The sequence below is a fragment of the Hemitrygon akajei genome, chromosome 31 (assembly GCF_048418815.1).
Source record: "Hemitrygon akajei chromosome 31, sHemAka1.3, whole genome shotgun sequence".
NCBI classification, from domain to species: Eukaryota; Metazoa; Chordata; class Chondrichthyes; order Myliobatiformes; family Dasyatidae; genus Hemitrygon; species Hemitrygon akajei.
In genome coordinates, this window is record NC_133154.1 from 38,507,990 (window position 1) to 38,580,078 (window position 72,089).

The window sequence follows — 72,089 nt, forward strand, 5'->3', positions numbered from 1 at the left end:
GTGAACTAGGCCTCAGGGTCTAAATGGTGCATACCCAGTCGAGAGACAAGAGGGACGGTTTGAAAAGTGGCAGCATCCACATAAAGAGAAACAGTGCTCATGTTTCAAGTTGGAGATGCTTCATCTTCCTTCTCCCAGCCCCCCTCCCCACAGACACTGCCCAGCCTGCTGAGCATTTCAAACAGTTTGTTTTAATTTCCGAGTTTCCACATCTTTTTTTTTTGTAAATTTATTTTTGTCAAGAGTCAGTGAATAGGTCTTTGGCGTACAGACTGCAGGAGTTCACTGGAACCCAGGAAATCAGCAGACACCGGGTCAAACCTGGGGCTGGGAGGCACCTCAGTGTAGTGGTAAGCATAACGCTTTACGGTGTCAGCGATCGCAGTCCAATTCTCATCGCTCTCTGTAAGGAGTTTGTATGTTCTCCCTGTTTCCTGTGGGTTTCCTCCGGGTGCTCCGGTTTGAGTTAGTAAACAGCGGGCATGCTCTGCTGGTGCCGGAAGTGTGGCGATGTTTGCGGGCTGCCCGCAGCACGTATCCAGGACTGCGTCGACCATTGATCCAAACAACACATTCCACTGTATGTTTCCATGTACGTGTAACAAATAAAGTTATTCTTTAATACTTAATCTTTAAATCCAAAGTTTCCGGATACAGGAGGCTTTCATGTGACCATGGGAGGGGTCAACTCTGCCCTCTTCCCAACACCCCACACCCACCCGCCCACCAATGTTAACAAAGCTACCAAGAGTAACAGCCACCTGTTCCACCCCCCCCCGAGCCCGAGACACCGTGAATAACCTCAGACAACACCCACCTGTTCCCCCCCGAGCCCGAGACACCGTGAATAACCTCAGACAACACCCACCTGTTCCCCCCCGAGCCCGAGACACCGTGAATAACCTCAGACAACACCCATCTGTTCCCCCCCCGAGCCCGAGACACCGTGAATGACCTCAGACAACACCCATCTGTTCCCCCCCCCGAGCCCGAGACACCGTGAATGACCTCAGACAACACCCACCTGTTTCCCCCCCTGAGCCCGAGACGCCGTGAATAACCTCAGACAACACCCACCTGTTCCCCCCCCCCGAGCCCGAGACACCGTGAATAACCTCAGACAACACCCACCTGTTCCCCCCCGAGCCCGAGACACCATGAATAACCTCAGACAACACCCACCTGTTCCCTCCCCGAGCCCGAGACACCGTGAATGACCTCAGACAACAGCCAGTCCCTCCAAACTCCACTGAGACCAAGAACTGGAAGCACGTTCCTTGGTGACACACTTACCACAGAAAACATTCCTGCCTCGTTCATCTCTTTGGGAAATGATCTTAAAAGTGGCTTCAATGTATTACCAATAAAGGCAGTAATTTAAAAAAAAATCCTTTAAGATAACCCTAGAAAGACACCAGTTCTGATGACGGGTGCTGGACTTGAAATGTTGGCTGTTTCTCTCTCCACAAGTGCTTGCCGACATACTGAATGCTTCCTGTCTCTTTTTTGTTTCAGATTTCCAGCACCCGCAGTTTTTTTTTGGTGGATTTTCCTTGAAGACAAGATCTGGTAATCAACTAGTGGAGAATCTGAGGTCCTGGACTATACCCGGATTTCCTCATCCTCGTCGGCGAAGGCGAAGGCCTCGGCCTTCAGGGGGTTGAAGCCTGCACCCTCAGCGGGGAGCAGCTGGCTCTCCCACCGATGCTGGCAGTGCCTGGGCTCGGCCTCCTCTCCATCTGCAGGGACTCGTGGCCTCGACGGCCTCCAGCTTGCCCGTGTGCTGGGGGTGCCCTCATCATCAGGATGACTCCCGCAGCGCAAACCGGTGGAGACAGACCAGCGACCCAGCAGCGGACTACCATCTTGAGCACGGGTAGTTTTGCTGGGAGAAAGGGGGGCATCCCATGCCTCTCTGGCGTTGCCTCCCTTGCCATTCAGGGCCTCGAAGTGCCGCGGGGGCAGTTTCCCCACCTTGACATCCTCCAGCTCATCCCGCCTGGTCACTTGCTCATACCACCTCCGCGACCCACCGGGTGAAGGCCCTCTGCGAAAGGCCTGCCTGTCATCTCCAGGTGAATCGGCGGAGTTGCTGTGGTGGCCTGTGCCATTCCGCTGGTCAAGAGGTCCATCCAGGTGGAACTTCACTAGCTTTGCCCCGTTCTCCGGGACGTGCGGAGATTCCTTCTCTACCTGGCCTTCGGGCTCCATGACAGCCAGCACTTCGCTCATCAGCGAAGGCCCCAGATCCAGGCTGAAGGACAGCAGGGAGTCCGTGCGAGGCAACTCCAAGTCAGCCATGTCCAGATCTTCCAGAGGCTTTGCTGGCTCCACCTTGGATGATGTATCCTTGGGTTTCTCCAGCCTGGACCATCTGGGAAGGGTGCAGAATCCTGACTCCAGTCCTGAACAACACAAGGCAGAGTTTACAGTGAGATTAAACTGATCACAGATCTAATAGCTGCAGCTTTCAAACTGACCCCAACAAAATCCTCCCCCCCCTCATACAACCCCACACCCAAAAATCCAAATGATGGAATAAAGGCCACAGGATTGTTTTTTTGTTTTAATTGTGTTCCTTCTTGTTAAAGAGAACATCGTCCCTAATTTATGTTCATTTATTGTTTTCTTGTGACTAAGGACCCACACTCAACGATTTGGATCGGCTCCTACCCCTCCACCATCAGCTTTCTGAATGGCCCCTGAACTCATGAACACTACCTCAACCGTTAATTTAAAAATATATATTTAGCACGAAACAGACCCTTCTGGACCAACAAGCCCTCACCGCCAAGCAACCCACCCATTTAACCCTAGCCTAATCACAGGGCAATCTACAACAGCCAATAAACCTACTAACTGGTACGCAAGTCTTTGGACCGTGGGAGAAAACCCATGTAGTTTTCCATGAGAATGTACAAACTCCTTATGGATAGAATCGGAATTGAACTCCAAACCTTGGAGTGCTGCGAAGAGTAAGAGTCCCACTCACTGCTGTGTTACCTCAACACCCATCATCTTTGCAGCATTTTGTAGTTTAGAGTAATTTTATGTCTGTGCACTATACCGACGTAAAACAACAAATTTCATGTCTTATGTCAGTGATAATAAATCAGATTTTGAATACTGTTTTTATGATGTTACTCTGTGTGGCCGTAATAAGACCATAAGATATTGGAGCAGAATTAGGCAGTTTGACCCATCGAGACTGCTCTACTATTTCATCACGGCTGATCCACTTTTCCTCAGCCTCAATCTTCTGCCTTCTCTTCGTATCCCTTCATGCCATGACCAATCAAGAATCTATCAACCTCTGCCTTAAATGTACATACAGGCTTGGCCTCGGCAGCTGCCCGTGGCAAAGAATTCCAGACTCACCACTCTCTGGCTTAGGAAATTCCTCCTCATCTCTGTCCTAAAGGGACACCCCTCTATTAAGGCAGTCCCCTCTGGTCTTGAACTCTCCCACCACAGGAAACACTCTCTCCACATCCACTCTACCAAGGCCTTTCACCATGCGATACGTTCCAATGAGGTCACCCTTCATTCTTCTGAATTCCAGTGAATACAGGCTCAGAGCCATCAAATGCTCCTCATATGACAAGCCATTCAATCCTGGAATCATTTTCATGAACCTCCTTTGAACCTGCTCCAGTTTCAGCACATCCTTTCTAAGATAAGGGGCATAAAACTGCTCACAATATTTCAAGCGAGACCTCACCAGAGCTTTATAAACTCTCAGCATTACATCCTGGTTTTTATATTCTCGTCCTCTTGAAATGAATGGTAACATTGCATTTGCCACAGACTCAACCTGCAAATTAACCTTTAGGGAATCATACACAAAGACTCCCAACTCCTTTAGTGCCCCAGTTTTTTCTATTTTCTCTCCATTTAGAAAATAGCAGCCTCAGAAAGGTGGTGTCCATTATTAAGGACCTCTAGCACCCAGGGCATGCACTTTTCTCACTGTTACCATCAGGTAGGAGGTACAGGAGCCTGAAGGCACACACTCAGTGATTCAGGAATAGCTTCTTCCCCTCTGCCATCTGATTCCTAAATGGACATTGAAGATTTGGACACTACCTCACTTTTTAAAAATATACAGTATTTCTGTTTTTTCACATTTTTAAATAAAAATCTTCTCTTTTGGAAGAAGACAGCGAGGCTTTGAGAGGAAGTGCGGCGGCGGCCATTTTCAAATTGCTTCTCAGATCGGAGTTCTGAGAGGCGGGACTGCGCAGGCGCGTGAAGGAGGCCTGGGAAGGAGGGAAGATATAAAAAGAACGCAGCCTTAAGTAGCGGGCAACTTCATTTGCGGGCAGTGGAGTGAGCCGGGAGCAGAGTGTAGGGCTTGGGCTCAGAGGGCTTAGGCGGAAGAGGGCACAGTAGGCTTATCTTTTAGTTCTCCTTGTTATTTTCAGTTATTCGGGAAGTATGAGTGTGAGGGCAGCTTGTTGTTCTCGGTGTCGGATGTGGGAGATCCTGGAGTCTTCGAGCCTCCTGGACGTCCACATCTGCACCAGGTGCGCCGAACTGCAGCTCCTGAGGGACCGAGTTAGGGAACTGGAGCTGCAGCTCGATGACCTTCGCCTGGTCAGGGAGAGTGAGGAGGTGATAGAGAGGAGTTACAGGCAGGTGGTCACACGAGGGCCACAGGAGGCAGATAGGTGGGTCACGGTCAGGAAGGGGAAGAGGCAGGTACTAGAGAGTACCCCAATGGCTGTACCCCTTGACAATAAGTACTCATGTTTGAGTACTGTTGGCGGGGACAGCCTACCTGGAGGAAGTGACAGTGGCTGGGCCTCCGGCACAGAGGACGGCCCTGTAGCTCAGAAGGGTAGGGATAGAAGAAAGAGGACCATAGTAATAGGGGACTCGATAGTCAGGGGTTCAGACAGGCGGTTCTGTGGAGGTGATCGGGAGTCCCGGATGGTAGTTTGCCTCCCTGGTGCCAGGGTTCGGGACGTTTCTGATCGCGTCCAAGATATCCTGAAGTGGGAGGGTGAGGAGCCAGAGGTCGTGGTACATGTAGGTACCAATGACATAGGTAGGAAAGGGGAAGAGGTCCTGAAACGAGAGTATAGGGAGTTAGGAAAGCAGTTAAGAAGAAGGACCGCAAAGGTAGTAATCTCGGGATTACTGCCTGTGCCACGCGACAGTGAGAGTAGGAATGGAATTAGGTGGAGGATGAATGCGTGGCTGAGGGATTGGAGCAGGGGGCAGGAATTCAAGTTTCTGGATCATTGGGACCTCTACTGGGGCAGGCGTGACCTGTTCAAGAAGGACGGGTTACACTTGAATCCGGGGGGGACCAATATCCTAGCGGGGAGGTTTGCTAGGGCTACAGGGCAGACTTTAAACTAGTAAGATGGGGGGGGGGGGCGGGAAACAATTTGAGGAAACTATGGGAGAGGAGGTTAGTTCACCAGTAGTGCAAGTAAGTAGACAGTGTGTGAGGGAGGAAAGGCAGGTGATGGAGAAGGGATGCGCTCAGCCCGAAGATGTAGGGCAGAAGAAAGAAAAGGATAATAAATTTGAATGCATTGCTAGGGATGAAAAGAGAGGAGGAGGTGGAGAGTATCTTAAATGTATCTATTTTAATGCTAGGAGCATTGTAAGAAAGGTGGATGAGCTTAAAGTGTGGATTGATACCTGGAATTATGATGTTGTAGCTATTAGTGAAACATGGTTGCAGGAAGGGTGTGATTGGCAACTAAATATTCCTGGATTTAGTTGCTTCAGGTGTGATAGAGTAGGAGGGGCCAGAGGAGGAGGTGTTGCATTGCTTGTCCGAGAAAATCTTATAGCGGTGCTTTGGAAGGATAGATTAGAGAGCTCCTCTAGGGAGACTATTTGGGTGGAATTGAGGAATGGGAAAGGTGTAGTAACACTGATAGGAGTGTATTATAGGCCACCTAATGGGGAGCGTGAGTTGGAAGAGCAAATGTGTAAGGAGATAGCAGATATTTGTAGTAAACACAAGGTGGTGATTGTGGGAGATTTTAATTTTCCACACATAGATTGGGAAGCTCATTCTGTAAAAGGGCTGGATGGTTTAGAGTTTGTGAAATGTGTGCAGGATAGTTTTTTGCAACAATACATAGAAGTACCGACTAGAGATGGGGCAGTGTTGGATCTCCTGTTAGGGAATGCGATAGGTCAGCTGACAGATGTATGTGTTGGGGAGCACTTCGGGTCCAGTGATCACAATAGCATTAGCTTCAATATAATTATGGAGAAGGACAGGACTGGACCTAGAGTTGAGATTTTTGATTGGAGAAAGGCTAACTTTGAGGAGATGCGAAGGGATTTAGAAAGAGTGGATTGGGTCAAGTTGTTTTATGGGAAGGATGTAATAGAGAAATGGAGGTCATTTAAGGGTGAAATTATGAGGGTACAGAATCTTTATGTTCCTGTTAGGTTGAAAGGAAAGGTTAAAGGTTTGAAAGCGCCATGGTTTTCAAGGGATATTAGAAACTTGGTTCGGAAAAAGAGGGATGTCTACAATAGATATAGGCAGCATGGAGTAAAGGAATTGCTCGAGGAATATAAAGAATGTAAAAGGAATCTTAAGAAAGAGATTAGAAAAGCTAAAAGAAGATACGAGTTTGGTTTGGCAAATAAGGTGGAAGTAAATCCGAAAGGTTTCTACAGTTATATTAAAAGCAAGGGGATAGTGAGGGATAAAATTGGTCCCTTAGAGAATCAGGGTGGTCAGCTATGTGTGGAGCCGAGGGAGATGGGAGAGATTTTGAATTATTTCTTCTCTTCGGTATTCACTAAGGAGAAGGATATTGAATTGTGTAAGGTGTGGGAAACAAGTAAGGAAGTTATGGAACCTATGACAATTAAAGAGGTGGAAGTACTGGCGCTTTTAAGAAATTTAAAAATGGATAAATCTCCGGGTCCTGACAGGATATTCCCCAGGACCTTGAGGGAAGTTTGTGTAGAGATAGCAGGAGCTCTGACGGAGATCTTTCAGATGTCATTAGAAACGGGGATTGTGCCGGAGGATTGGCGTATTGCTCATGTGGTTCCATTGTTTAAAAAGGGTTCTAGAAGTAAGCCTAGCAATTATAGACCTGTCAGTTTGACATCAGTGGTGGGTAAATTAATGGAAAGTATTCTTAGAGATAGTATTTATAATTATCTGGATAAACAGGATCTGATTAGGAGTAGCCAGCATGGATTTGTGCATGAAGGTCATGTTTGACAAACCTTATTGAATTTTTTGAAGAAGTTACGAGGAATGTTGACGAGGGTAAGGCAGTGGATGTAGTCTATATGGACTTCAGCAAGGCCTTTGACAAAGTTCCACATGGAAGGTTAGTTAAGAAGGTTCAGTCGTTAGGTATTAATGCTGGAATAATAAAATGGATTCAACAGTGGCTAGATGGGAGATGCCAGAGAGTAGTGGTGGATAATTGTTTATCAGGATGGAGGCCGGTGAATAGCGGGGTGCCTCAGGGATCTGTTTTGGGCCCAATGTTGTTTGTAATATACATAAATGATCTGGATGATGGGGTGGTAAATTGGATTAGTAAGTATGCTGATGATACTAAGGTAGGAGGTGTTGTGGATAATGAGGTGGGTTTTCAAAGCTTGCAGGGAGATTTATGCCGGTTAGAAGAATGGGCTGAACGTTGGCAGATGGAGTTTAATGCTGAGAAGTGTGAGGTTCTACATTTTGGCAGGAATAATCCAAATAGAACATACAGGGTAAATGGTAGGACATTGAGGAATGCAGTGGAACAGAGAGATCTAGGAATAACAGTGCATAGTTCCCTGAAGGTGGAGTCTCATGTAGATAGGGTGGTGAAGAAGGCTTTTGGACTGCTGGCCTTTATAAATCAGAGCATTGAGTACAGAAGTTGGGATGTAATGTTAAAATTGTACAAGGCATTGGTAAGGCCAAATTTGGAATATTGTGTACAGTTCTGGTCACCGAATTATAGGAAAGATATCAATAAATTAGAGAGAGTGCAGAGACGATTTACTAGGATGTTACCTGGGTTTCAGCACTTAAGTTACAGAGAAAGGTTGAACAAGTTAGGTCTCTATTCATTGGAGCGTAGAAGGTTGAGGGGGGATTTGATCGAGGTATTTAAAATTTTGAGAGGGATAGATAGAGTTGACGTGAATAGGCTGTTTGCTGTGTGGAATGAGCTTCCTGTAGAAGTAGTAGAGGCCAGTTCAGTTGTGTTATTTAAGGTAAAATTGGATAGGTATATGGACAGGAAAGGAGTGGAGGGTTATGGGCTGAGTGCAGGTAGGTGGGACTAGGTGAGATTACGAGTTCGGCACGGACTAGGAGGGCTGAGATGGCCTGTTTCCGTGCTGTGATTGTTATATGGTTAATGTATTAATATACATAATTGATTGACTTGTTATGATTGATTTATTATGTTTTATTTTATTTTTTCCCCCTCTCTCTGCTAGATTATGCATTGCATTGAACTGCTGCTGCTAAGTTAACAAATTTCACATCACATGCCGGTGATAATAAATGTGATTTTGATTCTGATTCTGAAATCATCAACTCTTTCATTTCTTCTACCAAAGTGCATGACTATACACTTGCCAACTGAATTCCATCTGCCATTTCTTTGTCCAATCTCCTAATCCAAATCCTTCTGTTGCCTCTCTACTTCCTCAAAACTACCTGCCCTTCCACCTATCTTCAGATTGTCTGCAAACTTCGCAACAAAGCCATCAATTCCATCATCCAAATCATTGACATATAATGTAAAACAAATCAGTCCCAACACAGCCCTCTGTGGAACACCGCTAGTCACCGGCAGCCAACCAGAAAAGGCCCCTTTATTCCCACTCTTTGCCTCCTTCCAGTCTGCCACTGCTTTATCCATGCTAGAGTCTTTACTCTAGTACCAACTGCTCGTAGCTTTTAAGCAGTCTCATGTGCCGCACTTTGTCAAAGGCCTTTGGAAAATCCAAGCACGCAATATCAACCAGTTCTTCTTTGCCTATCCTGTTTGCTATTTCTTCGAAGAATTCCAACAGACTTGAAAAAGAATCTAGTGCTTTCCTGGTGTACGTGATGAATAAACTCTTCCTGGGTGGATGGGTACAGGTATTGATTTTAACCGACATCTTGGTGACAAACTCTGCCATCTTCATTAGGGATGGCAGAGTTTGTCATCGAAACGTCAGTTAAAATTGATGCCTGTACCTGGCTGGAAGCCTGAGAAGAGTTTATTCGTCCAACAAATTTGTCAGGCAAGATTTTCCTTTGAGGAAAGCATGATGATGACAGCCTATTTCATCATGTGCCTCCAAGTACCCTGGGACCTGGACCTTGATAATTGACTCCAACATCTTCCCAACCACCGAGGACAGACTAACTGGCCTACAGTTTCCTTTCTTGAAGAGTGGATGACTTTTGCAAATTTCCGGTAGTTTGGAACCATTCCAGAATCTAGTGATTTTTGAGAGATCACTACTAATGCCTTTCAGAACTCTGGGGTGTACCCCATCTGGTCCAGGTGACTTATCTATCTTCAGACCTTCCAGTTTCCCAAGAACCTTCACCGTAGTAACGGCAACTTCACATGTTTCATCCCACCTGACACCTGGAATTTCCACCATACTGCCAATGCTTTCCACAGTGAAGACTGATGCAAAATACTTATTCAGTTTATCTGCCATTTTATTGTCCTTAATGATTTTTTTTAAAGTTGCCTTCTGTTGGTTTTTAAAAGCTTTGCAATCCTCTAACTTCCCATGAAATTTTGCTCTATTATATACCCTCTCTTTGGCTTTTATGTTGGCTTTGACTTCTCTTGCTAGCCACAGTTGTGTCATCCTGTCTTTAGAATACTTCTTCCTCCTTGGGATGTATATATCTTGTGCCTTCCAAATTGCTTCCAGAAATTCCAGCCATTGCTGCTCTGCTGTCATCCCTGCCGGTGTTCCCTTCCAATCAATTCTGGCCAACTCCTCTCTCACGCCTCTGTAATTCCCTTTACTCCACAGTAATACTGGTACACCTGACTTCAGCTTCTTCTTCTCAAATTGCAGGGTGAACTAGATCATATGATGATCACTTTACCCAAAGGGTTCTTGTTCCTTAAGCTCACTAATCAATCAATTCTGGTTCATTGCACAACACCCAACCCAGAATAGCTGATCCCCTAGTGGGCTCAACCACGAGCTGCTCTAAAGGGCCACTTCATAGGCACTCTAGAGATCTCCCTGCTGGAATCCAGCACCAACCTGATTTTTCCCAATCTACCTGCATCTTGAAATCCCCATCACTATTAACTCATGCTGATGCAAGGATGGTTTTCATTGCAGCTGTGCATCTATGTATATCGCACTTGTAGTATTGTGTACAGTTTTGGGCCCCTTATCTAAGAAAGGATGTGCTGGCATTGGAGAGAGTCCACAGGTTTAGGAGAAAGATCCCTGGGAATAAAAAGGGTTAACATATGAGGAGCATGTGATGGAGTTTAGAAGATTGGGGGGGATACCAAGTGAATATTGAAAAGCCTAGATAGAGTGGATGTGAAGAGGATATTACCTGTAGTTGTGGGGGTGGTGGGGGGGAAATTGAGTCTAGAAGCAAGTGCACAGCCTCAGAATACAAAGATGTTCCTTTAGAACAGAGATGAGGATTAACTTCTTTAACCAGAAGATGGTGAAATGGCGGAATTCATTGCCACAGACAGCTGTGGAGTCTAAGTCACTGGATATATTTAAAGTGGAGGTTGATAGGTTCTTGATTAGTAAGGGCATCAAAGGTTATGGAGAGAAGGCAGGCGAATAGGTTTGAGTGATAATAAATCAGCCATGATAGATCGGCGCAGCAGTGTCAATGGGCCAAATGGCCTAATTCTGCGCTAACTCTTATGGTCTTCTGCACAAGTACACCATGTGACAATAAACTTGACTTTGATCTGAACATGGCAGTTGACAACTCAATTTTAAGATTATAAATGGTTTGACAGTGTACATGAATCCTGAATCTACTGGAGGAACTCAGCGGGTTGAGTGAGAGAAAGGGATAGTCAATGTTTTATGTTGAAGTGTTGTATCCGGGGTCTGTCAGATTGGTTGTTGCTGCAGATTTCACCTGCAGTCTCGTGTACCCGTTTACACTAATCCCATTGTATCCCGCCCACATTCTACACCAGCAACAACTTCAAAGTTTAGAAAGATGGCCGGTAACTTCCTCCCCAGCATCAAAATGTCTTGTACTAGAGGGCATGTATTTAAGGTGACAGGGGAAAGTTCAAAGCAGATGTGCGGGAGACCCACAGAAAATGCTGGAGAAACTCAGCAGGTCCGGCAGCATTTTGTGTGTTTTACTCTGGATTTCCTGCACCTGCAGAATATCTTTTGTTTAAGATGTGTAGTTAAAGCTTTTGTTTTAAAATACAAGAGAGGTGGGTACCCGTAATGAGCAGCCAGAATCAGTGGTAGAGGCAGACATGATAGAGGAATTTAAAAGGCGCGGGTAGGGATGGTGCGACATTGATCGCCAACAGGGATGGCACGATTAGGTTTTACCACTTTAATTGGTTTGGCCTAACAATATGGGCCACAGGGCTTGTTTGTGCGCTGTACTGTTCTATATTTGAACCTACAGCAGCCAATTACACGACCAGCCTGTGTCTTCGGGATACAGGAGGAACAGGGGTATCTGGAGGAGATTTGCGTGGTCACAGGGAGAATGTGAGAATTCTGCAGACAGCACCCGGGGTCAGGATTGAACCTGAACGTGGAAGCTGTGAGACAGCAGCTCCACCCGCTGAATCTTCGCTCTTCTAGAAACCCTATTCTTTATTACGTGTTTATTGACTACTTGGTGTTCGTGGTAGCTGGGAACAGCTCTTGTTGGTGAAATTCAAGAGGCTTGAGTAAAACTATCATAGAGGAGAATGGGAAAATCTGCAGCTGCTGGATATACAAAGCAACGGACACAAAACGGAGAAACTCAGCATCTACGGAAAAGAGAAAAGTCAACGTTTCGGGCTGAGACTCTTCGTCAGGACCGCCTCAGCCCGAAACACTGACTGTTTAGACTTTTCCATAAATGCTGTCTAGTCTGCTGAGTTCCTCCAGCATTTTGTGTGTTGTAGGAAAACAATTCACTGCCATTCCCTTACTGAACCTGTAGAGGGGTTGGTCAAGGCTCACTTTCTGCTCCCAAGTTATTTGTCACATGTGCATCAACAGTCATTTGAGTCACGACTAACACAGTCCAAGGATGTGCTGGGGGCAGGTGACCATTCTTCCACAACTTACTAACTCTAACTTGTATATCTTTGGAATGTGAAGGAAACGAGAGTACCCAGTGGAAACCCAGATGGCCACTGGGAGAATGTACACACTCCATAACAGAGAGTGGTGGGTATGAACCCCAGCGGCTGGCGCTGTAGAGCATTGTGCTAATCGCTACGCGGAACTGGTGTGCAAGCTGAGCAGACTGGAAAATGGAGACAAATCTTTGATAAATCCAGCAGGGAATTCAGGAAAAATGCAGAAAAGTTCTGCCACCTCGAGTGGTTGAGCAGGTGAGTTTATGGGGAAACTGGGTAAACACAAGAGGAGGAACGATTGGAAGCAGAAGGAAAGGGAAGACAATGGCTTCGAAAGGCAGACTGAACAGAAACTGGAAATGTTCACATATTTCCAGTAAAGGCAACCATTAACTCACAGGACTTCAAACAACTTGGCAAAGCAGTGAAGCACAGAGGACACTGTGCAAGAGGGGGAACATGTGGAATTGCTTATCAAGTAACAAGAACTATTTCCGGTGAGTTTTAACAGCGGGAGATCAACTGAATAGATAATGATGGATAATGTAAAACTTGCAGTTGGATAACCAATGAGGAATGTTGCTGGCCAAAGACTGTCACTCTGCCTCAGGCTAGGATACAGCAGAGTTTTGTGCGGGTAAGCCTTTGAGGTGGTGTGGAGATTTGGTATCGGGGATGAGGGGCAGGTTAGATGGAGAGCCTGGAAGGAGAAGGGCAAGTGTAAATTTAGTTTAAAGCTGTGTGGATGAAGCAAATACCACAGGCCCATCGAGTCAGGGATTTATGGTGACAGAGGTGAGCAGGAAGAGACGAGTGGACAGCCAAAGACTTTTTCCCAGGCCTAGGTAATGAAGTATGGTGGGGCGGGGGGAAGAGATGTCAAAAGTAAAGTTTAAAAAAAACATGGAATGTGTTACGAGGGGTGGTAGTACAGACAGAGACATTAGGGGCATTGAAGAAACTCTTAGATAGGCACATGGATGAAAAATGGTGAGCTATGTAGGAGGGAAGGGTTAGATAGATCTCAGAGCAAGTTAAAGGGCAGCAGAATATCATGGGCCAAAGGGCCCACACTGTGCTGTTATATTCTATCTCATTATGTCCCATGATTGGGAGACAATGAGGAAACCCCACTTGGCCCAGTGTAGCCCCATCATTCCCTTTCCTTATTCTCTCTCACATAACCATTAATTCCCTTTAATTGTTAGTCCTTGGCCCACACAATGAGGCAATTTTCAGCAGCCAGTTAAGTCTTTGGGAATTGGGAGGAAACCAGGATGCTGGGGGGAAACCTGTTGAGAGCGTGCAAACACCACACAGCTAGTCCCCAAGGTTAGGATTGAAACCATGCATCACTAAATCAGCTTGATCTCGAAATAGAGTGCTGTGCAAATGAATCATGAAACTAGATAAGGTCATGATATTTAAGGGATTGCAAAGAATACTGGAAGAGAAAAGTGCATGGGGGTCTGGTACAGAGCAGGGACCAGTTACACAAATCTTCAAAAGAGCTAGTAGAGGGTCAGTGGGCCAAGTGGTCTCAGAAGATGCCATTTCAATGCAGGGTGGCTGTGATTCTAAACTGACTCTACTTGTATGAATGTTTCTGGGTACACCGGGTAAGACTGGGTGTGGTCTACTGTTAAAGGCCACTCGATGTGGTCATTGTTAGAGAATGGGGGGGGTGGGGTGGTGCTGAGGTGAGAAGAGGGAAACAAACTGAAGACCTGGAATGGCACACACACCATTTGTAAAGCTGCAAGTATCGGAACACCTTGTAGACAGGCAGCCATTTTATACAAAGCAAGATCCCACAAAATCAGTACCAGATTTCCTACCCAGGGTACAGGCAGAACCCTCAACACCCATCTGGGAGGACAGGACCACTGCCCAGGAATATTGGGCAGGTCTGGACAATGTGCACCACTCACTTAATGAGTCTAACTCGCACCCAGAAGCTGGATGGGGAGGAAGAGCATAGTGAAGGTGGGGGGGGGGGGGGGAGAAGAGCGGTGAATGTGGAGGGCAGCAAAGATTGGAAAGGAGTTGATGGTGGGTGATAGAAAGGGCTGGGGTGGAGGTTAGGTAACAAGGAGAGAAGCAGAGAGGTGAGCAATGAAGGGTAGTGTGGAGTGAGTGAGAGATGCACTGACCATGTGCAGGACTCGAGAGCAGTGAACGTTAATTCAATGATCGACAACATGAAAACAGGCTCTTCAGCCCATTCTTCCATGCTAGCCAAGCATTCAGGCTTATACTACTTGTCCAAGCTTGGTCCATATCCCTCCGAATCTTTCCTGTCAAAATCTTGACAATCCTCTCAGGATGCATAACATTGGTATTGCCACAGCTCAGCAACTATAGTGACTGCAGAGAGTTGTGGGCACAGCTGAGCACAGCACAGCACAGGACCCAGTCTCCCCTCTCTGGACTCTGCCTATACCTCTCACCGGCATTACCACCCCTTGGACATTCTCTCTTCTCCTTCCATTGCCCCATTGGGCAGACGATACAAACATCAAAAGCACCTACCAACAGGCTGGAAGGCGGCTTCTACCCTGCTGTTATGAAACTCTTTGATAGTCGAGTATGATAGGTTGGAGTCTTGACCTCACAATCTACCTCGCTGTGATTTTGCACCTTACTGTTTGTTTATCTGCACTTGCTCTGTAGCTTTATTCTGCATTCGGTATCGTTTTATATGCCAACCCTTTTTATGCCATGGGCCAATATCACTAAGTAAGGAGTTTGTGGACTCCGCATTGGGAACCCGTTTTAGAGTAACACTCACAAAATGCTGGAGGAACTTGGCAGGGCAGGCAGCAAATGTAGGGTTTCAGCCCAAAATGTTGACTGTTTACCCTTGTCCATAGATGCTGCCACACCTGCTGAGTTCTTCCGGCACTCAGTGTGTGTTGCTCTGGATTTCCATCATCTGTAGAATTTCTCATGTTTATGACATGCAGAATCAGTTGGAAAATTGGAGGTACAAAGGGACACGGTCAACTTGATTAACATGAGGAGTGTTGATGGCTCTAGTCCTGTACTCGCTGGAGTTTACAAGAATGAGGAAGGATCTCATTGAAACTTACTGAATATTGAAAGGCCTAGATATAGTGGACATGGAGAAGATTTCTCCTCTATCGATGGTGGGAGAGTCTAGGACCAGAGGACACAGCCTCAGAATAAAAGGCTGTCCCTTTTACGGAAATGAAGAGGAGTTTCTTTAGCCAAAAAGGGAAATTCTGTGGAATTCATTGCCACAGACGGCTGTGGAAACCAAATCAAAATAAATCAGCCTTGATGAAATGGCAGAACAGACTTGATGGGCCAAATGGCATAATTCTGCACTATACTTCCTATCATTTGTGATGAAAACTGCACACAATATTCCAAGTGTGTTCACATTGATGATTTGTACAACTACAACTTGACATCCCAAGGAAACAGGAGGATTCGAGAGCATGCAGAGGACAGGGCTAATTTGTGAATTGAATTTACCGTATGATCCGTCTACTACTCCTGGACTTGACATCACAGTCTTGAAGTTGAGTCGTTCCACTGACCCATTCTTGGTCTCCAACAGATGAGGCAGGGAGACTGCGTTTTTAATAATGGGAGACACCACTGGGGGCGGGGACACTTCCCGGTTGGTGTTCCTCATCGGGGACTTCCTGACGTTCCTCAGTGCTCGCATCAGGGGGTTGGACTTGGCACCCTCGCGGGTCTTCTCGCCACCATGATCGCTGAGGAAGGAGGTATCACCGAAGACGTCACCGCCTCGCCCCACGTGCATGGTGTGTCGGAAGTCTCCCAGCGGGGGGCTGATCATGTCCGTGGTCAGGTCCGGCTTGAGCCGCCGCTTGCTGTGGGAACCAGGTACCAGGTTCTTGAAGACGGGCAACTTTGCCAAGCTCATCGTTCTTCCTCTTTATCTCCTGACCTTAAACAACACGGCTCTACAAATCGGTTACCCAACGTACAAAGCCAAGATCATCAGCACCACTTCATTCTACCACAAGACTGGAACTGACTGGAACTCAAATCCAACTTCCAACTTCTGTATTTTTGCTCCAGATTTGTTTGCGGGTAAAGAAGCTCTTCCAATAATTTGTACTAAGGAATGTTGTGCTTTTTAAAATCAGTTTCACACTTTCTCAGAAAGAACCTCAAGCAAGAAGAATGCAGACAATCATTTCAAAATATACTTCTTACTTTAAAAAAAAGCCACCCAATGTAGTCTTCCACAGATCAGCTCAATTATAAGAAAATCTTGTGACTGTAGGGAATAAAATATCTTCACTTTTCTCTCCTGTTTGTACTCAGTTTCTAGTGTGAACCCGGCCTCAGGTGAGGCTACTTAATCTGGCCCATCTGCTGGGTCTCGTGCTGTCATGCCTTGTACAGGATGGGGTGTAATGGAGGCCTGGCACACCCCTCCTGTGTTTAATTGGAAGAGAGAATCAAAGGTCTCTGGTAGAGTCAGGAATCCAAAGAAGGAATTGTAGGGGGTCGTGTTTCATTCCAAAGGTCTCAAGAGCCTCAGTGGAAGACAGATGAAGATTTGCTTCAGGGTGCAGACGGCTAAAGCATCGGGACTTCCCCGTGGACGGAAACCACAATTTGTCAATGTTCTGGACAGCTCCTGAGTTTCAGAAGACATCTGGAAGCAGATAATAACATTTCTACTATAAATAGGAGTGAAAATAGGATTAACTGACCTTTGACTAAACACTGGTTCACATTGTACATAAGTATTTGTAAAATTTATCGCAATTCTCAATTTTAAATCATGGACTAAACCGCTCTCAATATTCATCATTAAACATATTCCAGTGTTCTAACCAGCATTCCTCTGAATGACAAAACTCACATTTGTAATGGATAGTTTTTCTTAGCTTCTTGACTAATTTTTTTTAAATCAGCATCTTTATTTTCCTGTAAATGCCTGCAAGAAAATGAATCAAGGTTTGTGGTGACATATACACTCAGCGGCCACTTCATCAGGTACACCTGCTCATTCACGTAAATATCTAATCGGTCAATAATAGGCAGTAACTCAATGCATAAAAGTATGTAGACATCGTCAAGAAGTTCAGACCAAATATCAGAATGGGAGAAGAAATGTGGTCTAAGTGACTTTGACCATACAATGATTGATGGTGCCAGATGGGGTGGTTTGAGTATCTCAGAAATTGTTGATCTCCTGGGATTTTCACACACAACAGTCTCTAGAGTTTACAGAGAATGGGGCAAAATAACAAAAAAAAATCTAGTGGTCAACAGTTCTGTGGGCAAAAATGCCTTGCTATTGAGAGAGGTCAGAGTGGAATGGCCAGACTGGTTCAAGCTGACAGGAGGGTGACAGTAGCTCAAATACCCACGCGTTACAACAGTGGTGTGCAGAAGAGCATCTCTGAATGAACAACACGTCAAACTTAAAGTGGATGGACTACAGCAGCAGAAGACCATGCTGGGTTCCACTCCTGTAGCTAATGAAGTATGTACCTATATTACCCATCTTTTCTGCAGAAGAAGGCTTGTAACAGGATGCAAGAAATTAATCTTCTGGGGAAGTGCTTGAAGCAACCCCAGAAGTGAATGGGACATAGGAGCAGAATTTGGCCATTGGGCCCATCTGATGAGAGGAAACCAGAGCTCCCGGAGAAGACCCAGGTGGTCACAGGGAGAATGTGCCATACCGTTGGAGGGCTTTCAGAATTTCCCCTACCCCAGAGGGATCAGATTCTGGAGTCTAAGGCCCTCGGTTATAGGGCCTACATTCTTCTCCAAGATCACACATCTCATAGAAACTATCCTTACTTTAACCGTGTGACCAAATTCCAGCTCAGTGACGGAGAAACCTGCTTATCACTGGTTCCAACAGTCACAATTAACCAACTGGGGTGAATTTTTATGGACTCTCTGGGATTTGGTCTTGCCACAAAGACTTGCAAACCGCTAACTCCTGATGGTCATGGATACTGGCCCCTTGGCACAACCACATCCTGCTCATCACAATCTCTTGCGTTTGGCCCAAAACTTGCCTCTCCTTGAGTCTATGTGACTGCCTCTTAAATGACACTATTGTACCTGCCTCAAACACTTCATCTGGAAGCTTGGTCCATATAATCAGACCTCTGCGTGCTAAAGTTGTCCACAGGTCCCTTTTAACTGTTTTCCCTCTCATCCTAAACCCATGCCCCGAGTTTTGGATTCCTCTACCTCTCATAATTTTAAACACTCCCATTAGGTCACCTCTCAGTCTCTTATCTTCCAAGGTTCTTGATGCACCATCAATAACTCTTGGAGACAGGAGGCAAAAGAAAGGCTTTTATTAGCTGCAAACTGAGGGAGGAGCAGTGCCTCCAATCGCCTTTATACAGGGGTCTGTGGGAGGAGCCACAGGAGCAGTCAGCAGAGGGGCGAGTCCAGACAGGTATACACATAGTTTACCACAGTCCTACCATGGCCAACCCCTCTGGCTCTCTACTCGTGGAAGCATCTTTATAAATCTTTTCTGTGATCTTTGCAGTTTAACCATGGCCTCCAATAACAGGGTGACCAAAACCCTACACAGTATTCGAGTGAGGCCTCACTAACAATTTTAGCAACTGCAACATGATGTCCCAACGTCTACACTGAATGATAGGAGTGCTGAGCTCTTAAACCTGCCCCGTTGATCAATAGTGACATTACTGGCTCAGTCTTGGCCTCAGCTCCATCTTGCTCTCATTGACATTTTGCCCGTCTCTCTCAACCTCTAGAACGGAGCTGGTGACTCAGTAACACAATATTCTGGAGGAACTCAAAAGGTCAGGCAGCATATGTGGAGAGGAATTAAACAATCAATGTTTCGGGCGGAAACCCTTCATCAGGACTGACCTAGTGAGTTCCTTCAACATTTTGTGTGTGTTACACTGGATTTCCAGCATCTACATAAACTTGTGCCCATATTCTAAATTACAAGTTCTCTCACCAGAGGAAAACACCCTCTCATCAACTACACACCACCCCTCAGAATCTCAAATACTTCAATAGGATCTTCTAAACTCACACCCAACCTTCCCAGCACATCTACATAACTATAACTCCCTCATTCACAGAAAAACAATTCTTTTCATCGCCCATTGCATCCATTTCCGGTTGCTTCAAGCACTGTCCAGAGGACTGATCTCCTGCCACTGATATGAGCACGGATATGAACCTCCAGGTTCAGGAACAGGTGTTACCCTTCATTCACCCACAACACTGGATTTCACAACCTACAAGTCATGCTCTCAGTTTACGTATTGATCTACAGTATCTATGGTATTTATCTGTTTATTGACCCACCTATCTATTTATCTAGTACTTGCACAGTTTGTCTTCTTTTGCCCTTTGCTTGTTTGTCAGTCTTTGTAGTTTTTCATTGGTTCCATCGTATTTTTGTTCTACTGTGAATGCCTGCAAGAAAATGAATTTCAGGGTTGTCTATGCTGACATAGTCATACTTTGATAATAAATTTACTTTGAACTAATAAATGAATTAAAAACCCTTGGGTCCCAAGCAATGCAGGCAGAACTAATGGAACTGCTCCACTTCAGAAAACTGCCAACTCCTTATCATAGATCCTATGTGCACTTTCATCACATGTTAGTCATTTCGAACCTGTGACTTGTTTACAGTCACCTCTGCAACTTTCCCATGCCCAAAATCAGCTTCAGGAAGTGCATGCAGAAGACCCAATTATCCCTTGTACACGAGGAGCAAACTAGGCCCAACAGAAATGAATAAAACTGCAAAATGCAACTCGAGTACCAAGCCAGATTCTGCTGGCTTACAGGCATCGGAAGCAACTCCCTTCTGCCTATCACAAACTCCCCAGGAGTTGAAATGTCTCATGTCTCCATGTGCAAAAATGTCTGTAGGGGTGGGGGGTGCTGAACATTGACGGGTGGGGAGACTCCAAAGCAGTCTGTCTGTAGGGGTGGGGGGTGCTGAACACTGACCGGTGGGGACACTCCAAAGCAGTCTGTCTGTAGGGGTGGGGGATGCTGAACATAGACCGGTGGGGACACTCCAAAGCAGTCTGTCTGTAGGGGTGGGGGGTGCTGAACACTGACCGGTGGGGACAGTCTGTCTGTAGGGGTGGGGGGTGCTGAACACTGACCGGTGGGGACACTCCAAAGCAGTCTGTCTGTAGGGGTGGGGGGTGCTGAACACTGACCGGTGGGGACACTCCAAAGCAGTCTGTCTGTAGGGGTGGGGGATGCTGAACATAGACCGGTGGGGACACTCCAAAGCAGTCTGTCTGTAGGGGTGGGGGGTGCTGAACACTGACCGGTGGGGACAGTCTGTCTGCAGGGGTGGGGGGTGCTGAACACTGACCGGTGGGGACACTCCAAAGCAGTCTGTCTGTAGGGGTGGGGGGTGCTGAACACTGACCGGAGGGGACACTCCAAAGCAGTCTGTCTGTAGGGGTGGGGGGTGCTGAACACTGACCGGTGGGGACAGTCTGTCTGTAGGGGTGGGGGGTGCTGAACACTGACCGGTGGGGACACTCCAAAGCAGTCTGTCTGTAGGGGTGGGGGATGCTGAACACTGACCGGTGGGGACACTCCAAAGCAGTCTGTCTGTAGGGGTGGGGGGTGCTGAACACTGACCGGCGGGGACACTCCAAAGCAGTCTGTCTGTAGGGGTGGGGGGTGCTGAACACTGACCGGCGGGGACACTCCAAAGCAGTCTGTCTGTAGGGGTGGGGGGGGTGGGTTGCTGAACACTGACCGGTGGGGACACTCCAAAGCAGTCTGTCTGTAGGGGTGGGGGGTGCTGAACACTGACCGGTGGGGACACTCCAAAGCAGTCCGACTGTAAGGGTGGGGGGTGCTGAACACTGACCGGTGGGGACACTCCAAAGCAGTCTGTCTGTAGGGGTGGGGGGTGCTGAACACTGACCGGTGGGGACACTCCAAAGCAGTCTGTCTGTAGGGGTGGGGGGTGCTGAACATTGACGGGTGGGGACACTCCAAAGCAGTCTGTCCGTAGGGGTGGGGGGTGCTGAACACTGACCGGTGGGGACAGTCTGTCTGTAGGGGCGGGGGGTGCTGAACACTGACCGGTGGGGACACTCCAAAGCAGTCTGTCTGTAGGGGTGGGGGGTGATGAACACTGACCGGTGGGGACACTCCAAAGCAGTCTGTCTGTAGGGGTGGGGGGTGCTGAACATAGACCGGTGGGGACACTCCAAAGCAGTCTGTCTGTAGGGGTGGGGGGTGCTGAACACTGACCGGTGGGGACAGTCTGTCTGTAGGGGTGGGGGGTGCTGAACACTGACCGGTGGGGACACTCCAAAGCAGTCTGTCTGTAGGGGTGGGGGATGCTGAACATAGAACGGTGGGGACACTCCAAAGCAGTCTGTCTGTAGGGGTGGGGGGTGCTGAACACTGACCGGTGGGGACAGTCTGTCTGTAGGGGTGGGGGGGTGCTGAATACAGACCGGTGGGGACAGTCTGTCTGTAGGGGTGGGGGCCAAAGCAGTCTGTCTGTAGGGGTGGGGGGTGCTGAACACTGACCGGTGGGGACAGTCTGTCTGTAGGGGTGGGGGGTGCTGAACACTGACCGGTGGGGACACTCCAAAGCAGTCTGTCTGTAGGGGTGGGGGATGCTGAACATAGAACGGTGGGGACACTCCAAAGCAGTCTGTCTGTAGGGGTGGGGGGTGCTGAACACTGACCGGTGGGGATAGTCTGTCTGTAGGGGTGGGGGGTGCTGAATACTGACCGGTGGGGACAGTCTGTCTGTAGGGGTGGGGGGTGCTGAACACTGACCGGTGGGGACACTCCAAAGCAGTCTGTCTGTAGGGGTGGGGGGGGTGGGTTGCTGAACACTGACCGGTGGGGACACTCCAAAGCAGTCCGACTGTAGGGGTGGGGGGTGCTGAACACTGACCGGTGGGGACACTCCAAAGCAGTCTGTCTGTAGGGGTGGGGGGTGCTGAACACTGACCGGTGGGGACACTTCAAAGCAGTCTGTCTGTAGGGGTGGGGGGAGCTGAACACTGACGGGTGGGGACACTCGAAAGCAGTCTGTCTGTAGGGGTGGGGGGTGCTGAACACTGACGGGTGGGGACACTTCAAAGCAGTCTGTCTGTAGGGGTGGGGGGTGCTGAACACTGACCGGTGGGGACACTCCAAAGCAGTCTGTCTGTAGGGGTGGGGGGTGCTGAACATTGACCGGTGGGGACACTCCAAAGCAGTCTGTCTGTAGGGGTGGGGGGTGCTGAACACTGACCGGCGGGGACACTCCAAAGCAGTCTCTCTGTAGGGGTGGGGGGGGTGGGTTGCTGAACACTGACCGGTGGGGACACTCCAAAGCAGTCCGACTGTAAGGGTGGGGGGTGCTGAACACTGACCGGTGGGGACACTCCAAAGCAGTCTGTCTGTAGGGGTGGGGGGTGCTGAACACTGACCGGTGGGGACAGTCTGTCTGTAGGGGTGGGGGGTGCTGAACACTGACCGGTGGGGACACTCCAAAGCAGTCTGTCTGTAGGGGTGGGGGGTGCTGAACATTGACCGGTGGGGACAGTCTGTCTGTAGGGGTGGGGGGTGCTGAACACTGACCGGTGGGGACACTCCAAAGCAGTCTGTCTGTAGGGGTGGGGGGTGCTGAACATAGACCGGTGGGGACACTCCAAAGCAGTCTGTCTGTAGGGGTGGGGGGTGCTGAACACTGACCGGCGGGGACACTCCAAAGCAGTCTGTCTGTAGGGGTGGGGGGTGCTGAACACTGACCGGTGGGGACACTCCAAAGCAGTCTGTCTGTAGGGGTGGGGGGTGCTGAACACTGACAGGTGGGGACACTCCAAAGCAGTCTGTCTGTAGGTGTGGGGGGTGCTGAACACTGACCGGTGGGGACAGTCTGTCTGTAGGGGTGGGGGGTGCTGAACACTGACCGGTGGAGACACTTCAAAGCAGTCTGTCTGTAGGGGTGGGGGGTGCTGAACACTGACAGGTGGGGACACTCCAAAGCAGTCTGTCTGTAGGGGTGGGGGGTGCTGAACACTGACCGGTGGGGACACTTCAAAGCAGTCTGTCTGTAGGGGTGGGGGGTGCTGAACACTGACGGGTGGGGACACTCCAAAGCAGTCTGTCTGTAGGGGTGGGGGGTGCTGAACACTGACGGGTGGGGACACTTCAAAGCAGTCTGTCTGTAAGGGTGGGGGGTGCTGAACACTGACCGGTGGGGACACTCCAAAGCAGTCTGTCTGTAGGGGTGGGGGGTGCTGAACACTGACCGGTGGGGACACTCCAAAGCAGTCTGTCTGTAGGGGTGGGGGGTGCTGAACACTGACCGGTGGGGACACTCCAAAGCAGTCTGTCTGTAGGGGTGGGGGGGTGCTGAACACTGACCGGTGGGGACAGTCTGTCTGTAGGGGTGGGGGGTGCTGAACACTGACCGGTGGGGACAGTCTGTCTGTAGGGGTGGGGGGTGCTGAACACTGACCGGTGGGGACAGTCTGTCTGTAGGGGTGGGTGGTGCTGAACACTGACCGGTGGGGACACTCCAAAGCAGTCTGTCTGTAGGGGTGGGGGGTGCTGAACACTGACGGGTGGGGACACTTCAAAGCAGTCTGTCTGTAAGGGTGGGGGGTGCTGAACACTGACCGGTGGGGACACTCCAAAGCAGTCTGTCTGTAGGGGTGGGGGGTGCTGAACACTGACCGGTGGGGACACTCCAAAGCAGTCTGTCTGTAGGGGTGGGGGGTGCTGAACATTGACCGGTGGGGACACTCCAAAGCAGTCTGTCTGTAGGGGTGGGGGGTGCTGAACACTGACCGGTGGGGACACTCCAAAGCAGTCTGTCTGTAGGGGTGGGGGATGCTGAACATAGACCGGTGGGGACACTCCAAAGCAGTCTGTCTGTAGGGGTGGGGGATGCTGAACACTGACCGGTGGGGACACTCCAAAGCAGTCTGTCTGTAGGGGTGGGGGGTGCTGAACACTGACCGGCGGGGACACTCCAAAGCAGTCTGTCTGTAGGGGTGGGGGGTGCTGAACACTGACCGGCGAGGACACTCCAAAGCAGTCTGTCTGTAGGGGTGGGGGGGGTGGGTTGCTGAACACTGACCGGTGGGGACACTCCAAAGCAGTCTGTCTGTAGGGGTGGGGGGTGCTGAACACTGACCGGTTGGGACACTCCAAAGCAGTCTGTCTGTAAGGGTGGGGGGTGCTGAACACTGACCGGTGGGGACACTCCAAAGCAGTCTGTCTGTAGGGGTGGGGGGTGCTGAACACTGACCGGTGGGGACACTCCAAAGCAGTCCGACTGTAAGGGTGGGGGGTGCTGAACACTGACCGGTGGGGACACTCCAAAGCAGTCTGTCTGTAGGGGTGGGGGGTGCTGAACACTGACCGGTGGGGACACTCCAAAGCAGTCTGTCTGTAGGGGTGGGGGGTGCTGAACATAGACCGGTGGGGACACTCCAAAGCAGTCTGTCTGTAGGGGTGGGGGGGGGTGGTGCTGAACATTGACCGGTGGGGACACTCCAAAGCAGTCTGTCTGTAGGGGTGGGGGGTGCTGAACATAGACCGGTGGGGACACTCCAAAGCAGTCTGTCTGTAGGGGTGGGGGGTGCTGAACACTGACCGGTGGGGACACTCCAAAGCAGTCTGTCTGTAGGGGTGGGGGGTGCTGAACACTGACCGGCGGGGACACTCCAAAGCAGTCTGTCTGTAGGGGTGGGGGGTGCTGAACACTGACCGGTGGGGACACTCCAAAGCAGTCTGTCTGTAGGGGTGGGGGGTGCTGAACACTGACCGGTGGGGACAGTCTGTCTGTAGGGGTGGGGGGTGCTGAACACTGACCGGTGGAGACACTTCAAAGCAGTCTGTCTGTAGGGGTGGGGGGTGCTGAACACTGACCGGTGGGGACACTTCAAAGCAGTCTGTCTGTAGGGGTGAGGGGTGCTGAACACTGACGGGTGGGGACACTCCAAAGCAGTCTGTCTGTAGGGGTGGGGGGTGCTGAACTCTGACCGGTGGGGACACTCCAAAGCAGTCTGTCTGTAGGGGTGGGGGGTGCTGAACACTGACGGGTGGGGACACTCCAAAGCAGTCTGTCTGTAGGGGTGGGGGGTGCTGAACATAGACCGGTGGGGACACTCCAAAGCAGTCTGTCTGTAGGGGTGGGGGGTGCTGAACACTGACCGGTGGGGACACTCCAAAGCAGTCTGTCTGTAGGGGTGGGGGGTGCTGAACACTGACCGGTGGGGACACTCCAAAGCAGTCTGTCTGTAGGGGTGGGGGGTGCTGAACACTGACCGGTGGGGACTCTCCAAAGCAGTCTGTCTGTAGGGGTGGGGGGTGCTGAACACTGACCGGTGGGGACACTCCAAAGCAGTCTGTCTGTAGGGGTGGGGGGTGCTGAACACTGACCGGTGGGGACACTCCAAAGCAGTCTGTCTGTAAGGGTGGGGGGTGCTGAACACTGACCGGTGGGGACACTCCAAAGCAGTCTGTCTGTAGGGGTGGGGGGTGCTGAACACTGACCGGTGGGGACACTCCAAAGCAGTCTGTCTGTAGGGGTGGGGGGGTGCTGAACACTGACCGGTGGGGACACTCCAAAGCAGTCTGTCTGTAGGGGTGGGGGGTGCTGAACACTGACCGGTGGGGACACTCCAAAGCAGTCTGTCTGTAGGGGTGGGGGGTGCTGAACACTGACAGGTGGGGACACTCCAAAGCAGTCTGTCTGTAGGGGTGGGGGGTGCTGAACATTGACGGGTGGGGACACTCCAAAGCAGTCTGTCTGTAGGGGTGGGGGGTGCTGAACACTGACCGGTGGGGACACTCCAAAGCAGTCTTTCTGTAGGGGTGGGGGGTGCTGAACACTGACCGGCGGGGACACTCCAAAGCAGTCTGTCTGTAGGGGTGGGGGGTGCTGAACACTGACCGGCGGGGACACTTCAAAGCAGTCTGTCTGTAGGGGTGGGGGGGGTGGGTTGCTGAACACTGACCGGTGGGGACACTCCAAAGCAGTCTGTCTGTAGGGGTGGGGGGTGCTGAACACTGACCGGTGGGGACACTCCAAAGCAGTCTGTCTGTAGGGGTGGGGGGTGCTGAACATTGACCGGTGGGGACAGTCCAAAGCAGTCTGTCTGTAGGGGTGGGGGGTGCTGAAAATTGACCGGTGGGGACACTCCAAAGCAGTCTGTCTGTAAGGGTGGGGGGTGCTGAACACTGACCGGTGGGGACACTCCAAAGCAGTCTGTCTGTAGGGGTGGGGGGTGCTGAACACTGACCGGTGGGGACACTCCAAAGCAGTCTGTCTGTAGGGGTGGGGGGTGCTGAACACTGACCGGTGGGGACACTCCAAAGCAGTCTGTCTGTAGGGGTGGGGGGGTACTGAACACTGACCGGTGGGGACACTCCAAAGCAGTCTGTCTGTAGGGGTGGGGGGGTGCTGAACACTGACCGGTGGGGACACTCCAAAGCAGTCTGTCTGTAGGGGTGGGGGGTGCTGAACATAGACCGGTGGGGACACTCCAAAGCAGTCTGTCTGTAGGGGTGGGGGGTGCTGAACACTGACCGGTGGGGACACTCCAAAGCAGTCTGTCTGTAGGGGTGGGGGGTGCTGAACACTGACCGGTGGGGACACTCCAAAGCAGTCTGTCTGTAGGGGTGGGGGGTGCTGAACACTGACCGGTGGGGACACTCCAAAGCAGTCTGTCTGTAGGGGTGGGGGGTGCTGAACACTGACCGGTGGGGACACTCCAAAGCAGTCCGACTGTAGGGGTGGGGGGTGCTGAAAACTGACCGGTGGGGACACTCCAAAGCAGTCTGTCTGTAGGGGTGGGGGGGTGCTGAACACTGACCGGTGGGGACACTCCAAAGCAGTCCGACTGTAGGGGTGGGGGGTGCTGAACACTGACCGGTGGGGACACTCCAAAGCAGTCCGTCTGTAGGGGTGGGGGGTGCTGAACACTGACCGGTGGGGACACTCCAAAGCAGTCCGTCTGTAGGGGTGGGGGGTGCTGAACACTGACCGGTGGGGACACTCCAAAGCAGTCTGTCTGTAGGGGTGGGGGGTGCTGAACACTGACCGGTGGGGACACTCCAAAGCAGTCCGACTGTAGGGGTGGGGGGTGCTGAACACTGACCGGTGGGGACACTCCAAAGCAGTCTGTCTGTAGGGGTGGGGGGTGCTGAACACTGACCGGTGGGGACACTCCAAAGCAGTCTGTCTGTAGGGGTGGGGGGTGCTGAACACTGACCGGTGGGGACACTCCAAAGCAGTCTGTCTGTAGGGGTGGGGGGTGCTGAACACTGACCGGTGGGGACACTCCAAAGCAGTCCGACTGTAGGGGTGGGGGGTGCTGAACACTGACCGGTGGGGACACTCCAAAGCAGTCTGTCTGTAGGGGTGGGGGGTGGGGGGTGCTGAACACTGACCGGTGGGGACACTCCAAAGCAGTCTGTCCGTAGGGGTGGGGGGTGCTGAACACTGACCGGTGGGGACACTCCAAAGCAGTCTGTCCGTAGGGGCGGGGGGTGCTGAACACTGACCGGTGGGGACGCTCCAAAGCAGTCTGTCTGTAGGGGTGGGGGGGTGCTGAACACTGACCGGTGGGGACACTCCAAAGCAGTCTGTCTGTAGGGGTGGGGGGTGCTGAACATAGACCGGTGGGGACACTCCAAAGCAGTCTGTCTGTAGGGGTGGGGGGTGCTGAACATAGACCGGTGGGGACACTCCAAAGCAGTCTGTCTGTAGGGGTGGGGGGTGCTGAACACTGACCGGTGGGGACACTCCAAAGCAGTCTGTCTGTAGGGGTGGGGGGTGCTGAACACTGACCGGCGGGGACACTCCAAAGCAGTTTGTCTGTAGGGGTGGGGGGTGCTGAACACTGACCGGTGGGGACACTCCAAAGCAGTCTGTCTGTAGGGGTGGGGGGTGCTGAACATAGACCGGTGGGGACACTCCAAAGCAGTCTGTCTGTAGGGTTGGGGGGTGCTGAACATTGACCGGTGGGGACACTCCAAAGCAGTCTGTCTGTAGGGGTGGGGGGTGCTGAACACTGACCGGCGGGGACACTCCAAAGCAGTCTGTCTGTAGGGGTGGGGGGTGCTGAACATAGACCGGTGGGGACACTCCAAAGCAGTCTGTCTGTAGGGGTGGGGGGTGCTGAACACTGACCGGTGGGGACACTCCAAAGCAGTCTGTCTGTAGGGGTGGGGGGCGCTGAACATAGACCGGTGGGGACACTCCAAAGCAGTCTGTCTGTAGGGGTGGGGGGTGCTGAACACTGACCGGTGGGGACAGTCTGTCTGTAGGGGTGGGGGGTGCTGAACACTGACCGGTGGAGACACTTCAAAGCAGTCTGTCTGTAGGGGAGGGGGGTGCTGAACACTGACCGGTGGGGACACTTCAAAGCAGTCTGTTTGTAGGGGTGGGGGGTGCTGAACTCTGACGGGTGGGGACACTCCAAAGCAGTCTGTCTGTAGGGGTGGGGGGTGCTGAACACTGACGGGTGGGGACACTCCAAAGCAGTCTGTCTGTAGGGGTGGGGGGTGCTGAACATAGACCGGTGGGGACACTCCAAAGCAGTCTGTCTGTAGGGGTGGGGGGTGCTGAACACTGACCGGTGGGGACACTCCAAAGCAGTCTGTCTGTAGGGGTGGGGGGTGCTGAACACTGACCGGTGGGGACACTCCAAAGCAGTCTGTCTGTAGGGGTGGGGGGTGCTGAACACTGACCGGTGGGGACTCTCCAAAGCAGTCTGTCTGTAGGGGTGGGGGGTGCTGAACACTGACCGGTGGGGACACTCCAAAGCAGTCTGTCTGTAGGGGTGGGGGGTGCTGAACACTGACCGGTGGGGACACTCCAAAGCAGTCTGTCTGAAAGGGTGGGGGGTGCTGAACACTGACCGGTGGGGACACTCCAAAGCAGTCTGTCTGTAGGGGTGGGGGGTGCTGAACACTGACCGGTGGGGACACTCCAAAGCAGTCTGTCTGTAGGGGTGGGGGGTGCTGAACACTGACCGGTGGGGACACTCCAAAGCAGTCTGTCTGTAGGGGTGGGGGGTGCTGAACACTGACCGGTGGGGACACTCCAAAGCAGTCTGTCTGTAGGGGTGGGGGGTGCTGAACACTGACAGGTGGGGACACTCCAAAGCAGTCTGTCTGTAGGGGTGGGGGGTGCTGAACACTGACAGGTGGGGACACTCCAAAGCAGTCTGTCTGTAGGGGTGGGGGGTGCTGAACATTGACGGGTGGGGACACTCCAAAGCAGTCTTTCTGTAGGGGTGGGGGGTGCTGAACACTGACCGGCGGGGACACTCCAAAGCAGTCTGTCTGTAGGGGTGGGGGGTGCTGAACACTGACCGGCGGGGACACTCCAAAGCAGTCTGTCTGTAAGGGTGGGGGGTGCTGAACACTGACCGGTGGGGACACTCCAAAGCAGTCTGTCTGTAGGGGTGGGGGGTGCTGAACACTGACCGGCGGGGACACTTCAAAGCAGTCTGTCTGTAGGGGTGGGGGGGGTGGGTTGCTGAACACTGACCGGTGGGGACACTCCAAAGCAGTCTGTCTGTAGGGGTGGGGGGTGCTGAACATTGACCGGTGGGGACAGTCCAAAGCAGTCTGTCTGTAGGGGTGGGGGGTGCTGAAAATTGACCGGTGGGGACACTCCAAAGCAGTCTGTCTGTAAGGGTGGGGGGTGCTGAACACTGACCGGTGGGGACACTCCAAAGCAGTCTGTCTGTAGGGGTGGGGGGTGCTGAACACTGACCGGTGGGGACACTCCAAAGCAGTCTGTCTGTAGGGGTGGGGGGTGCTGAACATTGACCGGTGGGGACAGTCTGTCTGTAGGGGTGGGGGGTGCTGAACACTGACCGGTGGGGACACTCCAAAGCAGTCTGTCTGTAGGGGTGGGGGGTGCTGAACACTGACCGGTGGGGACACTCCAAAGCAGTCTGTCTGTAGGGGTGGGGGGTACTGAACACTGACCGGTGGGGACACTCCAAAGCAGTCTGTCTGTAGGGGTGGGGGGGTGCTGAACACTGACCGGTGGGGACACTCCAAAGCAGTCTGTCTGTAGGGGTGGGGGGTGCTGAACATAGACCGGTGGGGACACTCCAAAGCAGTCTGTCTGTAGGGGTGGGGGGTGCTGAACACTGACCGGTGGGGACACTCCAAAGCAGTCTGTCTGTAGGGGTGGGGGGTGCTGAACACTGACCGGTGGGGACACTCCAAAGCAGTCTGTCTGTAGGGGTGGGGGGTGCTGAACACTGACCGGTGGGGACACTCCAAAGCAGTCTGTCTGTAGGGGTGGGGGGTGCTGAACACTGACCGGTGGGGACACTCCAAAGCAGTCCGACTGTAGGGGTGGGGGGTGCTGAACACTGACCGGTGGGGACACTCCAAAGCAGTCTGTCTGTAGGGGTGGGGGGTGGGGGGTGCTGAACACTGACCGGAGGGGACACTCCAAAGCAGTCTGTCCGTAGGGGTGGGGGGTGCTGAACACTGACCGGTGGGGACACTCCAAAGCAGTCTGTCCGTAGGGGCGGGGGGTGCTGAACACTGACCGGTGGGGACACTCCAAAGCAGTCTGTCTGTAGGGGTGGGGGGGTGCTGAACACTGACCGGTGGGGACACTCCAAAGCAGTCTGTCTGTAGGGGTGGGGGGTGCTGAACATAGACCGGTGGGGACACTCCAAAGCAGTCTGTCTGTAGGGGTGGGGGGTGCTGAACACTGACCGGTGGGGACACTCCAAAGCAGTCTGTCTGTAGGGGTGGGGGGTGCTGAACATAGACCGGTGGGGACACTCCAAAGCAGTCTGTCTGTAGGGGTGGGGGGTGCAGAACACTGACCGGTGGGGACACTCCAAAGCAGTCTGTCTGTAGGGGTGGGGGGTGCTGAACACTGACCGGTGGGGACACTCCAAAGCAGTCTGTCTGTAGGGGTGGGGGGTGCTGAACACTGACGGGTGGGGACACTCCAAAGCAGTCTGTCTGTAGGGGTGGGGGGTGCTGAACACTGACGGGTGGGGACACTCCAAAGCAGTCTGTCTGTAGGGGTGGGGGGTGCTGAACACTGACCGGTGGGGACACTCCAAAGCAGTCTGTCTGTAAGGGTGGGGGGTGCTGAACACTGACCGGTGGGGACAGTCTGTCTGTAGGGGTGGGGAGGGGATGCTGAACACTGACCGGTGGGGACACTCCAAAGCAGTCTGTCTGTAGGGGTGGGGGGTGCTGAACACTGACCGGTGGGGACACTCCAAAGCAGTCTGTCTGTAGGGGTGGGGGGTGCTGAACACTGACGGGTGGGGACACTCCAAAGCAGTCTGTCTGTAGGGGTGGGGGGTGCTGAACACTGACGGGTGGGGACACTCCAAAGCAGTCTGTCTGTAGGGGTGGGGGGTGCTGGACACTGACCGGTGGGGACACTCCAAAGCAGTCTGTCTGTAGGGGTGGGGGGTGCTGAACACTGACCGGAGGGGACAGTCTGTCTGTAGGAGTGGGGGGTGCTGAACATTGACGGGTGGGGACACTCCAAAGCAGTCTGTCTGTAGGGGTGGGGGGTGCTGAACACTGACCGGTGGGGACACTCCAAAGCAGTCTGTCTGTAAGGGTGGGGGGTGCTGAACACTGACCGGTGGGGACACTCCAAAGCAGTCTGTTTGTAGGGGTGGGGAGGGGATGCTGAACACTGACCGGCGGGGACACTCCAAAGCAGTCTGTCTGTAGGGGTGGGGGGGTGCTGAACACTGACCGGTGGGGACACTTCAAAGCAGTCTGTCTGTAAGGGTGGGGGGTGCTGAACACTGACCGGTGGGGACACTCCAAAGCAGTCTGTCTGTAGGGGTGGGGGGTGCTGAACACTGACCGGTGGGGACACTCCAAAGCAGTCTGTCTGTAGGGGTGGGGGGTGCTGAACACTGACCGGTGGGGACACTCCAAAGCAGTCTGTCTGTAGGGGTGGGGGGGGGTGGTGCTGAACATTGACCGGTGTGGACACTCCAAAGCAGTCTGTCTGTAGGGGTGGGGGGTGCTGAACATTGACCGGTGGGGACACTCCAAAGCAGTCTGTTTGTAGGGGTGGGGAGGGGATGCTGAACACTGACCGGCGGGGACACTCCAAAGCAGTCTGTCTGTAGGGGTGGGGGGGTGCTGAACACTGACCGGTGGGGACACTTCAAAGCAGTCTGTCTGTAAGGGTGGGGGGTGCTGAACACTGACCGGTGGGGACACTCCAAAGCAGTCTGTCTGTAGGGGTGGGGGGTGCTGAACACTGACCGGTGGGGACACTCCAAAGCAGTCTGTCTGTAGGGGTGGGGGGTGCTGAACACTGACCGGTGGGGACACTCCAAAGCAGTCTGTCTGTAGGGGTGGGGGGTGCTGAACACTGACCGGTGGGGACACTCCAAAGCAGTCTGTTTGTAGGGGTGGGGAGGGGATGCTGAACACTGACCGGCGGGGACACTCCAAAGCAGTCTGTCTGTAGGGGTGGGGGGGTGCTGAACACTGACCGGTGGGGACACTTCAAAGCAGTCTGTCTGTAAGGGTGGGGGGGTGCTGAACACTGACCGGTGGGGACACTCCAAAGCAGTCTGTCTGTAGGGGTGGGGGGTGCTGAACACTGACCGGTGGGGACACTCCAAAGCAGTCTGTCTGTAGGGGTGGGGGGTGCTGAACACTGACCGGTGGGGACACTCCAAAGCAGTCTGTCTGTAGGGGTGGGGGGGGGTGGTGCTGAACATTGACCGGTGTGGACACTCCAAAGCAGTCTGTCTGTAGGGGTGGGGGGTGCTGAACACTGACCGGTGGGGACACTCCAAAGCAGTCTGTCTGTAGGGGTGGGGGGTGCTGAACACTGACCGGTGGGGACACTCCAAAGCAGTCTGTCTGTAGGGGTGGGGTTGCTGAACATTGACCGGTGGGGACACTCCAAAGCAGTCTGTCTGTAGGGGTGGGGGGTGCTGAACATTGACCGGTGGGGACACTCCAAAGCAGTCTGTCTGTAGGGGTGGGGGGTGCTGAACACTGACCGGTGGGGACACTCCAAAGCAGTCTGTCTGTAAGGGTGGGGGGTGCTGAACACTGACCGGTGGGGACACTCCAAAGCAGTCTGTCTGTAGGGGTGGGGGGTGCTGAACACTGACCGGTAGGGACACTCCAAAGCAGTCTGTCTGTAGGGGTGGGGGGTGCTGAACATAGACCGGTGGGGACACTCCAAAGCAGTCTGTCTGTAGGGGTGCGGGGTGCTGAACATAGACCGGTGGGGACACTCCAAAGCAGTCTGTCTGTAGGGGTGGGGGGTGCTGAACACTGACCGGTGGGGACACTCCAAAGCAGTCTGTCTGTAGGGGTGGGGGGTGCTGAACATTGACCGGTGGGGACACTCCAAAGCAGTCTGTCTGTAGGGATGGGGGGTGCTGAACACTGACCGGTGGGGACACTCCAAAGCAGTCTGTCTGTAGGGGTGGGGGGGGTGGGTTGCTGAATACTGACCGGTGGGGACACTCCAAAGCAGTCTGTCTGTAGGGGTGGGGGGGGGTGGTGCTGAACATTGACCGGTGGGGACACTCCAAAGCAGTCTGTCTGTAGGGGTGGGGGGGGGGGGTGCTGAATATTGACCGGTGGGGACACTCCAAAGCAGTCCGACTGTAGGGGTGGGGGGTGCTGAACACTGACCGGTGGGGACACTCCAAAGCAGTCTGTCTGTAGGGGTGGGGGGTGCTGAACACTGACCGGTGGGGACACTCCAAAGCAGTCTGTCTGTAGGGGTGGGGGGGTGCTGAACACTGACCGGTGGGGACACTCCAAAGCAGTCTGTCTGTAGGGGTGGGGGGTGCTGAACACTGACCGGTGGGGACACTCCAAAGCAGTCTGTCTGTAGGGGTGGGGGGTGCTGAACACTGACCGGTGGGGACACTCCAAAGCAGTCTGTCTGTAGGGGGGGGTGGTGCTGAACACTGACCGGTGGGGACACTCCAAAGCAGTCTGTCTGTAGGGGTGGGGGGGGGGTGCTGAACACTGACGGGTGGGGACACTCCAAAGCAGTCTGTCTGTAAGGGTGGGGGGTGCTGAACATAGACCGGTGGGGACACTCCAAAGCAGTCTGTCTGTAAGGGTGGGGGGTGCTGAACACTGACCGGTGGGGACACTCCAAAGCAGTCTGTCTGTAGGGGTGGGGGGTGCTGAACACTGACCGGTGGGGATACTCCAAAGCAGTCTGTCTGTAGGGGTGGGGGGTGCTGAACACTGACCGGTGGGGATACTCCAAAGCAGTCTGTCTGTAGGGGTGGGGGGGTGCTGAACACTGACGGGTGAGGACACTCCAAAGCAGTCTGTCTGTAAGGGTGGGGGGTGCTGAACATTGACCGGTGGGGACACTCCAAAGCAGTCTGTCTGTAGGGGTGGGGGGTGCTGAACATTGACCGGTGGGGACACTCCAAAGCAGTCTGTCTGTAGGGGTGGGGGGTGCTGAACATTGACCGGTGGGGACACTCCAAAGCAGTCTGTCTGTAGGGGTGGGGGGTGCTGAACACTGACCGGTGGGGACACTCCAAAGCAGTCTGTCTGTAAGGGTGGGGGGTGCTGAACATTGACCGGTGGGGACACTCCAAAGCAGTCTGTCTGTAGGGGTGGGGGGTGCTGAACATTGACCGGTGGGGACACTCCAAAGCAGTCTGTCTGTAGGGGTGGGGGGTGCTGAACATAGACCGGTGGGGACACTCCAAAGCAGTCTGTCTGTAGGGGTGCGGGGTGCTGAACACTGACCGGTGGGGACACTCCAAAGCAGTCTGTCTGTAGGGGTGGGGGGTGCTGAACATAGACCGGTGGGGACACTCCAAAGCAGTCTGTCTGTAGGGGTGGGGGGTGCTGAACACTGACCGGTGGGGACACTCCAAAGCAGTCTGTCTGTAGGGGTGGGGGGGGGGTGGTGCTGAACATTGACCGGTGTGGACACTCCAAAGCAGTCTGTCTGTAGGGGTGGGGGGTGCTGAACATTGACCGGTGGGGACACGCCAAAGCAGTCTGTCTGTAGGGGTGGGGGGTGCTGAACACTGACCGGTGGGGACACTCCAAAGCAGTCTGTCTGTAGGGGTGGGGTTGCTGAACATTGACCGGTGGGGACACTCCAAAGCAGTCTGTCTGTAGGGGTGGGGGGTGCTGAACATTGACCGGTGGGGACACTCCAAAGCAGTCTGTCTGTAGGGGTGGGGGGTGCTGAACACTGACCGGTGGGGACACTCCAAAGCAGTCTGTCTGTAAGGGTGGGGGGTGCTGAACACTGACCGGTGGGGACACTCCAAAGCAGTCTGTCTGTAGGGGTGGGGGGTGCTGAACACTGACCGGTAGGGACACTCCAAAGCAGTCTGTCTGTAGGGGTGGGGGGTGCTGAACATAGACCGGTGGGGACACTCCAAAGCAGTCTGTCTGTAGGGGTGCGGGGGTGCTGAACATAGACCGGTGGGGACACTCCAAAGCAGTCTGTCTGTAGGGGTGGGGGGTGCTGAACACTGACCGGTGGGGACACTCCAAAGCAGTCTGTCTGTAGGGGTGGGGGGTGCTGAACATTGACCGGTGGGGACACTCCAAAGCAGTCTGTCTGTAGGGATGGGGGGTGCTGAACACTGACCGGTGGGGACACTCCAAAGCAGTCTGTCTGTAGGGGTGGGGGGGGTGGGTTGCTGAATACTGACCGGTGGGGACACTCCAAAGCAGTCTGTCTGTAGGGGTGGGGGGGGGGTGGTGCTGAACATTGACCGGTGGGGACACTCCAAAGCAGTCCGACTGTAGGGGTGGGGGGTGCTGAACACTGACCGGTGGGGACACTCCAAAGCAGTCTGTCTGTAGGGGTGGGGGGTGCTGAACACTGACCGGTGGGGACACTCCAAAGCAGTCTGTCTGTAGGGGTGGGGGGTGCTGAACACTGACCGGTGGGGACAGTCTGTCTGTAGGGGTGGGGGGTGCTGAACATAGACCGGTGGGGACACTCCAAAGCAGTCTGTCTGTAGGGGTGGGGGATGCTGAACACTGACCGGTGGGGACACTCCAAAGCAGTCTGTCTGTAGGGGTGGGGGGTGCTGAACACTGACCGGTGGGGACACTCCAAAGCAGTCTGTCTGTAGGGGTGGGGGGTGCTGAACACTGACCGGTGGGGACACTCCAAAGCAGTCTGTCTGTAGGGGTGGGGGGTGCTGAACACTGACCGGTGGGGACAGTCTGTCTGTAGGGGTGGGGGGGGGGTGCTGAACACTGACGGGTGGGGACACTCCAAAGCAGTCTGTCTGTAAGGGTGGGGGGTGCTGAACACTGACCGGTGGGGATACTCCAAAGCAGTCTGTCTGTAGGGGTGGGGGGTGCTGAACACTGACCGGTGGGGACACTCCAAAGCAGTCTGTCTGTAGGGGTGGGGGGTGCTGAACACTGACCGGTGGGGACACTCCAAAGCAGTCTGTCTGTAGGGGTGGGGGGTGCTGAACACTGACCGGTGGGGACACTCCAAAGCAGTCTGTCTGTAGGGGTGGGGGGTGCTGAACACTGACCGGTGGGGACACTCCAAAGCAGTCTGTCTGTAAGGGTGGGGGGTGCTGAACACTGACCGGTGGGGACACTCCAAAGCAGTCTGTCTGTAGGGGTGGGGGGTGCTGAACACTGACCGGTGGGGACACTCTAAAGCAGTCTGTCTGTAGGGGTGGGGGGTGCTGAACACTGACCGGTGGGGACACTCCAAAGCAGTCTGTCTGTAGGGGTGGGGGGTGCTGAACATAGACCGGTGGGGACACTCCAAAGCAGTCTGTCCGTAAGGGTGGGGGGTGCTGAACACTGACTGGTGGGGACACTCCAAAGCAGTCTGTCTGTAAGGGTGGGGGGTGCTGAACACTGACCGGTGGGGACACTCCAAAGCAGTCTGTCTGTAGGGGTGGGGGGTGCTGAACACTGACCGGTGGGGACACTCCAAAGCAGTCTGTCTGTAGGGGTGGGGGGTGCAGAACACTGACCGGTGGGGACACTCCAAAGCAGTCTGTCTGTAGGGGTGGGGGGTGCAGAACACTGACCGGTGGGGACACTCCAAAGCAGTCTGTCTGTAGGGGTGGGGGGTGCTGAACACTGACCGGTGGGGACACTCCAAAGCAGTCTGTCTGTAGGGGTGGGGGGTGCTGAACACTGACGGGTGGGGACACTCCAAAGCAGTCTGTCTGTAGGGGTGGGGGGTGCTGAACACTGACGGGTGGGGACACTCCAAAGCAGTCTGTCTGTAGGGGTGGGGGGTGCTGAACACTGACCGGTGGGGACACTCCAAAGCAGTCTGTCTGTAGGGGTGGGGGGTGCTGAACACTGACCGGTGGGGACACTCCAAAGCAGTCTGTCTGTAGGGGTGGGGGGTGCTGAACACTGACCGGTGGGGACACTCCAAAGCAGTCTGTCTGTAAGGGTGGGGGGTGCTGAACACTGACCGGTGGGGACAGTCTGTCTGTAGGGGTGGGGAGGGGATGCTGAACACTGACCGGTGGGGACACTCCAAAGCAGTCTGTCTGTAGGGGTGGGGGGTTCTGAACACTGACCGGTGGGGACACTCCAAAGCAGTCTGTCTGTAGGGGTGGGGTTGCTGAACATTGACCGGTGGGGACACTCCAAAGCAGTCTGTCTGTAGGGGTGGGGGGTGCTGAACATTGACCGGTGGGGACACTCCAAAGCAGTCTGTCTGTAGGGGTGGGGGGTGCTGAACACTGACCGGTGGGACACTCCAAAGCAGTCTGTCTGTAAGGGTGGGGGGTGCTGAACACTGACCGGTGGGGACACTCCAAAGCAGTCTGTCTGTAGGGGTGGGGGGTGCTGAACACTGACCGGTAGGGACACTCCAAAGCAGTCTGTCTGTAGGGGTGGGGGGTGCTGAACATAGACCGGTGGGGACACTCCAAAGCAGTCTGTCTGTAGGGGTGCGGGGTGCTGAACATAGACCGGTGGGGACACTCCAAAGCAGTCTGTCTGTAGGGGTGGGGGGTGCTGAACACTGACCGGTGGGGACACTCCAAAGCAGTCTGTCTGTAGGGGTGGGGGGTGCTGAACATTGACCGGTGGGGACACTCCAAAGCAGTCTGTCTGTAGGGATGGGGGGTGCTGAACACTGACCGGTGGGGACACTCCAAAGCAGTCTGTCTGTAGGGGTGGGGGGGGTGGGTTGCTGAATACTGACCGGTGGGGACACTCCAAAGCAGTCTGTCTGTAGGGGTGGGGGGGGGTGGTGCTGAACATTGACCGGTGGGGACACTCCAAAGCAGTCTGTCTGTAGGGGTGGGGGGGGGGGGGGTGCTGAACACTGACCGGTGGGGACACTCCAAAGCAGTCTGTCTGTAGGGGTGCGGGGTGCTGAACATAGACCGGTGGGGACACTCCAAAGCAGTCTGTCTGTAGGGGTGGGGGGTGCTGAACACTGACCGGTGGGGACACTCCAAAGCAGTCTGTCTGTAGGGGTGGGGGGGTGCTGAACATTGACCGGTGGGGACACTCCAAAGCAGTCTGTCTGTAGGGGTGGGGGGTGCTGAACATAGACCGGTGGGGACACTCCAAAGCAGTCTGTCTGTAGGGGTGGGGGGGGGTGGTGCTGAACATTGACCGGTGTGGACACTCCAAAGCAGTCTGTCTGTAAGGGTGGGGGGTGCTGAACACTGACCGGCGGGGACACTCCAAAGCAGTCCGACTGTAGGGGTGGGGGGTGCTGAACACTGACCGGTGGGGACACTCCAAAGCAGTCTGTCTGTAGGGGTGGGGGGTGCTGAACACTGACCGGTGGGGACACTCCAAAGCAGTCTGTCTGTAGGGGTGGGGGGTGCTGAACACTGACCGGTGGGGACACTCCAAAGCAGTCTGTCTGTAAGGGTGGGGGGTGCTGAACACTGACCGGTGGGGACACTCCAAAGCAGTCTGTCTGTAGGGGTGGGGGGTGCTGAACACTGACAGGTGGGGACACTCCAAAGCAGTCTGTCTGTAGGGGTGGGGGGTGCTGAACACTGACCGGTGGGGACAGTCTGTCTGTAGGGGTGGGGGGTGCTGAACATAGACCGGTGGGGACACTCCAAAGCAGTCTGTCTGTAGGGGTGGGGGGTGCTGAACACTGACCGGTGGGGACACTCCAAAGCAGTCTGTCTGTAGGGGTGGGGGGTGCTGAACACTGACCGGTGGGGACACTCCAAAGCAGTCTGTCTGTAAGGGTGGGGGGTGCTGAACACTGACCGGTGGGGACACTCCAAAGCAGTCTGTCTGTAGGGGTGGGGGGTGCTGAACACTGACAGGTGGGGACACTCCAAAGCAGTCTGTCTGTAGGGGTGGGGGGTGCTGAACACTGACCGGTGGGGACAGTCTGTCTGTAGGGGTGGGGGGTGCTGAACATAGACCGGTGGGGACACTCCAAAGCAGTCTGTCTGTAGGGGTGGGGGATGCTGAACACTGACCGGTGGGGACACTCCAAAGCAGTCTGTCTGTAGGGGTGGGGGGTGCTGAACACTGACCGGTGGGGACACTCCAAAGCAGTCTGTCTGTAGGGGTGGGGGGTGCTGAACACTGACCGGTGGGGACACTCCAAAGCAGTCTGTCTGTAGGGGTGGGGGGTGCTGAACACTGACCGGTGGGGACAGTCTGTCTGTAGGGGTGGGGGGGGGGTGCTGAACACTGACGGGTGGGGACACTCCAAAGCAGTCTGTCTGTAAGGGTGGGGGGTGCTGAACACTGACCGGTGGGGACACTCCAAAGCAGTCTGTCTGTAGGTGTGGGGGGTGCTGAACACTGACGGGTGAGGACACTCCAAAGCAGTCTGTCTGTAAGGGTGGGGGGTGCTGAACATTGACCGGTGGGGACACTCCAAAGCAGTCTGTCTGTAGGGGTGGGGGGTGCTGAACACTGACCGGTGGGGACACTCCAAAGCAGTCTGTCTGTAGGGGTGGGGGGTGCTGAACATTGACCGGTGGGGACACTTCAAAGCAGTCTGTCTGTAGGGGTGGGGGGTGCTGAACACTGACCGGTGGGGACACTCCAAAGCAGTCTGTCTGTAGGGGTGGGGGGTGCTGAACACTGACCGGTGGGGACACTCCAAAGCAGTCTGTCTGTAGGGGTGGGGGGTGCTGAACACTGACCGGTGGGGACACTCCAAAGCAGTCTGTCTGTAAGGGTGGGGGGTGCTGAACACTGACCGGTGGGGACACTCCAAAGCAGTCTGTCTGTAGGGGTGGGGGGTGCTGAACATTGACCGGTGGGGACACTCTAAAGCAGTCTGTCTGTAGGGGTGGGGGGTGCTGAACACTGACCGGTGGGGACACTCCAAAGCAGTCTGTCTGTAGGGGTGGGGGGGTGCTGAACATAGACCGGTGGGGACACTCCAAAGCAGTCTGTCTGTAAGGGTGGGGGGTGCTGAACACTGACTGGTGGGGACACTCCAAAGCAGTCTGTCTGTAAGGGTGGGGGGTGCTGAACACTGACCGGTGGGGACACTCCAAAGCAGTCTGTCTGTAGGGGTGGGGGGTGCTGAACACTGACCGGTGGGGACACTCCAAAGCAGTCTGTCTGTAGGGGTGGGGGGTGCAGAACACTGACCGGTGGGGACACTCCAAAGCAGTCTGTCTGTAGGGGTGGGGGGTGCAGAACACTGACCGGTGGGGACACTCCAAAGCAGTCTGTCTGTAGGGGTGGGGGGTGCTGAACACTGACCGGTGGGGACACTCCAAAGCAGTCTGTCTGTAGGGGTGGGGGGTGCTGAACACTGACGGGTGGGGACACTCCAAAGCAGTCTGTCTGTAGGGGTGGGGGGTGCTGAACACTGACGGGTGGGGACACTCCAAAGCAGTCTGTCTGTAGGGGTGGGGGGTGCTGAACACTGACCGGTGGGGACACTCCAAAGCAGTCTGTCTGTAGGGGTGGGGGGTGCTGAACACTGACCGGTGGGGACACTCCAAAGCAGTCTGTCTGTAGGGGTGGGGGGTGCTGAACACTGACCGGTGGGGACACTCCAAAGCAGTCTGTCTGTAAGGGTGGGGGGTGCTGAACACTGACCGGTGGGGACAGTCTGTCTGTAGGGGTGGGGAGGGGATGCTGAACACTGACCGGTGGGGACACTCCAAAGCAGTCTGTCTGTAGGGGTGGGGGGTGCTGAACACTGACCGGAGGGGACAGTCTGTCTGTAGGAGTGGGGGGTGCTGAACATTGACGGGTGGGGACACTCCAAAGCAGTCTGTCTGTAGGGGTGGGGGGTGCTGAACACTGACCGGTGGGGACACTCCAAAGCAGTCTGTCTGTAAGGGTGGGGGGTGCTGAACACTGACCGGTGGGGACACTCCAAAGCAGTCTGTCTGTAGGGGTGGGGGGTGCTGAACACTGACTGGTGGGGACACTCCAAAGCAGTCTGTCTGTAAGGGTGGGGGGTGCTGAACACTGACCGGTGGGGACACTCCAAAGCAGTCTGTTTGTAGGGGTGGGGAGGGGATGCTGAACACTGACCGGCGGGGACACTCCAAAGCAGTCTGTCTGTAGGGGTGGGGGGGTGCTGAACACTGACCGGTGGGGACACTTCAAAGCAGTCTGTCTGTAAGGGTGGGGGGTGCTGAACACTGACCGGTGGGGACACTCCAAAGCAGTCTGTCTGTAGGGGTGGGGGGTGCTGAACACTGACCGGTGGGGACACTCCAAAGCAGTCTGTCTGTAGGGGTGGGGGGGTGCTGAACACTGACCGGTGGGGACACTCCAAAGCAGTCTGTCTGTAGGGGTGGGGGGGGGTGGTGCTGAACATTGACCGGTGTGGACACTCCAAAGCAGTCTGTCTGTAGGGGTGGGGGGTGCTGAACATTGACCGGTGGGGACACGCCAAAGCAGTCTGTCTGTAGGGGTGGGGGGTGCTGAACACTGACCGGTGGGGACACTCCAAAGCAGTCTGTCTGTAGGGGTGGGGTTGCTGAACATTGACCGGTGGGGACACTCCAAAGCAGTCTGTCTGTAGGGGTGGGGGGGTGCTGAACATTGACCGGTGGGGACACTCCAAAGCAGTCTGTCTGTAGGGGTGGGGGGTGCTGAACACTGACCGGTGGGGGACACTCCAAAGCAGTCTGTCTGTAAGGGTGGGGGGTGCTGAACACTGACCGGTGGGGACACTCCAAAGCAGTCTGTCTGTAGGGGTGGGGGGTGCTGAACACTGACCGGTAGGGACACTCCAAAGCAGTCTGTCTGTAGGGGTGGGGGGTGCTGAACATAGACCGGTGGGGACACTCCAAAGCAGTCTGTCTGTAGGGGTGCGGGGTGCTGAACATAGACCGGTGGGGACACTCCAAAGCAGTCTGTCTGTAGGGGTGGGGGGGTGCTGAACATTGACCGGTGGGGACACTCCAAAGCAGTCTGTCTGTAGGGATGGGGGGTGCTGAACACTGACCGGTGGGGACACTCCAAAGCAGTCTGTCTGTAGGGGTGGGGGGGGGTGGGTTGCTGAATACTGACCGGTGGGGACACTCCAAAGCAGTCTGTCTGTAGGGGTGGGGGGGGGTGGTGCTGAACATTGACCGGTGGGGACACTCCAAAGCAGTCCGACTGTAGGGGTGGGGGGTGCTGAACACTGACCGGTGGGGACACTCCAAAGCAGTCTGTCTGTAGGGGTGGGGGGTGCTGAACACTGACCGGTGGGGACACTCCAAAGCAGTCTGTCTGTAGGGGTGGGGGGTGCTGAACACTGACCGGTGGGGACAGTCTGTCTGTAGGGGTGGGGGGGTGCTGAACATAGACCGGTGGGGACACTCCAAAGCAGTCTGTCTGTAGGGGTGGGGGATGCTGAACACTGACCGGTGGGGACACTCCAAAGCAGTCTGTCTGTAGGGGTGGGGGGTGCTGAACACTGACCGGTGGGGACACTCCAAAGCAGTCTGTCTGTAGGGGTGGGGGGGTGCTGAACACTGACCGGTGGGGACACTCCAAAGCAGTCTGTCTGTAGGGGTGGGGGGTGCTGAACACTGACCGGTGGGGACAGTCTGTCTGTAGGGGTGGGGGGGGGGGTGCTGAACACTGACGGGTGGGGACACTCCAAAGCAGTCTGTCTGTAAGGGTGGGGGGTGCTGAACACTGACCGGTGGGGACACTCCAAAGCAGTCTGTCTGTAGGGGTGGGGGGTGCTGAACACTGACGGGTGGGGACACTCCAAAGCAGTCTGTCTGTAAGGGTGGGGGGTGCTGAACATTGACCGGTGGGGACACTCCAAAGCAGTCTGTCTGTAGGGGTGGGGGGGTGCTGAACACTGACCGGTGGGGACACTCCAAAGCAGTCTGTCTGTAGGGGTGGGGGGTGCTGAACATTGACCGGTGGGGACACTTCAAAGCAGTCTGTCTGTAGGGGTGGGGGGTGCTGAACACTGACCGGTGGGGACACTCCAAAGCAGTCTGTCTGTAGGGGTGGGGGGGTGCTGAACACTGACCGGTGGGGACACTCCAAAGCAGTCTGTCTGTAGGGGTGGGGGGTGCTGAACACTGACCGGTGGGGACACTCCAAAGCAGTCTGTCTGTAAGGGTGGGGGGGTGCTGAACACTGACCGGTGGGGACACTCCAAAAGCAGTCTGTCTGTAGGGGTGGGGGGTGCTGAACACTGACCGGTGGGGACACTCTAAAGCAGTCTGTCTGTAGGGGTGGGGGGTGCTGAACACTGACCGGTGGGGACACTCCAAAGCAGTCTGTCTGTAGGGGTGGGGGGTGCTGAACATAGACCGGTGGGGACACTCCAAAGCAGTCTGTCTGTAAGGGTGGGGGGTGCTGAACACTGACTGGTGGGGACACTCCAAAGCAGTCTGTCTGTAAGGGTGGGGGGTGCTGAACACTGACCGGTGGGGACACTCCAAAGCAGTCTGTCTGTAGGGGTGGGGGGTGCTGAACACTGACTGGTGGGGACACTCCAAAGCAGTCTGTCTGTAGGGGTGGGGGGTGCTGAACATTGACCGGTGGGGACACTCCAAAGCAGTCTGTCTGTAAGGGTGGGGGGTGCTGAACACTGACCGGTGGGGACACTCCAAAGCAGTCTGTCTGTAGGGGTGGGGGGTGCTGAACACTGACCGGTGGGGACACTCCAAAGCAGTCCGACTGTAGGGGTGGGGGGTGCTGAACACTGACCGGTGGGGACACTCCAAAGCAGTCTGTCTGTAGGGGTGGGGGGGGTGGGTTGCTGAATACTGACCGGTGGGGACACTCCAAAGCAGTCTGTCTGTAGGGGTGGGGGGGGGGGTGGTGCTGAACATTGACCGGTGGGGACACTCCAAAGCAGTCTGTCTGTAGGGGTGGGGGGGGGGGGTGCTGAACATTGACCGGTGGGGACACTCCAAAGCAGTCTGTCTGTAAGGGTGGGGGGTGCTGAACATTGACCGGTGGGGACACTCCAAAGCAGTCTGTCTGTAGGGGTGGGGTGTGCTGAACATTGACCGGTGGGGACACGCCAAAGCAGTCTGTCTGTAGGGGTGGGGGGTGCTGAACATTGACTGGTGGGGACACTCCAAAGCAGTCTGTCTGTAGGGGTGGGGGGTGCTGAACACTGACCGGTGGGGACAGTCTGTCTGTAGGGGTGGGGGGTGCTGAACATAGACCGGTGGGGACACTCCAAAGCAATCTGTCTGTAGGGGTGGGGGGTGCTGAACACTGACCGGTGGGGACAGTCTGTCTGTAGGGGTGGGGGGTGCTGAACATAGACCGGTGGGGACACTCCAAAGCAGTCTGTCTGTAGGGGTGGGGGGTGCTGAACACTGACCGGTGGGGACAGTCTGTCTGTAGGGGTGGGGGGTGCTGAACATAGACCGGTGGGGACACTCCAAAGCAGTCTGTCTGTAAGGGTGGGGGGTGCTGAACACTGACCGGTGGGGACACTCCAAAGCAGTCTGTTTGTAGGGGTGGGGGGTGCTGAACATTGACCGGTGGGGACACTCCAAAGCAGTCTGTCTGTAGGGGTGGGGGGTGCTGAACACTGACCGGTGGGGACACTCCAAAGCAGTCTGTCTGTAGGGGTGGGGGGTGCTGAACACTGACCGGTGGGGACACTCCAAAGCAGTCTGTCTGTAAGGGTGGGGGGTGCTGAACACTGACCGGTGGGGACACTCCAAAGCAGTCTGTCTGTAGGGGTGGGGGGTGCTGAACACTGACCGGTGGGGACACTCCAAAGCAGTCTGTCTGTAGGGGTGGGGGGTGCTGAACACTGACCGGTGGGGACACTCCAAAGCAGTCTGTCTGTAGGGGTGGGGGGGTGCTGAACACTGACCGGTGGGGACACTCCAAAGCAGTCTGTCTGTAGGGGTGGAGGGTGCTGATCACTGACCGGTGGGGACACTCCAAAGCAGTCTGTCTGTAGGGGTGGGGGGTGCTGATCACTGACCGGTGGGGACACTCCAAAGCAGTCTGTCTGTAAGAGTGGGGGCTGCTGAATATTGACCGGTGGGGACACTCCAAAGCAGTCTGTCTGTAGGGGTGGGGGGTGCTGAACACTGACTGGTGGGGACTCTCCAAAGCAGTCTGTCTGTAGGGGTGGGGGGGTGCTGAACATTGACCGGTGGGGACAGTCTGTCTGTAGGGGTGGGGGGTGCTGAACATTGACCGGTGGGGACGGTCTGTCTGGATACATGCTGGAGGAACTCAGCACTTTGTGTTGCTCAGATTTCCAGCATCTGCAGATTCTCCCTTGTTTGCTATCTGGATGCAAGATGACATGGTAAAGGCAACTGCCCTGAATATGACCATAACAAACTTGCAAAGGCCGTGCTCAGCTGTGCCCCTGTCAGCCTCCCTTCCATGGAATCTGTCTATACTTCAGCCTAAAGCAGCCAACATCATCAAGAGCCCACCTGCATCAGACATTCTCTCTTCTCCCTCTCCCATCGGCCAGAGGATACAAAAACCTGAAAGCACATCCCACCAGGCTCGAAGACAGACTCTATCCTGCTATTATCAGTCTATTAAATGGCTCCCTTGTACGGAAAGATGGACTCTTGACCTCTATTTCCCTCGTTATGAACCTTGCACTTTATTGTAAACCTCCACTGCCCTGTCCATAACACTTTATTCTGTACTCAGTCATTGCTTTTCCATTGTACTACCTCAATGGACTGTGGAAATGTATTCATCTGTATTGGCAGTATGAAAAAACTTATTCACCGCACATTGGTACATATACATTAAGATATAGGAGCAGATTTAGGCCATTTGGCCCATTGAGTCTGCTCTGCCATTTCATCATGGCTGATCCAATTTTTCTCTAAGTCCCAATCTCCTGCTTCCCCCCCCCAATATCCCTTCAAGCCCTGAACAATCAAGAATCTATTAACCCCTGCCTTAAATATACATACAGACTTGGCCTCCATAGCTTCTTGTGGCAAAGAATTCCCCAGATTCACCACTCTCTAGCTAAAGAAATACATCCTCATCTCCGTTCTAAAAGGACGACCCTCTGCTATGAGGCTGTGTCCTCTGGTCTTAGGCTCTCCCATCATAGGAAACATCCTCTTCATATCCACTCTATCAAGGCCTTTCACCATTCGATAGGTTTCAATGAGGCAGCCCTCATTCTTCTGAATTCCAGTGAGTACAGTCGCAGAGCACAGAGACATCAAATACTCTTCATACGATGAGCCATTCAATCCTGGAACCATTGTTGTGAACCTCTCCGGTTTCAATCCATCTCCAAAAATACTCACGGTACTCCAAATGAGGTAATGTTGCATTCACCTTCCTCACCACAGACTCAACCTGCAAATTAACCTTTCGGGAATCCTGCACAAATACTTCCAAATTCTTTTGTGCCTCTGTCTTTTGCATTTTCTCTCCATTTAGAAAATACTCAATCCTGTCATTTCTTCTACCAAAGTGCATGACTACACACTTCCCAACACTGTATTCCACTTGCCATTCCTTTCCCTAGTCTCCTTATCTGTCTAAATCCCTCTGTAGCCTCTCTACTTCTCAAAACTACCTGCCCTTCCACCTGTCTTCATATCGTCTGCAAACTTCGCAACAAAGCCATTAATTCCATCATCCAAATCATTGACATATAATGTAAAAAAAATCAGTCCCAACACTGACCTCTGTGGAACACCATTACTATGGTATTCATGGTATACCGGCCATACCGGCTTTGTTGTGTTTGTGAAAATTGATGAGGATGTGGCCAGGACTATATGGCTTGAGTTAGAGGGAGAGGTTGTCTAGGTCAGGTTCTTATTCTTTGGATCGTAGGAGACTCAGGGCAGCCTTAGATGTGTTTAAAGTGATGAGAGGCAGAGATAAGGTGGAGGGAAGGTAAGCCCAAAGCTAAAGGGTGTAGGTTCAGCCAAGAGGGGAACTTTTCCATACAGTATGAGTACATGAGTATGTGTCCAGAGGAAGTGGTTGTTTGAGGCAGATACAGTAGCAGCATTTCAGAAGCATTTGGGTAGGTTCATGAAGGGGTGGGGCTTGGAGGGATATGGGCCAAACACAGAGAACTTGGATCAGCTGGGTGGGCACCTTGGTTGGAATGGTCTGGTCAGGCCAAAAGGCTGGAGACTACCCAGACGGTATATGAGGTGTTGTTCCTCCAACCGAAGTTTGGCCTCATCATGGCAGTAGAGGAGGCCATGTATGGACATATCCAAATGGGAATGTGAAGGAGAGTTGAAGTGAGTGGCAGACAACAGACAACAGGTGCTCGACGAAGTGGTCCCCCAATCTGCATCGGGTCTCGCTGATGTGGAGGAGGTCACACCGGGAGCACCGGATGCAATAGATTACCCCAACAGACTCACAAGTGAAGTGTTGCCTCACCTGGAAGGACTGTTTGGGGCCCTGAATGGTGGTAAGAGATGAGGTGTAGGGACAGGTGTAGCACTTACACTTGCAGGGATAAGTGCCAGGTGGGAGATCTGTGGGGAGGGACGTGTGGACCAGGCAGTCACGGAGGGAATGATCCCTGTGAAAAGGAGAGAGGGGTAGAGAGGGAAAGATGTCCTTAGTGGTGGGGTCCTGTTGAAGGTGGCGGAAGTTGTGGAGGATAATATGCTGGATCCGGAGGCTGGTGGGATGATAGGGGAGGACAAGGGGGACACCTTTAGAATGCTTCTTCCTTTTTGGGATGTATATATCCTGTGTCTCTCAAATTGCTTCCAGAAATTCCAGCCATTGCTGCTCTGCCATCATCCCTGCCAGTGTTCTTTTCCAATCAATTCTGGCCAACTCCTCTCTCATGCCTCTGTAATTCCCTCTACTCCACTGTAATACTGATACATCTGACTTTAGCTTCTCAGATTTCAGGGTGAATTCTATCATATTATGATCACTTACCCCTAGGGTTCTTTTACCTTGAGCTCTCTAATCAATTTTGGTTCATTGCACAGCACCCAACAACCAATTTAGAACATGGAACACTGGAGCACAGCATAGGCCCTTTGTCCATGGTATTGTGCTGACTTTTAACTTACCATGGGACTGTGGAGGAGTTTCATCAGAACAGGGCTCAGGACGTTCAGTTATGTGGAGTGACAGAACACTTAGAAAAATTTTCCTTGGATTCAAGAGGGTTCAGAAGAGATTTGAGAAAAGTGAATAAAGTTTGATAACAAATATGCAGAAAGTACTTTAATGGTGGAGAGTTGATAACTGGAGTACACAGTCAAAATCAATTAACAATAAAAACTAAAGGGTAAAGGAGGTGAGAGGTTTAAGGTGGTGTGCTGCTGAAAAAGCCAGCAAGAGATTCAGAGAAAACTTCTAACAGACAATTAGAAATGAAAACTGATAATCATGTATAAAATTATGAGAGACATAGATCGGGTCTAGAGGAGGTTCACGAGAATTATCCTGGGAATGAACGGATAATTTGAATTGTTTGAATAATTATTCAAATTGTTTGAATAATTTGAATGAAAGGATAAATGAGGAACATTTGATGCCTCTGAGCCAGTACTCACTGGAGTTTAGAAGAATGAGGAGAAATCTCATTGAAACCTATTGAATATGGAGAAGCCTAGATAGAGTGGATGTGGAGAGGATTCTATAGTGGGGGAGTTTAGGACCAGAGGCCACAGTCTCAGGATACAAGTATGCTCCTTTAGAACAGAGATGAGGAGGAATTTCTTTAGCCAATCTGTGGAATTCATTGCCATAGGCGGCTGTGGAGAACAAATCATTGGGTATATTTAAAGCGTAGATTGATAGGTTCTTAAAGGCATCAAAGATTACAGTGATAAGGCAGGAGAATGGGGTTGAGTGGGATAATAAATCAGCCATGCTGGAATGGCGGAGCAGACTCGATGGGCTAAATAGCCTCATTCTGCTTCTAAGTCAGATAGACAGATAGAATCTTTTTCACGGGGAGGGGTATCAAATACTTGAGAGCATGCATTAAAATAAGAGGGGGAAAACTTGTAAGGATATGTGGGGCAAATTATTTTATTTAAATACAGACAGGGAGGGTGTGAGGTGTCTAGACCGGGACGACCTGCCTAGAATGGTGGTGGATGCAGATACGAGAGTGGAGACAGCCAGGAAAAGCAGGAAATGGAGGGATAGGGATTATACGCTGACAGACAGGATTAGTTTAATTTGGCATCATTCTGAGTACAGACGTTGCACTTGTTCTCGTGCTGTATTGCTCCCTGTCTAAACCCACAAAGTACTGAAAGGAAGCAGATGGTTGGCGCAAGTAAGGAGGGTCAAATGGCAGCTCGGCGTGATAGGAAATACCTGGCACTGCTTCCCAAATTCCCCAAAGTTAGCTTCCATGGAGACAACTCTCAGAGCAGGAGTACACTGGGCGTCCCTTGCACCTACACATCTGGTCCCTGGACTGAGGGTCCACCACGACCTGTAGGGATCAGTAGGTGGGCTACATCAGTGGCAGGCCCTGAAAGGGGGTGCACTGGGGGAGGGAGATGGGATGAAAGTTTAAGAGCACTAAAGAGGGTCGCAAGGCTTGTCAGAGGCACAAGAGGTGTCCAAGTTCCTACTGGCCTGAGGAGGTGAGAAACGTATTTCTTGGATGAGGTACAAGTGCATTGCCTCGAATCAGAGGGGCTGCCACAGGCTTACAGAGCAATTCAGCATGGAGAGTGGTCTTTTGGCCTGACCAGACCATTCCAACCAAGGTGCCCACCCAGCTGATCCAAGTTCCCTGTGTTTGGCCCATATCCCTCCAAGCCCCACCCCTTCATGAACCTACCCAAATGCTTCTGAAATGCTGCTACTGTATCTGCCTCAAACAACCACTTCCTCTGGACACATACTCATGTACTCATACTGTATGGAAAAGTTCCCCTCTTGGCTGAACCTACACCCTTTAGCTTTGGGCTTACCTTCCCTCCACCTTATCTCTGCCTCTCATCACTTTAAACACATCTAAGGCTGCCCTGAGTCTCCTACGATCCAAAGAATAAGAACCTGACCTAGACAACCTCTCCCTCTAACTCAAGCCATATAGTCCTGGCCACATCCTCATCAATTTTCACAAACACAAGAAAGTCTGCAGATGCTAGAAATCCAAAGCAACACACAAGATCCTGGAGGATCTTGGCAGACCAGACAGCATCTATGGGAAAAAAAAGTAAACAGTCGTCATTTCAGGCTGAGGCCTTCTTCTGGAGCACAAAGAAAGGCGAAGTCAGAGTAAGGTGGGGGGAGGAGAGGAAAAAGCAAAGGTTGTAGGTGATAGGAGAAACAGGGGGGGTGGGCAACACACAAAATGCTGGAGGAACTCAGCAGGCCAGGCAGCATCAATGGAAAAGAGTGCAGTTGATATTTTGGGCTGAGACCCTTCAACAGACTGGAGAGAAAAAAAATGAGAAGTCAGAGTTAGGTGGAAGGAGGGGAGAGAGGAATACAAGGTGATAGGTGAAACTGGGGTGGGGGTAATGTAAAGAGCAAGGAAGCTGATTGGTGAAAGTCTGATAGGAGAGGGTAGAAGACCAGGGAAGAAAGGGAAGGGGGAGGAGCTGATAGGCAGGAAAGGAGGTAAGGTGAGAAAGGGAAGTAGGTATGGGGAATGGTGAAGGAGAAGGGAGGCAATTACCAGAAGTTATGAAATCGATGTTCATGTCATCAGGTTGGAGGCTACTTGGACGGAGTACGAGGTGATGCTCCTCCAACACAAGTGTGACATGGTAGGACGTGGACTGACATGTCGGAATGGTAAGTGGAATTGAAACGGGTGACTACAGGGAAATCCCATTCTTATCACCATATCCAGTGTGGCCTCCTGTATATTGGTGAGACATGGCGTAGAATGGGAGACCAATTCGTCAAACACCTTCACTCCGTCTACCTCAAACAGCAGGATTTCCCAGCCCAAAATGTTGACTATTTACTTTTGTCATAGATGCTTCCTGGCCTGCTGAGTTCCTCCAGCATTTTGTGTGTGTAATAAGATTTCTCTGCACTCTTTCCAGCTGCCAGTCTCTGTGACAGGCAATCGTTATCAGTGTAGATCATACACCTGGGAACAAGTAACTTCGTCTCTGCTCCACCATTCAACATCACGTCCAGTCGACCGGTTTGCCACGTGTATCTTAATTCCTTTAATGCCCGGAAATTCAACTGAGTATCCATAATGGAAGAACGTAGTCATAGAAGGTTACAGCACAGAAACAGGCCATTTGGCCCATTTAGCCCATGCTAAACTATTAGTCTGCTTAGACTCATCGACCCACAGCCATCCATACCCCTCCCATCCTAAGCAAACTTCTGTCCAATGTTGCGATTGAACCTGCATCTACTAGCAACTCATTCCACACTCACACCACCCTCTGAGTGATGAAGTTTCCCCTCAAATTTCTCAAGCATTTCACCACTTACTTATGACCTACGATTCTAGTTTCACACAACCTCAGTGGAAAAAAGCCTGCTTACATTTACCCTCGAGGTTGTGTACCTCTATCAACCTCCCCTCATTCCCCTTTGCTCCAGGAAATAAGCTCTATGACCCTTCCCTACCACTCAGGCCCTCGAGTCCTGGCAACATTGTTGTAAACTTTCTCCGTACTCTTTCAATCTTATTGATATCTTTCCTGCAGATATGTTTATGAAGATTCTCAATCATCCAGGTCATTTACATTAAGCTGCAGCGAATCAAGGCATCTGGACCAGCTGTAGGTAGTTGACCAGAACGGCACATAATAATTAAAACCTGGCTTTATCAACATCTTATACAACTTCCACACAGCACCCCAACTCCAGTGCTCAATTCTCTGATTTATGGAAAGCTCTCTTATAGACCCTATCTACCTGGGATGCCACATTCAAGGAATTATGGATCTTTCAAGGAAACTGTGCATCATGAAGTTTTAAATCCCTATGCAAGTACTTCCTTTCTCCTTGTCTGATTTTCAGGAGCTTGACATTCCTGAATCTCCAGCTCATGCATCACCTAATCAGCATCTAACCTCTCGATTGTAAACATTTTCTTAGAAACGCTGACGGAAGTTTGCTAAACAGGAAGGTAAAGTGGACTGTGTGCATCAGAGGCCATAGATAAATAGAACTTGTCTACATTTGACAAGGTCCTGCATGGGAGGCTGGTCAAGAAGGTTCATGTGCCTCGGCATTCAGGATGAGGTAGGAAATTGGATTTGTGGGAGAAGCCAGAGAGTAGAGCGTTGCCTCTCTGACTGGAGGCCTGTGCCGCAGGGATCGGTGCTGGGTCTTTTGTTGTTTGTCCTCTACGTCAATGATCTGGATGATAATGTGGTTAACTGGATTAGCAAATTTGCAGATGACACCAAAATTGGGGATGTAGTGGACAGAGAGGAAGGCTGTCATGGCTTGCAAAGGTATCTGCGTCAGATGGAAAAATGGGCTGGAAAAAAAAGCAGATGGAATTTAATGGAGACATGAGAGAGGTGTTGCACTTTGGTAGGATCGACCAAGGTAGGTCTTACGTAGGGCACTGAAGAGTGCAGTAGAATAAAGGGTTCCAGCAATACACGTCCATAATTTATTGAAAGTGGTGTCACAGGTGGATAGGATCATAAAGAAAGCTTTCAACACATTAGCCTTCAAAAATCAATGTATTGAGTACAGAAAATGGGACGTTATTTTTAAATTGTTCAAGAAGTTCTGGGGGCCTAATTTGAAGTATTATGTGCAGTTTTGGTCACCTACCTACAGAAGAGGTTGAAAGAGTGCAGAGAAAATTTACAAGGATGTTCCCAGGTCTGGAGGTCCTGAGTGATAAGAAAGATTGAATACGTTAGGACTTTATTCCGTGGAATGTAAAAAAGTATGAGGAGATTTGATAGAGGTATAGAAACATTTGAGGAGTATAGATAGGGTAAAAGCTAGCAGGCTTTTTCCACAGAGGTCATGCATTAAGGGTGAAAGACGAGAAGTTTAAGGAGAACGTGAGAGGAAACTTCTTCACTCAGAGAGTCATGAGAGTGTGGAATGAGCTGCTGGCACATGTGGTTGCACACAAGCTCGATTTCAACATCTAACAGCAGTTTGGACAGGTATATGGATGGTAGGTGCATGGAGGGCTATGTTCCCAGTGCAGGTTGATGGGAGGAGGCAATTCAAGTTGTTTCAGCAAGGATTAGATGGGCTGAAGGGCCTGCTACTGTGCTCTACTTCTCTATGACTAACAAAAGCAGGCTGTTTGGCCCACAGAATCCACTCTGTCCATCAACTGCCCATTTACCAAACAGACATTAATTCCGTATTATTTTGCCCACAGAAGGGACAGCCTCAGAATAGAAGGACATCCTTTTAGAACAGACACAAGGAGGAATTTCTTTAGCTAGAGGGTGGTGAATTCACTTCCCCAGGGAGCTGTGGAGGCTCAGTCTTTGAATATACCTTCTACAGCTAATTAAAAGTCTGTCTCGAGCCTTATGCCAGTTTCTGTGGCATGAAGCAACTGAGAGTATGGGAGTTCCCCCCCACCCCCGGATAAGATGCCAGTCTATCGCGAGGTTAACCCCCACCCAGCATTTTGCCGGTACCTATTTTCAGTTGGGTGGACTGGAGCAGTGTGTGGTTAAGTGCCTTGCTCAAGGACACACCACGCTGCCTCGGCTGGGGCACAAACTCACGACCTTCCGATCGCTAGTCCAACACCTTAACCAGTTGGCCACACGCCACACAGCTAATTAGGTACCTTCTATAGCTAATAAATTGGCCACTGAGTGTATGTTTATGGTCTTCTGCTGCTGTAGCCCATCCACTTTGCAGTTTGACTTGTTGGGCATTTGAAGATGTTCTTCTCTCCAACACCACTGTTTTAGCACATTTACTTGAGTTACTGTTCCCTTCCTGTCAGCTTGCACCATTCTGGCCATTCACCTCTGACCTCTCTCATTAACAAGACCTCAGAACTGATGCTCACTAGATGATTTTTATTTTTCCACCATTCTCTGTAAACTCCAGAGACTGTTGTGTGTGAAAATCCCAGGAGGTCAGCAGTTTCTGAGATATTCAAATCACCCCGTCTGGCACCAATAATCATTCCACAGTCAAAGTCACCCATTCTGATGTTTGGTCTGAACAACTAAACCTCGACCATGTTTTTATGCATCGAATTGCTGGCAAATATCTAATCAGCATTCATTAGCTGATTAGATATTTGCTTTAACGAGCAGGTGTACAAATGTACGTAATGAGGAGGTGGCTACTGAGTGTAAGTTGGCAGTGGGAGCCGACAGTCCTCTAATCAGAGAGCAAGGGGGAGGTAACAGGCAAGTGAGGAGATAGGAAGCAGAATGGGGAATGAAAATAAAGAGAGAAAGGGGTAGGAGGGAAGTTAGAGAAATCGATGTTCTACCTAGACCTCCAACCTGAGTGTACTCTCATTGAGGCAGAAGAGGTGGCTTTGGACCAACAAGGCAGAATGGGAATGGGAAACACAAAATTCTGGAAGAACTGAGCAGGTTAGACAGCATATTTTCTATGGAAAGGAATAAACAGTCGACGTTTTTGAGCTGAGTTCTGATTAACCAAAAACGGCCACTGTTCATTGCCTGGCCTGCTGAGCTCCTCCATCATTCTACAGGAATGGGAAGTCGTTTTAAAACCCTTCACTGAGATGATACAAAATCAAAGAAAAATCGCTGGAAATGCCTTTTAGCATCGTTTAACCTTCGTCAACAATTACTGTAACTTATGTTGTGAAGAGCGCCGGGCGGATCACGGTGATTCCACCAGGGGGCGGGACTGAGCAGACACACGAGAGCCCATGTCCCTGATCAGAGCCGGCAAAGCACGGCTGGCTGCCTCAGACAAACTGGACAAAAATATTTAATAAAAGAGCCCTTCGGCTGCACACAGGGGGAAGAAAGCACTTTGTAAACATGCTGCAGATTTGAGCTAATTTCCAGAGCAGGCTACTGATCCAGTATTTACAGCACTACACAAGTCCCGAGCGCATAAAACTCCCAGTTTGATGTGCGCTTTTCTATTAACCCTACAGTCAGATTCCTAAGTGCTATTCCGAGTCTGGGCCTAAAATGCCATCTAACAAGGCTGCACTGTATAAGTGACATTTGTATGCAATTAAGTACTGGGCAGAGCCTTTCACATCAAATTAACTGCAGATTACCGCTTTCCCGGTTAACGGTTCTACAGTCACTGAATTTGATTATAGGCCCAAAGGGGAATGCCCCTCAAACGGTCCACCAGGAAATTAAATACAAATATCCCTATCATACATTACTCCAGGCCGAGACAATCTTAACTAAATCCAGCCACAGGGATTTTCCAATGGTTCCGAATCAGGATAGGACGCATTTCAGATCCAAATACCATGGGTACCAATTAGTATGCCTTCTAATATAAAGCAAAGCAGATTGCCCCCTTCCCAATGATAACAGATGCTGTGGGGAGAATCTACCTCTACACCACCCAACAACAAAACAAAATTGAACAAAAAAGTTACTCCAACAATGGGGATGGTGCGGTCGGGATATGGAAAACCATTTTATAAAGACAATTGGGATTCACGTCTTCCCGAACCTTCATTTATTCTCCCAGGAGGGAAACTTTTATTTCTTCCTTTCTTTCTCAAAAACTATTGCTTAAGAAAAGGAAAAAGATCAATGCTATTCATAGTATCTGTCCTTACTTATCTCGGCACCCACACCCCTGAATCAAACAAGTGTTTTGACTGTAGTCTTAATAAAAATTGGATCATATCTACAGCGAGACGTCTGAGATGTTTGAACAAGTCGCGTTTATCTATTTTGCTGGTATTTATCTGGGACTGGGAATGATTTTCTTATTGACACAATTTGATCACAACGGCGAAGGGCAGGGATTTTGAAAATCCCACCGTCACATACACCACACGACCTTCTACCCTTTGAATATAGGCAGCGTTTTTGAGGAACATACCTAGGCTGCAACTCGAAGTTCAAGAATCGTGTTATTGGAAACGGTGGGCTGTTTGAGTCTGTTTCCACAAAACTAAATCACAAGAAGCTGTAAGAACCAGATCACAGAATAAACTTTCCACTGGAAAAACAACGGCAAATACCCAAACTCACTCTCAAGGTGTGCAGTCGCCTTCAAAACGCAACGGCTTATAAGGTTGTAAGATATTAAATACCTGTTTCTGTTGCGCAGGAAACAATCCACCGCCTTTGAATCCCGATGTAACTCTAAAACTTTCTACACAACTCTATCTCCAAAGCACAGCCCACTGGAACGGCCACGCCTGCGCGCTGCACAGCGTCCGAGAAAGGCGGGACAAAATGCGATATTTGATGGATATTAGTACCATCCAATCAGAGTTGAGGACAGTCTACCTCCTGGCCAACTTTCGCACAAAATGCTGTGGAAACTATTGACGTCTCAAGTGAAGCCCAGTATCAGGATCAGGGGTGGGATCAAACAGGAAACTGGGACTGGGAGAGGGTTTCGACCTCTAGTTCAAAGTCAATTTATTATCAAAGTCCGTATATGCCACTCGTTTCCTTGTAGGCATTCGCAGTAGAGCAACTCAATAGAAACAATGAAAAACTACAAAGACGGTCAAACAACCAATGTGCGAAAGAATGTAAACTGCGCAAATGTCCTTAAAGTGGGTCCTTAGGCTGTGGAATCAGTTCAGTGTTGCGCTGAGTGAAGTTATTCCCTCTGGTTCAGCAACCTGATGGTTGAGGGCGGCACCTGAACTGGGTGGTGTTGGACCTCCTGCCCGATGGCAGCAGCCAGCAGAAACCCGAAGTGTTGACAGTTCCTTTCCTTCTACAGACGTTCCTGGCCTGCTGAGTTCTTCCAGTAAATAGCTTGTTGCTCGGAAATGAGATGTTGTTTTTGGGAGAGGCTGGGAGACTGGGGAAACATTACATACTCTACTTTGGTTATCAGATATTACACAAAGTTCAAAGTAAGTTTATCATCAAACAATATAGGGTATGTCACTATGTACAGCCCTGAGATTCATTTTCTTGTGGGCATGCTCAACAAATCCATAATAGAATTAGTGAAAGACACCCCCCCCCCCCCACCCACCTGGACATTCAACCAGTGTGCAAACGACAACAGACTGCACACATACAAAAAAAGTAATAATAATAAAAGCAAATAAGCAATAAATAGCCAACATGAGATTAAGAGTCCCTGAAAGTGAGTCCATTGGTTGTGGGAACATCTCAATGATTGGGGATGTGAAGCTGAGTGAAGTTATCTATTTGGATGGTTGAGGGGTAATAACTGTTCCTGAATCTGGTGGTGTGAGTCCTGAGGTTCCTGTACCTCCTTCTCGATGGCAGCGTGTGGTGAGGGGGTCCCTGATGATGGATGCTATGTTTCTGTGACAGTGTCTCGTGTAGATGTGCTCAGTGGTGGGGAGGGCTGTATCCACTACTTGTTGTAGAATTTTCCGTTCAAGGGCAATAGTGTTTCCATACCAGGCCGTGATGTAGCCAGTCAATATTCTCTCCACTACACATTTAAAGCTCAAAGTTCAAAGTAAATTTATTATCAAAGTATATATATTATCCCTGAGATTCATTTTCTTATAGGCATACTCAATAAATCCTGATGGTTGTAGTGAGAAGTGAGCATTCCATCTGCAGAGGTTTGTCAAAGTTGTAGATGTTGTGCTGAATCTTTGCGAACTCCGAAATAGAGATGCTGCTGTGCTTTCTTCGTAATTGCACTCAGGACAGGTCTTCCAACTCCCTCTCTTGTTGAATCTTGTTGGTATGGAAGTTGTCCTGTCCAAGACCGGAAGAAGCTGCAGAAGATCGTGAACACAGCCCAGCACATCACACAAACTGATCTTCCATCCTTGGACTCACTTTACACCACACGCTGTCGGAGCAGTGCTGCCAGGATAATCAAGGACACGACCCACCCAGCCAACACACTTTTTGTCTCTCTTCCCTCCAGGAGAAGGTTCAGGAGCTTGAAGATTCGTACGGCCAGATTTGGGAACAGCTTCTTTCCAACTGTGATAAGACTGCTGAACAGATCCTGACCCGGATCTGGGCCCTATCTTCCAAATATCTGGACCTGACTTGCACTACCTTACTTTCCCTTTTCTATTTTCTAATTATGATTTATAATTTAAATTTTTATTATATTTACTTCGACTTGTACTTCAGGGAGTGCAAAGTGCAGAATCAAATATCGCTGTGATGATTGTACACTCTAGTATCAATTGTTTGGTGACAATAAAGAAAGTAGGTAAGTAATCCATCTGCACGTTATATAACTGACTGGCTCAGATACTTTATTTCTATAAAATCCTGGCTAGACCACACTTGGAATATTGTGTTCAGTTTTGGTCACCTCTTTATAGGAAGGATGTGGCAGCTTTAGAGAGATTTACCAGGATGCTGCCTGGTAGGGAGAATGTCTTATGAGGAAAGACTGAGTGAGCTGGGGTTTTGCTCTTTGGAGTGAAGGAGGATGAGAGGTACCTTGAAAGACGTGTACTGTACAAGGTGATAAGAGGCATAGATCAAGTGGATAGCTAAAGACTTTTGCCCAGGTCAGTTGGCCCACAATGCTGTGCCTCCTGCAAGATCAATCCAATCCTTTCCCTCTATTTTTCTTTCACACTTGTGCCTGAGAGTCTTCTAAATGCTCCTAATGTATCTGCCTGAGGGGGATCATTTTAAGGTGATTGGAGTAAAGTGTAGGGGGGTGTCAGAGGTATGTTTTTACACAGAGTGGTGGGTGCATGGAACGCCCTGCCAGGGGAGGTGGGATCTCACCTGATGTACCTGATGTATCTGATGTACCCCAGATACATCAGGGGTATTTAAGAAACTCTTAAACATGCACATGCATGAAAAAGATGGAGTGCTATTTGGGGGAAAGTGATCTTAGAGCAGGTTAAAAGGTTGGCATAGTCTGAAGGGTTTGTACCAACCTGTGCTGTCATTGTGTCATAGAGTACCACAGCACAGCCCATCTAGTCCATGCCAAACTTCTACTCTGCCTCGTCCTATCGCCCTGCACCTGGACCATGTCCCTTCCATCCATGTACTTATCTAAACTTCTCTTCAATGTTGAAATCAGACTCATATCCGCTCTTCTGCTGCTGGTTCCACACACTCTATCTACCTTTGGTGTTGGTGAAAGATTATTTTTCCCAAGTGGAACGTTACTGCAGAGGGATTGTAGGAAAGTGTTTAGAGTTTTCCTTACAAAGATATTGAAGATATGGTTAAGGCAGAAGACCAATACATCTTTGATAAAAAGGAATTGCAGCCACCCTGATGTTTTTGTTCTCGGGCAGTGTGGTAGCATAGTAGTTATTGCCTTGTTTTACAGCATCAACGACCACTGATTGGGGTTCAATTCCCATTGCTGTCTGTAGGAAGTTTGTATGTTCTCCCCATGATTGTCTGGGTTTCCCTTGGTTGCACCGGTTTCCTCCTACATTACAAAGAAGTATGGGTTAGAGTGACTAAGATATATTGGCACTGCAAGAGTGACAGCACTTTGGGCTCAGACCTTGCTGATTTGATTTGATGCAAAATGACACACTTCACTATGTGTTTCAATATACATGTGACAAATAAAGCTCAGCTTTACAATTCTTGTACTGGAGAAAGATACAAGGTGACGTAATCGTGCTGGGCTGTGGGATTGGGTTTGAACTGCACACCCCATCACAGAGCCAACAGGCTCCTTCTGTATGATTACAGAATTCCCTATTCCAAGTAGAATGAAGGGAAGAGTAAAGTAGGTAAAGAGAGCAAAGATAAAATGGGACCATGATGACAAGTTTGGCATTTTGAGGACAGGCATATTGAGATGGAGTTGCTATTATTTGCAGTTGTTGGCAGCAGTATATCAAGGGACAGCTTATGAAGAAAGAGTTTAGCTGAAATGGGAAGATTTCTCAATGGGAAGACTGGATTGATGGAGACGTTCACCCCAACAATGACTGTCCACATCAATCCAATCAGGAAAAACAGTCGCCCCAACAATGACTGTCTACATCAATCCAATAAGGAAAAACAATCACCCCAACCCTGAGTGTCTTCATCAATCCAATCAAGGAAAACAGCCACTGCCAGAATGACTGTCTACGGCAATACAATCAGGGAAAACAGTCATTCCAACACTGACTTTCTTCATCAATCCAATCAGGGAAAACAGTCATTCCAACACTGACTTTCTTCATCAATCCAATCAGGGAAAACAGACACAGCAACACTGACTGTCTACATCAATCCAATCAGTGAAAACAGTCACCCCAACAATGACTGTCTACATCCATCCAATCTGCGAAAACAGTCACCCCAACACTGACTGTCTACATCAATCCAATCAGGGAGAACAGTCACCCACAACATTGACTATCTACAATAATCCAGTCAGGGAAAACAGTCACCCCAACAATGACTGTCTGCGTCAATCCAATCAGGGAAAGCAGTAACCCCAACAATGACTGTCTACATCAATCCAATCAGGGAAAGCAGTAACACCAACAATGACTGTCTACATCAATCCAATCAGGGAAACAGTCACCCCAACAATGCCTGTCTACATCAATCCAATCAGTGAAAACAGTCACCCACAACATTGACTGTCTACAATAATCCAGTCAGGGAAAACAGTCACCCCAACAATGACTGTCTGCGTCAATCCAATCAGGGAAAGCAGTAACCCCAACAATGACTGTCTACATCAATCCAATCAGGGAAAGCAGTAACCCCAACAATGATTGTCTACATCAATCCAATCAGGGAAAACAGTTATCCCAACACTGACTGTCTACATCAATCCAATCAGGGAGAACAGTCACCCACAACATTGACTGTCTACAATAATCCAGTCAGGGAAAACAGTCACCCCAACAATGACTGTCTGCGTCAATCCAATCAGGGAAAGCAGTAACCCCAACAATGACTGTCTACATCAATCCAATCAGGGAAAACAGTTATCCCAACAATGACTGTCTACATCAATCCAATCAGGGAAAGCAGTAACCCCAACAATGACTGTCTACATCAATCCAATCAGGGAAACAGTCACCCCAACAATGCCTGTCTACATCAATCCAATCAGTGAAAACAGTCACCCCAACAATGCCTGTCTACATCAATCCAATCAGGGAAACAGTCACCCCAACAATGCCTGTCTACATCAATCCAATCAGTGAAAACAGTCACCCCAACAATGACTGTCTATATCCATCCAATCTGCGAAAACAGTCACCGATACACTGACTGTCTTCATCAATCCAATCAGGGAAAACAATCACCGCAACAATGACAGTCTACATCAATCCAATCAGGGAAAACAGTCACCGCAAGACTGACTGTCTTCATCAATCCAATCAGGGAGAACAGTCACCCACAACATTGACTGTCTACAATAATCCAGTCAGGGAAAACAGTCACCCCAACAATGTCTGTCTGCGTCAATCCAATCAGGGAAAGCAGTAACCCCAACAATGACTGTCTACATCAATCCAATCAGGGAAACAGTCACCCCAACAATGCCTGTCTACATCAATCCAATCAGTGAAAACAGTCACCCCAACAATGCCTGTCTACATCAATCCAATCAGTGAAAACAGTCACCCCAACAATGACTGTCTACATCCATCCAATCAGGGAAACAGTCATTCCAACACTGGCTTTCTTCATCAATCCAATCAGGGAAAACAGACACTGTAACACTGACAGTCTACATCAATCCAATCAGTGAAAACAGTCACCCCAACAATGACAGTCTACATCCATCCAATCTGCGAAAACAGTCACCCCAACACTGACTGTCTACATCAATCCAATCAGGGAGAACAGTCACCCACAACATTGACTGTCTACAATAATCCAGTCAGGGAAAACAGTCACCCCAACAATGACTGTCTGCGTCAATCCAATCAGGGAAAGCAGTAACCCCAACAATGACTGTCTACATCAATCCAATCAGGGAGAACAGTCACCCACAACATTGACTGTCTACATCAATCCAATCAGGGGAACAGTCACCCCAACACTGACTGTCTTCATCAATCCAATCAGGGAGAATAGTCACCCACAACATTGACTGTCTACAATAAACCAGTCAGGGAAAACAGTCACCCCAACAAGGACTGTCTGCGTCAAACCAATCAGGGAAAGCAGTAACCCCAACAATGACTGTCTACATCAATCCAATCAGGGAAACAGTCACCCCAACAATGCCTGTCTACATCAATCCAATCAGTGAAAACAGACACCCCAACAATGACTGTCTACAGCAATACAATCAGGGAAAACAGTTATCCCAACAATGACTGTCTACATCAATCCAATCAGGGAAAGCAGTAACCCCAACAATGACTGTCTACATCAATCCAATCAGGGAAACAGTCACCCCAACAATGCCTGTCTACATCAATCCAATCAGTGAAAACAGTCACCCCAACAATGACTGTCTACATCCATCCAATCTGCGAAAACAGTCACCGATACACTGACGGTCTTCATCAATCCAATCAGGGAAAACAATCACCGCAACAATGACAGTCTACATCAATCCAATCAGGGAAAACAGTCACCGCAACACTGACTGTCTTCATCAATCCAATCAGGGAGAACAGTCACCCACAACATTGACTGTCTACAATAATCCAGTCAGGGAAAACAGTCACCCCAACAATGTCTGTCTGCGTCAATCCAATCAGGGAAAGCAGTAACCCCAACAATGACTGTCTACATCAATCCAATCAGGGAAACAGTCACCCCAACAATGCCTGTCTACATCAATCCAATCAGTGAAAACAGTCACCCCAACAATGCCTGTCTACATCAATCCAATCAGTGAAAACAGTCACCCCAACAATGACTGTCTACATCCATCCAATCAGGGAAACAGTCATTCCAACACTGGCTTTCTTCATCAATCCAATCAGTGAAAACAGTCACCCCAACAATGCCTGTCTACATCAATCCAATCAGTGAAAACAGTCACCCCAACAATGACAGTCTACATCCATCCAATCTGCGAAAACAGTCACCCCAACACTGACTGTCTACATCAATCCAATCAGGGAGAACAGTCACCCACAACATTGACTGTCTACAATAATCCAGTCAGGGAAAACAGTCACCCCAACAATGACTGTCTGCGTCAATCCAATCAGGGAAAGCAGTAACCCCAACAATGACTGTCTACATCAATCCAATCAGGGAGAACAGTCACCCACAACATTGACTGTCTACATCAATCCAATCAGGGGAACAGTCACCCCAACACTGACTGTCTTCATCAATCCAATCAGGGAGAATAGTCACCCACAACATTGACTGTGTACAATAATCCAGTCAGGGAAAATAGTCACCCCAACAAGGACTGTCTGCGCCAAACCAATCAGGGAAAGCAGTAACCCCAACAATGACTGTCTACATCAATCCAATCAGGGAAACAGTCACCCCAACAATGCCTGTCTACATCAATCCAATCAGTGAAAACAGTCACCCCAACAATGACTGTCTACATCAATCCAATCAGGGAAAATTGTCACCGCAAAAATAAGTGTCCACATCAATCCAATCATGGAAAACAGTCACCGCAACACTGACTGTCTTCATCAATCCAATCAGGGAGAACAGTCACCCCAAGACTAACTGTCTTCATCAATCCAATCAGGGAAAACAATCACCGCAACAATGACAGTCTACATCAATCCAATCAGGGAAAACAGTTATCCCAACGATGACTGTCTACATCAATCCAATCAGGGGAACAGTCACCCCAACACTGACTGTCTACATCAGTCCAATCAGGGAAAACTGTCACCCCAACAATAACTGTCTACATCAATCCAATCATGAAAAACAGTCACCCCAACACTGACTGTCTACATCAATCCAATCAGGGAAAACAGCCACCACAACAATGACTGTCTACACCAATCCAATCAGGGAAAAGAGTCACACCAACAATAACTGTCTACATCAATCCAATCGGGGAAACAGTCACCCAAACACTGATTGTCTTCATCAGTCCAAACAGGGGAAAGAGTCAACCCAACACTGATGGTCTACATCAGTCCAATTAGAAAGAAGTCTCACCCCCACACTGACTGTCTACATCAATCCAATCAGGGTAAAAATTTACGCCAACAATGACTGTCTTCATCAATCCAATCAGTGAAAACAGTCACCTCAACAATGACTGTCTGCGTCAATCCAATCAGGGAAAACAGTAACCCCAACAATGACTGTCTACATCAATCCAATCAGGGAAACAGTCACCACAGCAATGACTGTCTACATCAATCCAATCAGGGGAAACAGATACACCAACAATGGCTGTCTACATCAATCTAATCAGGGAATACAGTCATCCCAACAATGACTGTCTACATCAATTCAATGAGGGGAAACAGTCACCCCAACAACGACTGTCTATATCAATACAATCAGGGAAACAGTCACCCCAACACTGACTGCCTTTATCAATCTAATCAGGGAAAACATCCACCCCAACCCTGACTGTCTACATCAATCCAATCAGGGAATACAGTCACCCCAACAATGACTGTCTATATCCATACAATCAGGGAAACAGTCACCCCAACAATGGCAGTCTACATCAATCCAATCAGGGGAAACATCCACCCCAACCCTGACTGTCTACATCAATCCAATCAGGGGAAACAGTCACCCCAACAATGACTGTCTATATCAATCCAATCAGTGAAAACAGTCACCCCAACACTGACTATCTTCATCAATCTAATCAGGGAAAACAGCCACTCCAACACTGAGGGTCTTCATCAATCCAATCGGGGGAAACATTCACCGCTACAATGACAGTCTACATCAATCCAATGAGGGGAAACAGTCACCCCAACAATGACTGTCAACATCAATCCAATCAGGGAAACAGTCACCACAACAATGCCTGTCTACATCAATCCAATCAGTGAAAACAGTCACCTCAACACTAACAGTCTTCATCAATCCAATCAGGGGAAACAGTCACCCCAACAATGACTGTCTATATCAATCCAATCAGGGAGAACAGTCACCCACAACATTGACTGTCTACAATAATCCAGTCAGGGAAAACAGTCACCCCAACAATGACTGTCTGTGTCAATCCAATCAGGGAAAGCAGTAACCCCAACAATGACTGTCTACATCAATCCAATCAGGGAAAACAGTTATCCCAACACTGACTGTCTACATCAATCCAATCAGGGAGAACAGTCACCCACACCATTGACTGACTACAATAATCCAGTCAGAGAAAACAGTCACCCCAACAATGACTGTCTGCGTCAATCCAATCAGGGAAAGCAGTAACCCCAACAATGACTGTCTACATCAATCCAATCAGGGAAACTGACACCCCAACAATGCCTGTCTACATCAATCCAGTCAGGGAAAACAGTCACCTCAACAATGACTGTCTACATCAATCCAATCAGGGAAACAGTCACCCCAACAATGCCTGTCTACATCAATCCAATCAGTGAAAACAGTCACCCGAACACTAACTGTCTTCATCAATCCAATCAGGGAAAACAATCACCGCAACAATGACTGTCTACATCAATACAATCAGGGAAAACAATCACCGCAACAATGACAGTCTACATCAATCCAATCAGGGAAAACAGTTATCCCAACAATGACTGTCTACATCAATCCAATCAGGGGAACAGTCACCCCAACACTGACTGTCTACATCAGTCCAATCAGGGAAAACTGTCACCCCAACAATAAGAGTCCACATCAATCCAATCATGGAAAACAGTCACCGCAACACTGACTGTCTTCATCAATCCAATCAGGGAGAACAGTCACCCACAACATTGACTGTCTACAATAATCCAGTCAGGGAAAACAGTCACCACAACAATGACTGTCTGCGTCAATCCAATCAGGGAAAGCAGTAACCCCAACAATGACTGTCTACATCAATCCAATCAGGGAGAACAGTCACCCACAACATTGACAGTCTACATCAATCCAATCAGGGGAACAGTCACCCCAACACTGACTGTCTTCATCAATCCAATCAGGGAGAATAGTCACCCACAACATTGACTGTCTACAATAAACCAGTCAGGGAAAACAGTCACCCCAACAAGGACTGTCTGCGTCAAACCAATCAGGGAAAGCAGTAACCCCAACAATGACTGTCTACATCAATCCAATCAGGGAAACAGTCACCCCAACAATGCCTGTCTACATCAATCCAATCAGTGAAAACAGACACCCCAACAATGACTGTCTACAGCAATACAATCAGGGAAAACAGTTATCCCAACAATGACTGTCTACATCAATCCAATCAGGGAAAGCAGTAACCCCAACAATGACTGTCTACATCAATCCAATCAGGGAAACAGTCACCCCAACAATGCCTGTCTACATCAATCCAATCAGTGAAAACAGTCACCCCAACAATGACTGTCTACATCCATCCAATCTGCGAAAACAGTCACCGATACACTGACGGTCTTCATCAATCCAATCAGGGAAAACAATCACCGCAACAATGACAGTCTACATCAATCCAATCAGGGAGAACAGTCACCCACAACATTGACTGTCTACAATAATCCAGTCAGGGAAAACAGTCACCCCAACAATGTCTGTCTGCGTCAATCCAATCAGGGAAAGCAGTAACCCCAACAATGACTGTCTACATCAATCCAATCAGGGAAACAGTCACCCCAACAATGCCTGTCTACATCAATCCAATCAGTGAAAACAGTCACCCCAACAATGCCTGTCTACATCAATCCAATCAGTGAAAACAGTCACCCCAACAATGACTGTCTACATCCATCCAATCAGGGAAACAGTCATTCCAACACTGGCTTTCTTCATCAATCCAATCAGTGAAAACAGTCACCCCAACAATGCCTGTCTACATCAATCCAATCAGTGAAAACAGTCACCCCAACAATGACAGTCTACATCCATCCAATCTGCGAAAACAGTCACCCCAACACTGACTGTCTACATCAATCCAATCAGGGAGAACAGTCACCCACAACATTGACTGTCTACAATAATCCAGTCAGGGAAAACAGTCACCCCAACAATGACTGTCTGCGTCAATCCAATCAGGGAAAGCAGTAACCCCAACAATGACTGTCTACATCAATCCAATCAGGGAGAACAGTCACCCACAACATTGACTGTCTACATCAATCCAATCAGGGGAACAGTCACCCCAACACTGACTGTCTTCATCAATCCAATCAGGGAGAATAGTCACCCACAACATTGACTGTCTACAATAAACCAGTCAGGGAAAACAGTCACCCCAACAAGGACTGTCTGCGTCAAACCAATCAGGGAAAGCAGTAACCCCAACAATGACTGTCTACATCAATCCAATCAGGGAAACAGTCACCCCAACAATGCCTGTCTACATCAATCCAATCAGTGAAAACAGACACCCCAACAATGACTGTCTACAGCAATACAATCAGGGAAAACAGTTATCCCAACAAAGACTGTCTACATCAATCCAATCAGGGAAAGCAGTAACCCCAACAATGACTGTCTACATCAATCCAATCAGGGAAACAGTCACCCCAACAATGCCTGTCTACATCAATCCAATCAGTGAAAACAGTCACCCCAACAATGACTGTCTACATCCATCCAATCTGCGAAAACAGTCACCGATACACTGACTGTCTTCATCAATCCAATCAGGGAAAACAATCACCGCAACAATGACAGTCTACATCAATCCAATCAGGGAAAACAGTCACCGCAACACTGACTGTCTTCATCAATCCAATCAGGGAGAACAGTCACCCACAACATTGACTGTCTACAATAATCCAGTCAGGGAAAACAGTCACCCCAACAATGTCTGTCTGCGTCAATCCAATCAGGGAAAGCAGTAACCCCAACAATGACTGTCTACATCAATCCAATCAGGGAAACAGTCACCCCAACAATGCCTGTCTACATCAATCCAATCAGTGAAAACAGTCACCCCAACAATGCCTGTCTACATCAATCCAATCAGTGAAAACAGTCACCCCAACAATGCCTGTCTACATCAATCCAATCAGTGAAAACAGTCACCCCAACAATGACTGTCTACATCCATCCAATCAGGGAAACAGTCATTCCAACACTGGCTGTCTACATCAATCCAATCAGTGAAAACAGTCACCCCAACAATGACAGTCTACATCCATCCAATCTGCGAAAACAGTCACCCCAACACTGACTGTCTACATCAATCCAATCAGGGAGAACAGTCACCCACAACATTGACTGTCTACAATAATCCAGTCAGGGAAAACAGTCACCCCAACAATGACTGTCTGCGTCAATCCAATCAGGGAAAGCAGTAACCCCAACAATGACTGTCTACATCAATCCAATCAGGGAGAACAGTCACCCACAACATTGACTGTCTACATCAATCCAATCAGGGGAACAGTCACCCCAACACTGACTGTCTTCATCAATCCAATCAGGGAGAATAGTCACCCACAACATTGACTGTCTACAATAATCCAGTCAGGGAAAACAGTCACCCCAACAAGGACTGTCTGCGTCAAACCAATCAGGGAAAGCAGTAACCCCAACAATGACTGTCTACATCAATCCAATCAGGGAAACAGTCACCCCAACAATGCCTGTCTACATCAATCCAATCAGTGAAAACAGTCACCCCAACAATGACTGTCTACATCAATCCAATCAGGGAAAATTGTCACCGCAAAAATAAGTGTCCACATCAATCCAATCATGGAAAACAGTCACCGCAACACTGACTGTCTTCATCAATCCAATCAGCGAGAACAGTCACCCACAACATTGATTGTCTACAATAATCCAGTCAGGGAAAACAGTAACCCCAACAATGACTGTCTGCGTCAATCCAATCAGGGAAAGCAGTAACCGCAACAATGACTGTCTACATCAATCCAATCAGGGAAACAGTCCCCCCAACAATACCTGTCTACATCAGTCCAATCAGTGAAAACAGTCACCCCAAGACTAACTGTCTTCATCAATCCAATCAGGGAAAACAATCACCGCAACAATGACAGTCTACATCAATCCAATCAGGGAAAACAGTAATCCCAACAATGACTGTCTACATCAATCCAATCAGGGGAACAGTCACCCCAACACTGACTGTCTACATCAGTCCAATCAGGGAAAACTGTCACCCCAACAATAACTGTCTACATCAATCCAATCATGAAAAACAGTCACCCCAACACTGACTGTCTACATCAATCCAATCAGGGAAAACAGCCACCACAACAATGACTGTCTACACCAATCCAATCAGGGAAAAGAGTCACACCAACAATAACTGTCTACATCAATCCAATTGGGGAAACAGTCACCCAAACACTGATTGTCTTCATCAGTCCAAACAGGGGAAAGAGTCAACCCAACACTGATGGTCTACATCAGTCCAATTAGAAAGAAGTCTCACCCCCACACTGACTGTCTACATCAATCCAATCAGGGTAAAAATGTACGCCAACAATGACTGTCTTCATCAATCCAATAAGTGAAAACAGTCACCTCAACAATGACTGTCTGCGTCAATCCAACCAGGGAAAACAGTAACCCCAACAATGACTGTCTACATCAATCCAATCAGGGAAACAGTCACCACAGCAATGACTGTCTACATCAATCCAATCAGGGGAAACAGATACACCAACAATGACTGTCTACATCAATCTAATCAGGGAATACAGTCATCCCAACAATGACTGTCTACATCAATTCAATGAGGGGAAACAGTCACCCCAACAACGACTGTCTATATCAATACAATCAGGGAAACAGTCACCCCAACAATGGCAGTCTACATCAATCCAATCAGGGGAAACATCCACCCCAACCCTGACTGTCTACATCAATCCAATCAGGGGAAACAGTCACCCCAACAATGACTGTCAACATCAATCCAATCAGGGAAACAGTCACCACAACAATGCCTGTCTACATCAATCCAATCAGTGAAAACAGTCACCTCAACACTAACAGTCTTCATCAATCCAATCAGGGGAAACAGTCACCCCAACAATGACTGTCTATATCAATCCAATCAGGGAGAACAGTCACCCACAACATTGACTGTCTACAATAATCCAGTCAGGGAAAACAGTCACCCCAACAATGACTGTCTGTGTCAATCCAATCAGGGAAAGCAGTAACCCCAACAATGACTGTCTACATCAATCCAATCAGGGAAAACAGTTATCCCAACACTGACTGTCTACATCAATCCAATCAGGGAGAACAGTCACCCACACCATTGACTGACTACAATAATCCAGTCAGAGAAAACAGTCACCCCAACAATGACTGTCTGCGTCAATCCAATCAGGGAAAGCAGTAACCCCAACAATGACTGTCTACATCAATCCAATCAGGGAAACTGACACCCCAACAATGCCTGTCTACATCAATCCAATCAGTGAAAACAGTCACCCGAACACTAACTGTCTTCATCAATCCAATCAGGGAAAACAATCACCGCAACAATGACTGTCTACATCAATACAATCAGGAAAAACAATCACCGCAACAATGACAGTCTACATCAATCCAATCAGGGAAAACAGTTATCCCAACAATGACTGTCTACATCAATCCAATCAGGGGAACAGTCACCCCAACACTGACTGTCTACATCAGTCCAATCAGGGAAAACTGTCACCCCAACAATAAGTGTCCACATCAATCCAATCATGGAAAACAGTCACCGCAACACTGACTGTCTTCATCAATCCAATCAGGGAGAACAGTCACCCACAACATTGACTGTCTACAATAATCCAGTCAGGGAAAACAGTCACCCCAACAATGACTGTCTGCGTCAATCCAATCAGGGAAAGCAGTAACCCCAACAATGACTGTCTACATCAATCCAATCAGGGAAACAGTCACCCCAACAATGCCTCTCTACATCTATCCAATCAGAGAAATCAGTCACCCTAACAATGACTGTCTACAGCAATACAATCAGGGAAAACAGTCATTCCAACACTGGCTTTCTTCATCAATCCAATCAGGGAAAACAGACACTGCAACAATGACAGTCTACATCCATCCAATCTGCGAAAACAGTCACCCCAACACTGACTGTCTACATCAATCCAATCAGGGAGAACAGTCACCCACAACATTGACTGTCTACAATAATCCAGTCAGGGAAAACAGTCACCCCAACAATGACTGTCTGCGTCAATCCAATCAGGGAAAGCAGTAACCCCAACAATGACTGTCTACATCAATCCAATCAGGGAGAACAGTCACCCACAACATTGACTGTCTACATCAATCCAATCAGGGGAACAGTCACCCCAACACTGACTGTCTTCATCAATCCAATCAGGGAGAATAGTCACCCACAACATTGACTGTCTACAATAAACCAGTCAGGGAA

At 50.7% G+C, this 72,089-nt stretch overlaps 1 protein-coding gene across 4 annotated transcripts; it reads right to left on the minus strand.

Moving 5' to 3' along the window:
- Positions 1–597: 597 nt before the first annotated feature.
- LOC140719239 (cdc42 effector protein 4-like) lies at positions 598–56,929 on the minus strand. 4 transcript variants are annotated; one of them, XM_073033704.1, is made up of 5 exons: positions 56,821–56,889; positions 19,620–19,730; positions 15,786–16,947; positions 1,116–2,405; positions 598–1,061 (listed from the first exon to the last, which is right to left on the minus strand). In XM_073033704.1, exons 3-4 carry the CDS (start codon positions 16,201–16,203, stop codon positions 1,603–1,605), a joined length of 1,221 nt encoding a protein of 406 aa, XP_072889805.1. In that variant the 5' UTR covers positions 16,204–16,947; positions 19,620–19,730; positions 56,821–56,889; the 3' UTR covers positions 598–1,061; positions 1,116–1,602. The 4 variants fall into 4 exon arrangements, with proteins under 4 accessions (XP_072889805.1, XP_072889803.1, XP_072889804.1 ...); XM_073033702.1 differs by lacking the exon at positions 19,620–19,730 and having other exon boundaries at positions 1,219–2,405; positions 56,821–56,929; XM_073033703.1 differs by lacking the exon at positions 19,620–19,730 and having other exon boundaries at positions 598–1,115; positions 1,219–2,405; positions 56,821–56,929.
- Between the last annotated feature and the right edge of the window lie 15,160 nt (positions 56,930–72,089).

Excerpts from the sequence above, each read along its gene's own strand:
- LOC140719239 (XM_073033702.1), bottom strand. The coding sequence starts at position 16,203 with ATGAGCTTGGCAAAGTTGCCCGTCTTCAAGAACCTGGTACCTGGTTCC. Across the intron at positions 2,406-15,785 it reads AGTAGTAGACGGATCATACG|GACTGGAGTCAGGATTCTGC; the intron begins GTAAATTCAATT and ends TGTGTTGTTCAG.